The sequence below is a fragment of the Gasterosteus aculeatus genome, chromosome X, assembly GCF_964276395.1.
Source record: "Gasterosteus aculeatus chromosome X, fGasAcu3.hap1.1, whole genome shotgun sequence".
NCBI classification, from domain to species: Eukaryota; Metazoa; Chordata; class Actinopteri; order Perciformes; family Gasterosteidae; genus Gasterosteus; species Gasterosteus aculeatus.
In genome coordinates this window covers 19,769,305-19,830,252 of record NC_135698.1, presented here as the reverse complement: position 1 = coordinate 19,830,252, position 60,948 = coordinate 19,769,305, and the positions used below count along the sequence as shown (strand labels likewise).

The 60,948-nt window shown below is 43.4% G+C and overlaps 9 protein-coding genes across 19 annotated transcripts in view; 6 read left to right on the top strand and 3 right to left on the bottom strand.

Annotated features, from left to right (window-relative positions):
* Window positions 1-10,754: 10,754 nt before the first annotated feature.
* Window positions 10,755-14,441, top strand: LOC120809346 (lamina-associated polypeptide 2, isoforms beta/gamma). Of its 5 annotated transcripts, none has more exons than XM_078083461.1 (7): window positions 10,816-11,001; window positions 11,461-11,547; window positions 11,656-11,773; window positions 11,918-12,067; window positions 12,267-12,358; window positions 12,451-12,530; window positions 12,632-14,441. In XM_078083461.1, exons 2-7 carry the CDS (start codon window positions 11,521-11,523, stop codon window positions 12,948-12,950), a joined length of 786 nt encoding a protein of 261 aa, XP_077939587.1. In that variant the 5' UTR covers window positions 10,816-11,001; window positions 11,461-11,520; the 3' UTR covers window positions 12,951-14,441. The 5 variants fall into 5 exon arrangements, with proteins under 5 accessions (XP_040019009.1, XP_040019008.1, XP_077939586.1 ...); XM_078083462.1 differs by having other exon boundaries at window positions 10,853-11,001; window positions 11,918-12,016; XM_040163075.2 differs by having other exon boundaries at window positions 10,755-11,547; window positions 11,918-12,016.
* Window positions 14,442-14,999: 558 nt separating this feature from the next.
* Window positions 15,000-20,317, top strand: ldhbb (lactate dehydrogenase Bb). 2 transcript variants are annotated; one of them, XM_040163510.2, is made up of 8 exons: window positions 15,000-15,254; window positions 17,482-17,615; window positions 17,949-18,066; window positions 18,184-18,357; window positions 18,437-18,610; window positions 18,712-18,829; window positions 19,147-19,270; window positions 19,523-20,317. In XM_040163510.2, exons 2-8 carry the CDS (start codon window positions 17,487-17,489, stop codon window positions 19,688-19,690), a joined length of 1,005 nt encoding a protein of 334 aa, XP_040019444.1. In that variant the 5' UTR covers window positions 15,000-15,254; window positions 17,482-17,486; the 3' UTR covers window positions 19,691-20,317. The 2 variants fall into 2 exon arrangements, with proteins under 2 accessions (XP_040019444.1, XP_040019443.1); XM_040163509.2 differs by lacking the exon at window positions 15,000-15,254 and adding an exon at window positions 16,890-17,099.
* LOC120809594 (spexin prohormone 1-like) lies at window positions 19,973-22,146 on the bottom strand. Of its 2 annotated transcripts, none has more exons than XM_040163511.2 (6): window positions 21,963-22,146; window positions 21,529-21,598; window positions 21,389-21,434; window positions 21,244-21,300; window positions 20,716-20,799; window positions 19,973-20,642 (listed from the first exon to the last, which is right to left on the bottom strand). In XM_040163511.2, the coding sequence occupies exons 2-6, from the start codon at window positions 21,589-21,591 to the stop codon at window positions 20,584-20,586; spliced, it is 309 nt and encodes a 102-aa protein (XP_040019445.2). In that variant the 5' UTR covers window positions 21,592-21,598; window positions 21,963-22,146; the 3' UTR covers window positions 19,973-20,583. The 2 variants fall into 2 exon arrangements, with proteins under 2 accessions (XP_040019445.2, XP_040019446.2); XM_040163512.2 differs by having other exon boundaries at window positions 21,389-21,431; window positions 21,963-22,008.
* Window positions 22,147-22,794: 648 nt separating this feature from the next.
* On the bottom strand, window positions 22,795-25,277 carry golt1bb (golgi transport 1Bb). The gene is made up of 5 exons (XM_040162774.2): window positions 24,742-25,277; window positions 24,036-24,127; window positions 23,767-23,945; window positions 23,585-23,666; window positions 22,795-23,316 (listed from the first exon to the last, which is right to left on the bottom strand). Exons 1-5 carry the CDS (start codon window positions 24,764-24,766, stop codon window positions 23,278-23,280), a joined length of 417 nt encoding a protein of 138 aa, XP_040018708.1. The 5' UTR covers window positions 24,767-25,277; the 3' UTR covers window positions 22,795-23,277.
* A 431-nt stretch (window positions 25,278-25,708) lies between these two features.
* Window positions 25,709-29,979, top strand: slc35b4 (solute carrier family 35 member B4). Its single transcript, XM_040162773.2, has 10 exons — window positions 25,709-26,205; window positions 26,924-27,037; window positions 27,136-27,238; window positions 27,316-27,365; window positions 27,471-27,552; window positions 27,700-27,760; window positions 27,973-28,082; window positions 28,166-28,241; window positions 28,315-28,390; window positions 28,652-29,979. Exons 1-10 carry the CDS (start codon window positions 26,129-26,131, stop codon window positions 28,899-28,901), a joined length of 999 nt encoding a protein of 332 aa, XP_040018707.2. The 5' UTR covers window positions 25,709-26,128; the 3' UTR covers window positions 28,902-29,979.
* A 482-nt stretch (window positions 29,980-30,461) lies between these two features.
* LOC120809140 (uncharacterized) lies at window positions 30,462-34,517 on the top strand. Its single transcript, XM_040162772.2, has 9 exons — window positions 30,462-30,665; window positions 31,240-32,584; window positions 32,671-32,794; window positions 32,952-33,132; window positions 33,245-33,259; window positions 33,456-33,539; window positions 33,792-33,862; window positions 34,267-34,402; window positions 34,485-34,517. Exons 1-9 carry the CDS (start codon window positions 30,588-30,590, stop codon window positions 34,506-34,508), a joined length of 2,058 nt encoding a protein of 685 aa, XP_040018706.2. The 5' UTR covers window positions 30,462-30,587; the 3' UTR covers window positions 34,509-34,517.
* A 9,538-nt stretch (window positions 34,518-44,055) lies between these two features.
* On the top strand, window positions 44,056-51,577 carry LOC120809661 (neuroepithelial cell-transforming gene 1 protein). Its single transcript, XM_040163637.2, has 12 exons — window positions 44,056-44,509; window positions 45,776-45,842; window positions 45,987-46,046; window positions 47,761-47,868; window positions 47,972-48,136; window positions 48,238-48,300; window positions 48,406-48,502; window positions 48,682-48,758; window positions 48,853-49,110; window positions 49,223-49,393; window positions 49,483-49,669; window positions 50,577-51,577. The coding sequence occupies exons 1-12, from the start codon at window positions 44,367-44,369 to the stop codon at window positions 50,906-50,908; spliced, it is 1,728 nt and encodes a 575-aa protein (XP_040019571.1). The 5' UTR covers window positions 44,056-44,366; the 3' UTR covers window positions 50,909-51,577.
* Window positions 51,578-53,793: 2,216 nt separating this feature from the next.
* The window catches only part of asb13b (ankyrin repeat and SOCS box containing 13b), a 7,558-nt gene continuing 403 nt past the window's right edge, over window positions 53,794-60,948 (bottom strand). The window contains exons 1-6 of one of the 3 annotated variants that reach the window (XM_040163641.2): window positions 57,315-57,570; window positions 56,409-56,608; window positions 56,169-56,319; window positions 55,378-55,512; window positions 54,804-54,995; window positions 53,794-54,729 (exon numbers count right to left, since the gene is read on the bottom strand). In XM_040163641.2, coding sequence (XP_040019575.1) covers window positions 54,578-54,729; window positions 54,804-54,995; window positions 55,378-55,512; window positions 56,169-56,319; window positions 56,409-56,608; window positions 57,315-57,357 — 873 coding nt within the window. In that variant the 5' untranslated portion in view covers window positions 57,358-57,570 and the 3' untranslated portion in view covers window positions 53,794-54,577. Of the gene's footprint in view, window positions 54,730-54,803; window positions 54,996-55,377; window positions 55,513-56,168; window positions 56,336-56,408; window positions 56,609-57,314; window positions 57,571-60,948 lie in introns of those variants that run through there. The other 2 variants (XM_078083458.1, XM_078083459.1) reach the window with 2 other exon arrangements.
* tasor2 (transcription activation suppressor family member 2) overlaps window positions 58,783-60,948 on the top strand; it is a 15,964-nt gene continuing 13,798 nt past the window's right edge. For all 3 annotated transcript variants that reach the window (XM_040163633.2, XM_040163631.2, XM_078083447.1), the window contains exons 1-3: window positions 58,783-60,033; window positions 60,335-60,483; window positions 60,767-60,862. In XM_040163633.2, coding sequence (XP_040019567.2) covers window positions 60,000-60,033; window positions 60,335-60,483; window positions 60,767-60,862 — 279 coding nt within the window. In that variant the 5' untranslated portion in view covers window positions 58,783-59,999. The remainder of the gene's footprint in view (window positions 60,034-60,334; window positions 60,484-60,766; window positions 60,863-60,948) is intronic.

Genomic DNA, 60,948 nt, shown 5'->3' with positions numbered 1-60,948 from the left:
TGACACGCAGAGACATGTAAATAACCTGGATGTTCGTCAGAGTCGGGGGTCCCATCAAATCTCATCATTTTTTGTGTTTGAGTTATAGTTTCCTGCCCCCGCCCCCCCAAGCCCCTGAACAAAAATCCCTTCTATGCACCCCCTCAGCCATCCTATCCACCCCCCACTCAAATAGCGATGAGCACACAGACTCGTGCACTCACTCTTACGTAGGGGAGAGACACACAGGCGCACGCTAGGGTGACCATATCCATAACACCAAAAAGGAGGACACTGTGCGGTGTTTCGTGTGGCTGTAAATCAGGGGTGTCAAACTAATTTCAGATCTGCTGTTAGCCAGCTAGTGTACCACCTGTATAGATTATGCTCACACATCTGTACTTTCATACTGTAAAAAAAAATTTTTTTTAATAATATGTCAGACATACAAGGAATTTGACTTGGCGGTTGGTGCGTAACAGCAGACAGTACGACAATGGACGACAATGGACGACAAGACAACAGTGCACGAGGAACAAAATAAAATTGAATGCTAGGATTAGTAGTATATATTTCTACTTGGTCTGATTGTTGCTTTTATAATGTGTGGTCAGAGCTGCGATACCACCCTTTTACAACTTGGGCTATTTAAAATGATTTAGATTAGTTAAGAATGAAGTGCTCACAATTATAACTGCTGGATTTACTTTTTCTTAAGTGGTGGTGGGTTTATCATTGTGTTTCAAAGGGCTTGAAATCCCAGTGGTTTGCGACTTATACCGTACTTATATGTGTATGTTGCAGCATTTTCGGGCAGTCTAGTTAAATTTAGGAATCTAGGAAATTTCTAGTTATACCTGAGATTTCAAAAACATCCCCAATATGTTTAATAGACTAATCCCTCTTAAAAACAGAGCAGATCACTGAGTCGACCCATTATGCTCCTCGGCATGTCAGATGTATTAACCTGAGCCATTTCTGCCACATGGTTTTATCATTGAAATCTCATGGAGCTGGTTTCTACATCATCAAAAGCAGGAGTGCTGGCGCTGGCGGGCTGAAGCAGGCACAGAGACAGTGCTCAGTTACTCAGAGGAAAACATTTAGTCTTTGGTCTTAGGTCTCAAAAGGACTGTGAACTTTAAGATAACTGATTGAACCCCTCGCGATGCGACCGTTGCACCTCTCACGCTGCAGACTCGTCTGCTACTCACACCTGTGCTGAGTTTGAGAGAAAAGGCAACCGAAAGAGAAGAGCCGGTCAATTTAGGAAGAAGCCGCTCCGTGGTCAATCAAACCACCCAGTATGCGCTCTCCATGTGAATTAAAATTAAAATTGATATCCCCAGCAAGGCCAATGTTTTTGTTCTGCCACTAAATGTCGGCGATTTATCATTTAAACATCCCAGGGTTTTGTGTAGGTCCTTTTTGGACCTCAGGTTCAGTGGGTTTGATGCTCAGCCAGGGACAATATCGAATCCATGCCAAGAGTCCAAGCTGTGAACGCTTGTCTGAGAGTTACCGTAAATCCTTCTGCTCGCACCACTAAGAAGCTCAGAAAGCCACAGCCCTGCTTTTTGCCACCCCTGTGGTCCTTACAGGTAGCCACTGAGACTCCCCAAATTATGGTCTTTGTGTGTAGGGGAGCATTGCAAGAACAGAGCTCAATGGATAAAGGCCTACCTGTTGCCCCTTATTTTCCTCCGTGGATAAGGACCAGGGCTGTCAGTTTTCCTCTGCGTTGATTAATCTGGCACTTTATTGGATATGATCCTAGTGATTAATGGCATATTATCCTGGAAAGGTTGCACTCCTGATAAAAACATTGAGATTTCCGATATTTCCCAATTGAACCTGATATTTGTGGCTCTTATTCCTCAACTATTGGGTGGGATGTTTACATAACCCCATCCGATCACTGTGTTATTTACATTCATTTATGATTGGTCTGATGTCCCGATTGCTTAATTTAATTCGAATGAATTCATTCTAGATGTATGAAATATTCATTTAAGGACATTTTGCTCTATTTGGACCTAAAAGAAAGTACAAGGAGCATTTCTTCTGATTTACTAAGTGTAATCAATATCTTATTTTCCACCTTGATGCTTGGAAGTTACTCCTCCCCCTTTTTTCAAAGATGACAGAAAAAGGGTCAAATCCGATACATCACAAGCTGTGTCTCAAAGTCGCTAGGCTGCATCCTTGTAGCGTGCAGGCTTCAGCAGCCTTTGCGGTACACCCGGGCTGCGTCCTTCAACAACCGCATAGGCTGAACCCACCGGTCTCTGAAATGGGACGGTCTGCCCTACCGTGGGACTTCGTCTACGGGGGGACTTCCTGCATCATCAGGTTTACCTCCACTGCTCCCGTTGCCGAGCAACCTGCTGCCCTTGATAGTAAAAGCCTTAAAAGCCCCAAATGTTACAAATTACAGATAATGAAGATAATCTTCTTATTTCATTTAATTTAGGAAGATATGCTTCTCCTCCTCAATAACTTGTTTTGATTATTTTAAATTTAAATTAAATCAGTTAGGCCACTTTCAGCTTAAAGTAATAATGCAATCACAAGGCAGAGGAGATTCCATCAATACTGTCACTAAAAACCACAACAGCAAACACATTTATTAACTTGTATGCAAGAACTTCTTATTTTTCTATTGCATAGGATACACGCTCGTTTAACTGTAACTTAAGATATTACAGAATGTGTCCAAGGTACAGCAGCTGAATGTCACCACGCACATCGTTCTCTTCAGCTTGATGCTGCTTCCTCCTGCTCCATAAAACACAACCAAATGTAAAGTTTATAATCACACAACAAAACAAAAGGAGCAAAGCAAGTTCAGTTTCTTTGTAAGATATAAGTCAGCTTCTAAAGTGTGAAAGTTTAGTCATTAAAGTGACTTTTCACTAATAACTACAGCGGCCGTTGAGCTCGTAACGTGAGCTGCTCGTTGTGTGTGTGTGTTGGTACATTGATGTTCATAAGAACAGTACATGGACCCGGGGGGGGGGGGGGGGGGGGGTTGGGCAGAGTCTGGATCAGGGGCTGTATGAGGATACCGACTATACCGCACTGCATGCTGGGATATGCTGGGCCGCAAGGGATAGATTAGATATGTCATCCAAATCGGCGGGGGAGCCGACGGATTGGGACAGGCGAGTCGCAGCCCGGTTGCAGCGGAAGTAACGTATATGCGGTCGACGAATGCGTCCTTAAGGGTGCAGCCTAGCGACACAGCTATAGCCTCAATTGTATGTGGGGTCATTTTTGCCCCGGGCGTCTATCCGGCAGCACACTGCTCCCACTGTGTGGGACGGGTTAAATGCAGAGAAGCATTTCGTTGTCTCAGTACCTCTTCTGTAAATGTTGAATTCCTAAGTTCTTAATAAGTTTGAGATCAAAATCACCACAACGTTAAATGCCAATAAACATGATAATGTTCTTAATTTAGACCTCTTTCATTTTTTTCGAGATGGAAAATGGTCCGTCTTCGGGGTCCAGAAGGGGGAAGTCCAACACTGCCCCCACCAGGAGTTCCCTCAGGGTCCCAGCATCACACATCAAGGTCTGTCGCTGGCCCTCGACCCCTGCCGAGGCCTCTGTGATGGGGAGGAGCCAAGACTGAGTGGGCTGAAGGAGACAACACACCATAGCTGTGTGCAACTGCACAGTGAGTCCTTTCGCGCGTTGCCATGCTGTAGCTGACCGCAGGATTGCAGTGTTTACTTAAGAGCCGGTGCATAAGAGAAAGGCGGACCACCGGCAGTCACCACCCGCCAGGCCATGGGCAGGACCTGGGGCTCATCTTTGTTGAAAATGGCTCTGGAACCTGCCACCTCCCAATGGGCCGGCCTATATTTAGCAACAAAACTGAAAAACTTCTTCATTCTTAAAAATGTGTTTAGGGTACCGTTGAGAAGGAGGTTCAGAGGAGGACGAGTGGTGATGCTCTTCTTCTGTGGTCTAAGTGGTGCTTCTCTTTGCCCTTTGCTCACCTGTACAATATATTTATTTTAACAACTAAAGGTAGAAATAGTCCATCCCCACAGGATGGCCGACTAAAACGTAGTAAAATAAGAAGCCGGTGCCTGGGATCCCCAATAAGCGACATCGTTAGGAAGAAGAAACTGTTAAAAACGCATGTAGGATCACTGCCAATTCACCTTATTTCTTAACCATGAGATGAATTGATATTGACGCTTTTTTCAGATCTTTTGACAATAATTAACATTGAAACTCACTTTGCAGACTTTATGCCTGTTATGTTGCTTTATCACAATCATAATTGAGTATGCAGTACGTACCATGTGAATGCTAGAGTACACTGTAACAAATTGCTGTAAATTTACGGTGCATTGCTAATGGTATCTTACAGTATGTCATAATAACTGTAACATACAGTTAAATTTCCATCCCTTGCTTGTAAATTAACGGCCAATGTCATTTATAAACAGTTAAAGCTGTGAATTTACAATAATAGCAGACTACCGTAATTCAACTGCATGTTACATATATTTTATGAAGTGGTGGAAATACACATACAAGTGCAGTGAATCACAATCCATCTACATCTGTTGTAGGTTAATGTATGGAAGCCCACGTCAGCCACTGAAAAACAGGTCCTGTAAGTCATCATAATGAGATAGTATCTCATGAGATACGATGATGACTTTGACTTACAGGACATTACTATACATGCAGCTGTCAATGTTATCCAAAACGCCCATGGTTAGGTGTCTTGCTCAGTGACACTTCAACTTGGCACAGGGAGCAGCCAGGATTCAAAATATTTGTATTATTCAAAGTGTTCATTGCCTAAAAGTCATTTGAGTGTCAATCGTGACCGACTGCTCCTGAACGTGACGTCAGACACGTAATCTCAGTTCATCCAGAACACCTGAGCAGTTCAACATCGGAGGAGTTTCTCATTGCCTCGTCTCTCCAAGTAACGTTGGTAAGTGTTATTTGCCTGGCATGATTAACATTCTCCTTCCTTACATCTTGTTGTCGTCCTCAACTTTGTATTTTAATATTTTACCAATGACAGTGTTTCTAAATGTTTTATTTTGGTTTGTTTTACAGAGGCTCTGGATTAAGGACGCCAGCCGTTTGCTGCGGTCAATTGAAAGTGTTCCACAGCATATTGTTGCAGTTAGTTTACCTTGTTCCTAATAATTTTATGATTCATTTTTTTATTATTGTATACATGAGGCATATTTTATGTTTTGTTCTTGGTTACAAATGCCGAACATTTTTGTCTTAAAGGCATCTAATAAACTCCAACCACTATGACCGAAATGAGTTTGGTTGTCTTTCTTTAATTTGTGGGGAATTAAATGCAAAAGTATACAGTTATAAGTAAACGGTAACATTCTGGTATTTATAACACAAAAACAGTAATCGTATGGTAACAAACTGTAATCCAATATACAACAACATACCGTAAATTACGGTAGGGCACTGTAAATAAAACAGTAAGTTACTAGCGTCGACTGCCAGTAAATGGCAGTTAATTCACAGTAAAATTGGTTCAAGTTTATGGTAACATCCAGTAATCCATTTTACGGTAACATAGTGTAAAAAACATTTACGGTATTATACCGTTAAAAAACGGTACATTCCCGGCGTCCTTGCTGCCAGTAAAATACCGTTAATTTACGGTGAAATTTTTTAGAGCGTAGGTAAAAAATATGAATTCCCACTGAAAGAAAAATTGTCCACACACTGAATTCAACAGCTCCCAGAAATTAACAACTAAATAAAGTGATTTTGTTAAGGGTTAAGAGTTAATTTTATTAGTATGGATATCCGTCCTTAATCAACCTGTCTACTTTCTAGTTCCTCAAACTTTCCTTTTAAACATTTGAATGTTTGACATTTGACTAATTGTGTTACTACAGAAATCAGGTTGCATGTTCATTCCTAATGAGCGTGACGATTTGCTGACTTGGCTTTTTCCGTTTGCATGCTGCTCTGTCTCTCTCCCACTTCTCAACTTCTCATTGAACTCTGAAGGAGGGCAAATCCAAGAAAGGGCATGCGTATTCCATGTTTTCATTTGCCCTCATGTATCCCCGAATAGTGAAACAATCCCTCTTTTCATGCCCGGCCTTTCATTCAGTGGGTGGCGAGAGCACCACTATGATTGAAGATGAGGGAACTGGATGATTTTTTTTTCCAAGGTGAGCACCTCATGGGAGATGACTGCTCGCTGCCATTAGTTTAAGTGCAGGAGTGTCAGTTAACCCGACACTGGCACCGGGAATACTTAATGCCAGATGGAGGGAGCTGTCCTTGAAGTCCTAACAAGCAGGCGCAGAGAAACAAGCGTTTATTCAGTGTGAGAGAACATAGAAAAAGTTGAGAACTTAGCAAGGTCACCACAAAGTGTATGTTGAATCCCACATAGGAAAGGGAGGGATAAAGGAGATTGAAGGGGCTGGGGAGGGGCAAAAGTCCAAAGGGGATAAAAACACAGTTTAGATGTTGCTGACTGTAATTTTTGATTGCGTTCAAAATATGCAGGAATATAAGACAAAGCAGCGGTTGTCACGCTGAAGGGTCCAGCTGCTTAAAAGGTGTCAAATTATTGTACCTCGGCTGGATACGTCGGTGTTGGAAGCCAGGGGGTGAGAAAAGAGCCAAACCCAGCAGACTTTGGCACGTTTGTCCTTCACCGCTGGCACGGATGAGTCCACGCTGTGAGACTTCAGAGCACCGATAGACCCCCGCCGTTTTTACTACCCAAAACTATGACCTATGCCTTAGGAGCCGGACCATGAAGACTCCCTCCTGGAAGGACAGTAAACACGACGACAAGTGCTTTTTACACGCCGGTGCCCCTCCCAGTCTGCCGACCAAACAGTTCTGATGTAGGTCCAGCCAAAGAGCCGTCTTTTCAGGCAGCAAGGCACCATGAGGCCTAAAAGTTTGGGTTTTCAAGATTGAATAAATAAGATCATGTCAGCTTGAAGTACCAGGTTTTTGGGGGAATGTGTGCTGGCTGCAGTAAAGACATAGTTGAGAGCTATTACTTAAAATAACTCGACACCAGAAGGACCTCAAATCCACCAGTAAGGAAATTACAAACACAGTCATGTCAGTCTAGGGAAGCACCTCACACAAAGGTCCCCAAACAGCTCTCTTGTTGTCAGCTTTTATATAACTGAGCTGTTGGCATATTCCCTGATCTGGCCCTTGCACACAGGAGGGCTGCTGAGACTCTGTTAATTGCCTACTCGGTCGTTAAGTACGAGTAATGCTGACGCTCCTTAACGGCGACTCCTCACAGGAGCCCAGGCACCCTGGAAAGAGAGGAAATTGTCGAGGGGGTCACTACCGACCCATCACAGGAGGCTTTTGAGAAGTACTTGGCTCTTCCTATACTGGTCTGGTACCCGTGCTCGGCCATGCGTACAGAACAATTAAGCAGAGGCAGGTCTGTTGAGAGCTTCGGCCAAGTTAAGCACGGAAATGTGTCTTTCCTGTTAACTCAAGAGTCTGGAAGTCACCTGTGTGACATTGCCCTCTCTTTCAGTTGCGAGCCACCGGCCGTTCGGTTGCAAAAACAATGCAGACATTGTGACGAAGAATGAGTCATATTTCACGTAGTTTCTACAAGGTGTTGTCACACTATATTGCACTTTGTGTCATCGTCTCTTCAATGAGAAAGTGCTCACTTTGCTGAAACAAATGACCTTAGCTTCTATCCATGTGCAGGATTGCAAATGTTGTGGAGGATCCAGGTCTGTGCTACAATGAACAGTGGAGATGTTGCTGTGTAGGCGACACACTCGCCTTTAAACTGCATTAACTGTTCTTTGGCCACTTGGAGGCAGCATGAACAAGCTAAAAAAACACACACCATTAACATAACCTCATAAAGTTTTTTGAAATGGATCATTAGCATTCATTTGGGATTGTGTTTCTGACAACCCGATTGAACTTAAGTGCAGTATTCTCTCGTCTCACTGACTGTGCTCCTCTCCTCTGTTGAACAGATAGTGTACAGTGCTGTTTGACTGACAAGGGTTGCCTATTGGGGTTTTAAATTACAGCTGCATGGAGAGTCAGGTGATTGTGGTTAACACATAATAATATGATCCATTGCTAATGGAATGTATTGATTATAGCAGCTTTAGCGAGGCACACAGCGTCCATGATCTCTTGGTGGGTGGAGTGGAAAAAAGATCTGCATCAGTAAAGCTCTTTGCGACGCGGTGCATTTGCAGTGGCAAAAGAGGCACTTTGAGGGGCTATAACAGATGTCAGTGCATTACATTTTGAGGAGATGGATGGCCTGTGTTAAGTTTTCCTCTCAGTAATCCAACATGGCATCACATGGGTGCCTCACTGTGGAGACTCAGTAGAAATTCTTAACACAGTCCATGAAAGTTCACACACAGTAATGTTTGCCTTAAGTTCAGTGAGGACACGAGCAAGTGTGTGTCTGCACTCAATGGCCAAATAAAACGGGAAAAGCCCGAAATCATAATAGTAATGCAAATATGTGGAGGAGTACTTATGATACAAACAGGCAAGTCGCCAAATGGGCATCAACAAGTACCAGGGAGGGAGTCTCGTTTTTCCTTCAGACCGTAATGTCTACAACTAAGCGAGTGTCCTTCAAGCAGAATTTGGATTCTCAACAGATGAAAATATACTGCGTGAGCTCTACAAGATGGCTGTTCTAAGGCCAGGACACACAAATCTCAGCTCCTGTGAAATACACTGCTGACACTGCTTGCACCCTGCCCTCCGTTACGCACAGGAAACTGCCCGGGACTTGATTGTAATTAGTTTGGCTGTGTGCTAAAATCTTCCGAGGATTAGCGGTTGTTGTCATTAGTGCAGGAAAAAAAACCTTTTTGTTGTTAAGGATTGTAAAACAAAATGCTCTACTACAGTCAAAATGGTAAATGGGAATTGTGTCAAGCAAAACACACTTGTAATTAAGGAATTACACAAGAAAAACATTAGAATGTTTATTGATTGTGTAACTGGACCAAGTAGCATGCCCACGGGGTGACAAGTGCTGTGATCATATGTTGTGCTGAAATATCATAACTAGGTCATAACTAAGTATGTGTTTTGTTGTGTCAGTGGAATTGGATCACACATCCTCTGGGTGGTAAAGGTTGACTTTCCCCGAGCTACTTCTGTGGTTGGCTCAATTGGGATTTAGAAATGTTTAAAATCCAAGATAAACTAGACCGAGGAGTCCGTGTTCAACATCTAAATGATCAGAAATCCCCTTTGGACATGGACGTTTTGGTTTGACCTGTGCCGCATTTTCCGATAACGATAACATTTAATATCACTTTATATTAAGTAACAACACTTTCACATGAATTGCTCTATTTTTTAGATAGTTGTTTAATTTGTCCCCTAGATATATTTTTGCAATCTTATCAAGAAAATGTTGTCGATTACACTGACTGCTCGACATCAGATGGAGCTGTTCCATTTTCAATGAACTCATTCTGAAAATGTGAATGTTGACGATTAAAGAGCGGCCTTTGATCATTTTTCAGAGGCCATGACTGTTATGCTTAAAGAGGCACTCTCTATGTTTCTTGGCTCACTCCTTATTTTCTGTATAAATTACATACAAAGAAAGCTTAAGAGGTGTTTCTCAAGGGCTCAACATTTTTTATGCTTACACTCAATTGGCAAATGTACTATGGAAAAGCTGAACTGTACTTGAAGTGCTGTATTTTAGTGTGGTTTGGAGCCGAGGTGGGGATCAATTGCTTGGTTTCTGCAGCAGCATCCCAGAAAGCCCCAGGGAGGTGGGTCTGAAGGACAGGTGGGGAGCCACACAGTGCCACCTCAAACCACTGTCCCCACGACAGGAAAGGAGACCAGCATGCTCAGACACCCAGGTGGTCAAACACTGCCGTGTCCCAGTGTGTACGGCTGCAACTTGCAACCATTTTTATTGTTCATTCATCAATATATTATGGCATTTAACAAATAGTTTTGTCCACAAGATGTCAAACAATACAATACGTTTTCAGACATCAGAATGTTGTTCTCATCGATTAATTAGTTGAGCTATAAAATAAAATTGCATTTCAGTTGGATTAAAAGGCTCCTACAAAAATTGTCCACTGCAAATGTCTCGTCCAACACAAATATTTGCAAATGTCCAAAAGAGAAAGCAGCAAATCTTTACATTGTAGAAGCTAGAAGCTGTTTTCTTGTGTTGAGTGGGGCCTGAGAGAAAGTGATTATTATGTCATTGTTTGCTTTTCTGTTTCTTCCTGTCCTTCATTTTAGAATTTTACCGTTGACACAAGTGCGTCTGATCTCTGTCCATCGAGCTGTTAAGGTCAAAGGTGAATAGTGAGCGATGCAACCTCATCTTTTCTCATTGTTTCCTATGGCCTTACATGATTTTCTTTTCTAGTTTGTACACATATTTATTATTCTCTCTTTTTGTAACCTTAAGTTTACTGGTTTGACATGAAACTTAAAATAAGACCAAACCCTTGTACTTGATAATGTGGTTCATGCTGCCCTCCTCTGTTGCAGCAGCAGACTTCATCTATATTACCTCCCATTTACTTAAAGCAACACGGTGTATTAAATATAGTTATTGCTGTAATGCATGATACATAAATGCTGAATAATGAGTGCAGGTGTACAAACACCAGTTTAACATCCAGTTATTAAAACACCATCAACATTGTCTTCTAGTTACGCAATGCGACTCAATTTCACTATTTAAACCCGTCTGAGCATCAACACGATAAGTTAAATCACGCCATTTATTTTAAAGAATGGTGGAAACATCGTCGGGGGGATTCATGTGAATTCGTTATCGTTAACACGGCCCGCTGGCTCTTTGTGGCGGCGGCCTTCACGCGAGACTGACATTCACAGCCAGCCAATCACAGCGCGGCTCACTCGGCCGTTCCATCCAATCGCGGAGCCTCTTGTTGCTAGGCATCCCCGCCCCCCGTTGCGACCGCGGACAGACAGAAGCAAGTGGACCGGTTGGAAGCTAAGGTAATTCATTCACATTGCAGCTGGTTAAATTCGATTGTTATCCTCTGTTCCGTTTTGCGGCACAAGCGCGCGTATTTTTACGAAAAATCAGAGCTATCTGCGAATGTTTTGTCCAGCGGAGGAAGAAGCAAAAACCGCCATTTAATTTGTTCTGAATTGGCGCCAGTCGTGCTAGCAACAACGTCAGTTGGTCACGTCCCCCTGGTGTTGTTGTTTGTAGCGACTAAGCGCGCGAGCTAACCGTTGGTACGTTAATTAGCGATAGCGGAGAAAGAAAAAAAAAAGCTCCCGATCGGTGAAGTAAAGTGGACGATGGCAGATTTCCACGAAGATCCGTCTGTTCTCACGAAAGAAAAGCTGAAGAGTGAGCTCGCGGCTAACAATGTGCCGCTTCCCGGCGGAGAGCATAAAAAAGAGGTGTACGTACAGCTGTACTTGAAGAACCTAACCGCCCTAAAGGAGAAGAAGAGCGCTCCCACCGACACGTTCTCCAGCGACGAGGACCTGCCCCTCCCCGTGATGTCCGGCTCCAGTCGATCTGGAAGAGTAAGTTTCGCCTCATTGTTTTTTTTGTTTTTAATTAGAGGGAGGAGGGGGGTTATGGATAGATCAGTCAATGACTTGTATAATGTGTACACTTTATTATTTCTACAGAAAGCTACGAAAAAGACGGACAGGCCTCGCTTGAAGGAAGTGGAGGTGACGGACCTGACTGATGATGATCTGAAGCAACAGCTGGAAAAACATGGTGTGCAACCAGGACCCGTTGTTGGTGAGTTCCTCGAGGCGTGTGTGAAAAGTAAGGTTATGGTTGCCAATATTGAAGATTTACCTGCATTTACCAAGAATCCGTCAAATGTCGTTAGTATGTAATTAGTTCGTTGTGACGGATACCTTCAAACATGTCTGCCTTCAGCCTCCACAAGGAAGCTATATGAGAAGAAGCTGCAGAAGCTTTTGGACCAGGGTCCAGCTCAACCTTCCCCAGACCTTACAGCTCTCCCCAATAGAGACGGTAACCCAAATGGCAACACAAATTCGGAACAGTACAGTGACAAGGAAGATGGTGAGCTCCCATGACGTGTCCAAAGCATGGCCTGAATATGTCCGCATGTCGTCTTTTGTTGCGTAGAGTTATCAAGAAACCTTGATGAATCTGATTCCTGCACAGCCCCCCTGATTTAATGTTGGCAAAACGGGGATTTCTGAACTGATTGCTTCATGTTTCACTGTTGTGTTGACATTACAACATGTGTTTCTTTCAGAGGGGATCGCTGAACCCGAACCTGTTCCTGTGGTGGAGAACTCGAGCAGAGGGAAAACTCGAGGCACAACGAGCAGCAGAGCACAAACCAAGGCGAGGCACATTAAGCACTTCACGATCTCTGTGATAAGAGTGTATTTTCAATTTGTTATTAAAACAAAAAATTGTATTCATCATACTAACAGGTTAGTGAAGACACTCCCAAGGACACCAACAAGAGTGTTGAAGATATTCTTGCCAATGAGATAGCCACACCAGGCATGAGGTAATGAGCATGTGAATCATGCAAAATGTGACTCAAAATGCAGTGGATCTTGGATTAAGATGTGTTTGTGTCTAGCCTAATCTTGTTGTTTCCATGGTCAGTGTAACCTGCCGGCGTCCGATCCGGGGGGCAGCTGGTCGACCACTGGACCCAAGTGAATACTGGCTGGACGATTCCCATTTGCAGCACAGCGTCCACACAGAGACCCGCTCTGCCTTCCCACGCAAAGCGCCGGCCCAACAAGGCTTCCGCTCTATGTTGCTCATGCTCCTGTTGCTTGTTGCGGTGGCCGGCTCCCTCTATGCCTACTGGGACCTGGACGTCGACACCCTCAAAGGCGCCATGATCAGCGTAGCCTCTAACCTGGGCTACGGAGACCGCGATGCTGAGGTCGCCGGTGCTGAGGTTGCCGGTATTTAGAGATCCTCGGCAGTCTCTCCTCCTGGCCGCCTGCCACTGCCCGGCGCACAAGCAGCACACTCAAGCAGCAAACTCATATGGCGGCAAATCACTGGCAGAATTCATGCATCAACCTGATTTGCGCTCTCGAATTTTGACAGTGATTTGCCGCCATAAACTCGGCTCCCGTCTTCGTCTTTCCCACACGGTTGGACAAAGGTTGCTGATTTCATTGGAACGCTGAACTTTCTCCTTTTCTGGACTTTGGCTTTCCTCCCGACCACCAGGAGATACAGTAACTTCTGGTTTAGTGGCAGTCAGAAGAGACTTTATTTCTTAACAGATTGTATTGTTCATTAATTCTGTGCATTGTTTGTGTCTGTGTGTATTTGACCCCTGTGTTCAGAAGGAGGTGGCAAATGGAGAGGCCCGTTTGTTCATGCATGGTTGTAGTTTTTGACGGTCAAACTGTAGGTTTCTAACTCTGTGCCAGGTGTTTTTTCTGACGGTGAAGTGCCTGGACACGCTTAGCACGTAGTGCCCTTCTGTTTTTAAGCACAAAGCAGTGCTACTACTAAGAATGTTATGTGTTTTCTGTTTTGAATTTTTAAATGTGCTCTGTAGCTACATCGATAGGTAGTGGGATTCATTATTGCTATGGTGCTCTGGTCGAGTCGGCTCGTTTTAATGTACTCTGCGCTGGAAGGAGACACGTTGTGTAACCCACACTGCATGAGGAAAATCCGCCCAGCTTTAGGTTCAGGTATTAAATGCATTTCAGCGGCTGTTGATCCTGCTCGAGTCATTGCATACGTGGCTCTATGGCAACTTCGCATCCACAATTCAAATGAAACGCCTTTTTTTAGATATGATTTACTTATTTGACAATTCCTCATGAGGGATGCTCAAATTGCAGTGTTCGAACATGGACTATTGGTTTCCCTGTTGTCAGATCAGGGACATTTTTTCTTTGGGTTTGGTTCTGTTTTCATTAGATGTCTGATCCTTCAGTCCGATCAGCAGGATTGGCTGTTGCAGTGCACCCACATAGCCCACCTTACTGGCTGCGTGTGTCCAGACCTGGCGGATCTGCCAAAAGAGACACATGGAGAAGGTTAATCCTTTTGGCACAGTTATGTCACGTTATTCTCTTCAGAGCTGTCTGACTAGACCTGCCTGAGCCAATTATCACAATTAAGAGACATTCTTCTTCTCTGGATGAAAGAGACGATGCAGTGGCTGGCGGAGATGTTGGGAGGAAGTCTTGGCCATCTTTGTTTCTATTTTGATATTTTTCTAAAATGGTATGTTCCACTTTTTATAGAACATTTTAAGCTAACAATTGAAAGCAATATGTAAAACATAAAAGTGATACTGTATCTTAAGTTTGCTGACGCAAAAGCAGTTCTCCCTCAATGGTCAGAAACAAAAGGAGTTATGTGGGTAGGGATTGTAATTCTGTTTGATAAATAAACGGCGATGTATCATAAAATAAACTTTCCTTTCACCTGATTTTTGTCTTTTATAGAACTGACACTCATTTATTGCACATTTTCACCATTTTATCGCAAAACATTTGAAATGTGAGTAATATCATGCAATCCATGCTTCCTGGGGTTTTACCAAATTAAGCTACAAGTCATATAAACACTGAGTTATGAGTGAGTTGTATGTGCTGTTTAGAAAAAATAAACTTAGGACACCTTTCATGCGGATGCACGGTCACTGTAATAAATGAATCAAGAACGTTTCCTTTTCATTAAGCTGATGCTTTTATTCCAAGCAAGTTACAATTTGTGCATTCAGCCATGAGGGCACAGACCCGGAACCACAACAGCAATCAAGGAAGTCAAACTACAACATTTTGTAAGTGCTACTTAGTCCAGGTATATTCGGTAGAAGTGTGTTACTTAGTTTGCGTCGGACGGTGTATAGACTTGTGGGCCTGATGTCATCGGGGAGCTCATTCCACCATTTAGCAGCCGCTGGTAACCAGTGACTGGAGCTTCATTGTGTGCTTTTATTCCTGCCGTGGTTGAGTTCTTGACCTCGTGGGGCAGTAATGAAATCAGTGTTGAGGTTTGCTTTATTAGCAGAGACTCTGTGCTGATGTATGTGAGCGTGTACCAGCTGACTGAGGTGACCCCTGCAGTGCCTAACTCAGACTTTGCAGGGGATGGAGAGGCTTAGTCAATTAAATCCAGTAGGCTGCAGCCCGGGAGCACAACAGGAAGAGGAGCAGCCATAGCGGGGTCGAGTCTGACTGAAGGGTTGGAAAAAGGAAGGGGACTTGCACTCAAAGTGGCTGGACCCTCAAGGCAACAGGTGAACAGACATGATTTCCTCTGTGATGTGGAATGTTTAATAAAATATCTGCAGGAGACGCGCAGATCTAGAATGGATTGGATTTTCGTTTGTATTTGTAAAACATTGTCATGAAGCGTGTTTTCTTTTCTCTATTAAGTGATAACATTTGTTTCATCAGCATCCTCTTCATGTGCTCTGTATCCATTCTGAAGAGTTTTGAGTTTTGTGCTTTCCGGACTTTAGAATTGAAGATGAAATGGTTTGTTGTCATGTGATAATCCACTAACGGACATTAGATGGTTGTTTTTTCAACACTCGCACTGACAGCTTCCAATTGGAGTGTTTATCTCTAGGTAAACTAAAACCACTGAAAGGCCCAGTTACATTTTAAAACAAGAAATAGTATAGATAAACTATTCACAAATTAATATTAATCGGTTTATTTCTTGAGGGTCGAGAAGCATGTTTCCTTGTCGTAAAGCTTTATTTGGGTCCCCATGACTCGTCAAATAATTCCCCAGGTAAATGAAAGGATGTTATTTAAGCAATAAGGTACGAGAGGCTGTATTTTATCGTCCAGCAAGGAGTTTGGCTCTTGGCGGCAAAATTATAAATAGTAAGTAAATTGCTGCCTTTCAGCACAAAATAGTTGTAGCCACCAAACGTTGTGTATCGCATTTCAGTAGTCTAGAGAAAAATAGTCCCTGTACGTGCACGTAAACGTTATTGGGTCTCCTTGCAAGATCTCGCAGAATCTCATTCATTCACATCGCTGATGACGTCCACCTCAATAGTCCGGGTGCTAAAGCTCACATTGCCCCAAACCGATCATTTGTGGGATTTCCGGTCTTTTTGTGTGATCGCCACCGAGCTAAAAGCTGAAATGTCACGGTAACGGTCGAAAATCTAAAATGTTACTGTGGGTGCGGAGTGATACTGAACGCTCGGGTCAATGTGAACAGGTACTGTACATTATCGCGCAATAATGCACCCCTCGTGACTCACTCTCAACCAATCAGAACGCTGGATTTCATCTATCCGTGTTACATTATACATTAACCAGTTGTGTTTACATGCTTTGAGCGGAGAGCACCTTCTCTTGGTAATCCAGCTTCATTCAAAGATAATGAATGGGCAGTTCACGTCGTGCACTTCTATTGCTATTTCAGACGTGGGAAATTGTTAGAGCTAATTCGTCTTTCAGAATAAGATGATTTCAAGCAGTGATACCATACACAGACAGAAAGTGTTGTATTATTTTTTCAACAATTTGCGGCGTAATTGTGGTAAAAATTCAGAGGCAGCGAGACGATAAATATTTCACATTATTATGTTATTTGTAACAGTGACAATAATATTGGAGTCTTAACGAGGAGGAAGGATTACGTAATACACTGCATTCATCCACAGAGAAGATATTAGCATATGTGTGTGTATATATTTTCTATATATAACATTAAATGCAAGGTGAATGTCCACATGTAGTTCAGGTGCACCAGATGGTGGCAGCGTTAAGGGATTACAGTAACTCCTTTAACAGTCTGCAGTCAGTCAGTCAAGTTTGGCATCCGATTATAGTGCTCCGTCCTCCATTTGGGTTTGGAGAGGAGGGAGAGGAGGGAGAGGGGGGGGGGGGGGGGGGGGGGCAGGCCTTGAGTCACATGAGCTCCAAGCTACTGCGGCAGCTGACCGGCGGATACCTGCTCGGATTGTCTGGTTTGCACTAATAGTAGCTGTGGGAGGTGGATGCGGAGGCCGGGGGTCCGCAGCTCTGTGGGATCACACCTCAGGTATCCGTTCACTCTGCCATGCTGGTTACATCTTGGTATTTATACCTCGCAGCTCGGAGCCTCGCCAAACAATGCAAGTATTGCTCCTTTTTTTGTGCGTGTCTGGCCGCTTGTCCTTTCAAGGTGAACTCTGCAGGAAGATAACGCATCGATGTCATTGTGTCTTCTCTTTTTCTTTTTTATTTGTGTAATTGATCTAGGTGTCTGAGAATTCCTACATCCGTTAGTGCTACTGTGAGCAGTGTGTGGCATCGTTTTTAATCCATCTACACTCAGATTGTGAAATGCGGTGTCATGAATGCAGTATTTATGAAGTTTGAGCACGCAGCTTCCCGGCTGCAGGACCGTGTCCCTCAGTTGTGTCCGTGCGTCGTGTTCGTCGCTCTACAGTCAACATGCTTTCTGACCAGTAACCTTGTTCCCCTTCCTCCTTCCTCTACTTCTTAATCTTACAGTGAACATGGCCTCAATTCTGCAGAAGCTGCTAACTCCGCTGTTCAGCGGCCCTCCTGAGCCCCCCAGGAATAAAGTGACAGTGGTGGGCGTGGGGCAGGTCGGCATGGCCTGTGCTATAAGCATCCTGCTCAGGGTAAGAGCCCCACTGGTTTCGCCTCAGATTACCTTGATGCCAGCTGGTGTCACAGAAGAGGGTAACACCCAGAACCGACGCCGGATTATTCCTGATCTCCAGGGTCCGATCTGTTATTACTCGTTGACAGGGGTAAAAGGGTGGTGAAAAGACCAAAGCAACTTAGAATTTGACTTTATTGAAGAAAATACATGCATAACACTGTGGATGTAGCAGGTGGAGGCCTAGTTTATTATTATTACATGCTTAACCCATAGAATAAGTATCCTCGATCCTCCCCATTATTGATAGATTGATTATGATTGGTGAATGAGTGTAGAGTGCTGTTTGCAGGAGCTGGCTGATGAACTTGCCCTGGTGGACGTGATGGAGGACAAGCTGAAAGGAGAAATGATGGACTTACAGCACGGCAGCCTCTTCCTCAAAACCCACAAAATAGTCGCAAACAAAGGCAAGTTTAAACCTCACACGTCGGAGTGTGCAAGCGTTGATGACACAAAGATACCCCAGTGCGTATAGGACTTTGGAAGTGAGGAAGCGTGACCTTCGTCTACTCCTCGGCTTTCAGACTACTCCGTGTCAGCGAACTCCCGCATCGTGGTGGTGACGGCCGGAGTCCGACAGCAGGAAGGGGAGAGCAGGCTGAACCTCGTCCAGAGAAACGTCAACATCTTCAAGCACATTGTCCCTCAGATTGTACGATACAGCCCCGACTGCACCATCATTGTGGTTTCCAACCCAGGTACCCTCCAACGCCATGTCTTCACTCTGTTTTTAACTTCCCTCGTGCACCTAACGATGGCAACAACTCTTTCTAACAGTTGATGTGCTGACCTATGTCACCTGGAAACTGAGCGGCCTCCCCAAGCACCGCGTCATCGGCAGCGGCACCAACTTGGACTCGGCGCGCTTTCGCTTCCTGATGGCCGACAAACTGGGAATCCATCCCAGCAGCTTCAACGGATGGATCCTGGGCGAGCACGGAGACACCAGTGGTGAGGACTTGTGTTCCGTTAATGGCCAGCGATGATGGTCCGTCTAGACCGAGTGTGCAGCGTGTGGACGGAGGTCACCGGTTTTAAGCTTGTGTCTCTAGTGCCCGTGTGGAGCGGAACCAACGTGGCGGGGGTCAACCTGCAGACGTTGAACCCGGACATCGGCACCGACTGCGACGAGGAGAACTGGACGGAAACGCACAAGATGGTGGTGGACAGGTGGGGACACTGTTCTTTGATTTATGTAGAAAAGGTAGCTGTGAAAATGTTCTGGTTCACTCTTCTCTGGTATAAATCCCCTAAGAATGACACTGACATTTTCATCCAGATCATAAATAACCCTTTTAGTTTTTCACATTGGTTAGATTTTGTTACCTGAGTTTAATCAAAACAGACTAAGTGCTAACTATTGGCTGGTGATCCATAATGCAGTCTATTGCCACCTGTATGAACTGTTGTGTCGGTATGAAAATTGGACAGTAAAAGAGTGAGACAAAATTACGCCTCACAGCAAAAGTCTTGTCCTGTCCTCCCAGTGCCTACGAGGTGATCAAACTGAAGGGTTACACCAACTGGGCCATCGGGCTGAGCGTAGCTGACCTGACAGAAAGCCTCATCAGGAACATGAACAGGATTCATCCCGTGTCCACCATGGTGAAGGTAAAGGCTGCTCACACGGAACACACACACACACACACACACACCGGTGTGAGCTGTAGCGCATCTCTAAACTCTACTGTTTTGTAGCATTGCCTGAATCAATGGCACCAAACTGCTTTTGTCTAAACAAATCCACTAATAATGACTTTTCCTTTGCAAATGTAGTTTTTTTTCTTTGTTTAGCCATTTCAAATTTCAGCACAAGAATCCCCCATTTCTGCTGCCGGTGAGGTTTTGGTGTGTTGTGTGCAGGGCATGTATGGGATCAGTAACGAGGTGTATCTGAGCCTGCCCTGCGTGCTGAACGCCGGAGGCGTGGCCAGCGTGGTCAACATGAGCCTGACGGAGGACGAGGTGGCCCGGCTGCAGGCCAGCGCCGGCACGCTGTGGGACATCCAGAAGGACCTGCAGGACGTCTGAGCGCACAGCAAGGGGCCATGCGGCCCTTCGCCCCCGACGTACCATCACATCTGCGGTCACTAAACGTCACGCGGCGCCACCTTCCATTCACTGCCCAATGTAGATCCACGGGAGTTTATTCCCATCAAACGTAGCCGTAGCTGTCTGTTTGTGACATTGGCTCTCTCTCACCGACCAGTGTGCTGGACGGTTTATCTAAAACGTTACCATGACAACGTGAACAAGCTAACACACGGAAAGCGCCAACTTTATTGTTTTTATCGGCACGTGGGTGCATTTTGTGATGCACCGCCCTGCTATGGAAACGGAACATGATGATGTCATAAAATGGACATTTTTATCACAGACTTGAACCAGTAAATTAACTCTTGAGAAATGCTTTACTTCACATGTGTTTATTAGATGAGCATGTTGTTTGTGAGGAAAGACGACTAAACGCAGGTAAAACATTGTTATGCAGTTTAGGTGTCCTAGAATAAAAGCTTTAATGGTTGCATAATATGAGAGCCTTTCTTGCACAGATAGTTTTAGAGATTTTAAGGATTAAACTGTCACTGCTGGTGACCTTTGATTGACTCCGTCACCCTTAGTTCAGGCTGCCATGTCCAATAAAACTCCCAGACGGTGTGATGATGAACGACTCGGTGATGTTCAGCATGGTGTTAATCATTATGTGGTGTGAATCTCTTAATCGCTGCCCAGAGCTGAAAGAACAATTTTACAGGACAGGTAGAAGGGAATCCCTCCCTCGTGTTCACACACAGCAAACCGCACCAAACAGCAAAAAGGAATTTTATTTACTCAGCAGGTTTCTAAACTCGAACAGCAACAAGTGACACATATAAGAAGACGTGATGGATACTAATAAGATAACAAAAAATATACATATATCTTCACACATATTTGAAATTCAGCTGTTGTTCATCGTGGTAATTATCTGGATTACCTCCACCTGAGGAAACAATTTGATTAGAATCGATTTGGATTTAAATCTCTGTTTTGTTGGAAACTTTCAGGATTTTGACCTTTTTCAGCAACTCGCTGCAGAAGCTCCAGAAGAAGCGAAGACAAAGACGCTCCGGGTCCATCAATGCTCTGGTCGCGAGTCACTGCAGAGACATTTGAGACAAGTTCAAATGTTCTGTTATCAAACTGTTACACAGAATCAGTCAAATCAGTGACCCCCAAGAAGTCAGGTGAAGTTTGTAAATGGGTTGTTTAAAAAAAAAGGTAAAGCATCTTTTATGCATTTTAAAATGTTAATTAAGTAAATTGTTAAGTGTTGTGAGGTTTTTGTAGCCAAATCTAAGTCAAATGTTAGTTAAAACTTTGCACTGGAATGTATTTTTCTGCAGGTTCTAATAGTAGTAATGAACATATTATAACAACAGAGACTTTACACTCTTCCTTACTAACTGCTTGTATTACTTATTTACCAAGTCATTAGTTACAAGTTGCTTCAAAGAGCCTAAAATAATACTGCACCACTGCACAAATAGCATTTTTTACTATCCTTTCTCAGTTAGCTGCAGGGCATCACATGCTGCGCTCACCTATGTGTAACGTGTTCCCTTCCACTCTACTGGTGCGCCGCAACACCGAGCGGTCTCCTGTAAAACACCCACGCTCAACACAGTTCCATTCATTTCTCCAAACCAGTTATTTCAACAGCTTTACATTTCCTCTGCGAATTCTTACGTGCTCCTTTTAGGTATAAGATGGCGTGCGGAGTCCAGTTCCTCTGCTGATGCAAAAGACCATAGTTTATCTCATCATTCTATTCCTCAATGTGTTTGTTTAAATTGAGCTCAAAGAGCAGAAAATGTTCTTCCACCCACTTGTGCTTCTCCCCAAGTCGCGGCCACCAATGTCACCACAAGCAAAGTGACTGTTGGAACCATTGTTGAACTGTAATTACATTCAGTGACATTAGAATATATATATATTTTTTTTTTTTTTAAGAAATCTTTAAAAAAAAAAGATTTTATATTGTCAAAGTGATTCGAACAATATTCTCACTTATCTGCTTATACAGAGGAGTTCTAACAGTGGACAAGTACATGTATAAACTGCTATGTCTACATTTACATTACAGTCTGTTAAAAACTGCTTATGACCTAAAGTATGTTCACTATAAAAACAATTATCTGGCTTCTCCTTTAATTGAAGGACATGTCAAGAGTGCAGAAAGCAACAACTAATATAAAAAAATATAAACCATGATAACAATAACACACAGCAGTAATAATATAAAGAATAAGAAGGACCTTACCGTTGATTGTGTGTACGCTCTCCTGTGGGCTAAGCACTTGTGTTATGAGCTCCTCTCACTGCCACATTATGAAATCGATCGACCTCTGCGTCACTGATGAGGCTAAAGGCCTCACTGGGGCCTTGTGTTATATTTCCATTGACGAGATTGACAGGTGTTAAATCCGTCATGGCTCATCAGGCACAGAGAGGAGAGGGAGACATTCACAGCCCTTAAAGTACCGCATTGTCTTCGCGAGGTCACCGCGTCACATTTTATGAATGAAAGCTGGCTTGACGACAGCGTGCGAGTGGAGTCGGCGGGCGTAGACATGTGAGGCCTTTGGGCGGAGGAGGAGGTGGAGGAGGGAGAGCCCTACAACAGTACCGTACTTTTCATCGCGTACTTTGTCATTTGTCTTCATTACTCGTTTTTTGGTGAGCTTTACGAGGTTCCGTTAAGTGGAAGTTTCCCTTTGGACGGAGGCAGACCAGCTGGTGCCCACTTCCTGTCTTTATGCTAAGCTACGCTTTCTTACTTTCCAAAGTGTCTCAACTTATTACTCATAAATATTAATGGAAGGTTTTAAAAACACGCTGTATTTTATTTTGTCATCTTTGTGATCTTACATCATTATTTATGATTACTGCTGTGATGGTTAAACGGCTACTTGACAAGAACATCAGAGACTTTCATGCAGGAACTGAAATGAATGAAAAACCAAAGGCTCTTTGTTGAGAAGGCCGCTGGTACCCTGAAGCAATTCATGCCTTTTAAAAATCTACAGTGATTATACATCCTGCTTGACATATAAACCTGTTAGCAGTGCTGGAAAAGCAACCACCGCACAAGCTTATAAAATACACTTTATTTCAAATACGCACATACAAAAGTTACAGCCAACACCTCCATAGAAAGCATCTTAACCTTAACCGTCTTTGCCAAAGTAACACCTGGCTTACCATTTATTTTTAATGTACAACATTCCAGTAAGGTTTCATCAAAGGAAGAAGCTGGCGGTTCAGGCACACGTTGCAGAGGAGAGGATGCTGCAGAGAGCTCCAGACTCTCCGCTCAGTTGATGCCGGGTTCCCACGTTATCAGTCCGTAAATGTCAAGACGGGGATAATACAAAATGGGAGACCCGCTTCCAGCGCTTAAAACAATAATTGAAAAAAAATATTGTGGCTGTCAGATGGAAAACACCATGAGGTCAGTCAAACATCCACCGGTACACTTTGTTTGGATTCCCAGATCTGGAGTGGCAATGGTCAAAGTATACCGGATCTATTAGTAACTACTATAAATAACGACGCGGCCCTCTGATGCTCCTCTGTTATACCATGTTGTTGCTCTCACCCATTTTATCCACTAGCTGAAAGAGAATAAGACAGGTGTTATTTATAAGCTGCAATTTGTTACAAACTTATTATAAATCAGGCAGAATAAGTTAAAAGCGCAGATGAAGAAAAAGGCCAAAAATAAATCTGGTGAAACCACTGAAAGGAAAGTTTACCCCAAAGACGTAATGAGACAGTAACACAATGATATAACTGATTGACAATGAATAATAATCAATCATAAAAGCTAAATTCAAAGGGAATTGGATGAATTTGGGATTCGTTGCTCGACGTGATACTTACTCCACTGATCCATGGCAAACTGAGCAGAGACCCGAGCAGAGGTACTCGTCTGATGAAGCCCACCGCCACCGGGAAGAATCCCCTGTTAATGAGAGAGCGAGGATGAGGCGAGAGAAATAAATCACATTGATTCGGGATAACGACAGCAACGAGATGTTGCGGTCTTGTCTGTTTGAGCCGACCTGAATAAGAGGAAGAAACCGTAAATCTCCAGAACGACTCCAACGATCGGCCATCCGATGAGAACCACCAGCACTCCTCCCAGGAAGAAGCTGGTGGCTTTCACTTTGTGTCTCTGGAAGAAGAATCTGAACGTTCGCTCGAGGCCGATGACGAAGGAAAGGCCGCACACAAACAGGATCTGCCAAGCGAGACACACAGTGGGATCAGAGCCAGAAGGGAGAAGTTTGCCGGCCGTGCAGTGTGGTGATGGGATTATTGATTAACTCACATTTCCAATGGCGAGGAGAGCTTTATCAAAAAACAGCACCATCCCAAAGAAGAGGAAAAACACACCGAACCCGGTCAGCCCCATGCCAATTTCTGTGAGAAACAAGACAGTGGTTTAAATGGCCATGTGGTAACATGAAATAAGCTATTGGTAAGATTATACTGTCATTTTTAAAACCCAGTAGCTGCACACACTAATTAAAAGGGAAGACTGGATAAAGATAAAAAAGCAAACCGGAAATGAAACAAAATTAAACCGTTAAATATTCTAAATCATCTGTGTGACAAAATAGATCTTTTTAGAAAATCCAATACTTTACCAGAGATGCCAATATGCGATACAGCCAATCACAAACACTGTGATGCATAATTTGATTTAAACTTCAAACTTATAATTTAGTATTTAGAGCTGAAAAGCACATTAGCAGTTGGATAAATTCCCATTTCAATCAATACATGGTTTATCAAATAAAGAAAATGTAAATATTTTCTTAAATAAATGATAACAAGCTAGTTGCTGACATTAATGCATGTAAAGGAAATACTAGCAGAGTTATTTCTCCAGTTCCCACACAGTGACGTAAGGCTGCGTGACGTAACTACCAGCTCAGCCAATGGCTGCTAACCTCATATGTTCAGCTAACTAACCGGGTTTTACGCGGAAACAACGCTAAAGACACGGACCAACATTAACGCTCCAATCTTACTTTGTGAATCCGTGAGTGAAATCATTTTGGCGGCAGGAGGAGATGATTATGTATCAATAATCGAACTACACGAAGCTCGCAGAGGCTAAAGACTGCTGCTTCCAGTCGTTGTGGCTAACTGGTACAACAGTAGCAGCGATGAAGGCGAAGCTAGCGGTTTGTTACGCCACGTCGACGGGAGGGACGCGCACACGTATTCTAACAAAGATCGTCTATGCTGCAGTTGTTTGTCAGCGTGTGGTTCTTCTTCTTCTTATTATTTGGTGTTGTGCTTTACCGCCACCCTCTGGACTGCAGTGTGGAGCAGGACTTTACGCAGAACCTAAATAGATCAATAAAATAAAATAAATTAATATTAAGGACAACTCTAGATTTGTTTAAATAAATCCGTTTCTCTCAAAAACGGAATAATTGAAAAGTATATATTTATCTACTCGATTCCTCAATTGAGCTGACAGTGACCAGTTGTGATGTTTTGCCTTCCTTAGTGACAATAACATTCCCGCATTGTAACAGTACATGTTGAACGGTTTCTGGTTGGTTACAATATGAGCATTTCCCAGTTGGGTGCTTGCCTATTCTATGTAATGTATGGTTAAAACCTGTATGTCCAATTCTCAGTCGAGCAATAATATTCCCTTCACTTCTTTTCCATCCAACCCTTTTCCTTGCCCCAACATGTTTTTGTGTCTTGTACAGATGCCTTCCAGTTTCCTGGTCATCCCAGTACTCCTGGTCCCCATGTCCACGTCAGATTTAATTGTTATTATTTATGCATACAAGAGAGTTATTATTTATTTAACCTATAAACAAATTGAGTATATTTTTTTAGCAACGTCATGTATCAGTGTGGGACGAGAGGTCTAGCCAATGGAAAGCAGCGGAGGAGACGTGTTGGCCAGTCGGTTTCTGGTCGCCAGAGAATCAAGCAGAGTGAGAGCTCTTCAGGATTTATAGGGCAGCGCTTGTCTGCGCATGTACGTTCGAACGTTCCTGTGCGTCACAACTGCGCGGTGATTGCGCCATTAATACATTATACACGCTTCCTTTCCGTCACTTTCCACATATTGTTGCAGCTAATATTGTCACGAAAAAAATACATGTATTTATTTTTTAATGGTGCCTTGGATACTGACAACACTAAGAACACTGCGTACCAATCACCCCGCCACCGATGTCAGAAAAGAACTACAACTCCCAACAGCCCCGCGATAAGGAAGTGTTTCTGTCGGTCTTCAGACGTTTTCAACTGAAACAGGAGTTCGTGTCGAGGCAGAAGCTCTGCTCCGAGACAAAAGACGCCGCGTGTTTGCAACTATGCGCCGATTAGCAGTCCGCTTCATCAAGTGAAACATTTCCCCGCGAGTCCTTTGCCCGGTGAACCGTCATGGGCCCCGGTGCTGCTGTTGCGCTGGTGTTTGTCGGCTGCTGCAGCAATGTGGTGTCTCTCGAGCTGCTTGTGAGGTCAGTGACAAACTGACTTCTCTCATATGGACTTTACCCACTAATAGAGAAGTCATTATTAGGGATTTAATTGAGTGTGTACTGTAGCCATTAGTTAAGTCAGTCTTTTTTATTGTACTTTGGTCGAACTTTTGGTCAAGATCTTTGATCTATATTAAAAATATTTGTATGCATGTACAATCGTGTGTGTGTGTGTGTGTGTGTGTGTGTGTGTGTGTGTGTGTGTGTGTGTGTGTGTGTGTGTGTGTGTGTGTGTGTGTGTATATATATCAGGACCGTATAGAAAATTAAACTTACATCACTGGGATAGAATAAGGGGAAAGCAAAAATGAAGGCGTTTTTTTTTTGTGGTTGTCTTTAACTTCTACAGGAGATATAAACGCAGTTAGGATACAAATAAATAACTGATATATAGCTTCGATCTAAAAGATGCACCTCTTTCCTCTTGAGCTTCTAATCTCCCCGGGTGTTACATCAATACAGTACATCAATACAGTACATCAATACAATCGTAAAGGCGAGGGCCCTAAAACAAAGTAGTGAATCTTAGTACAACACAAACCAGTCAATAAAACACTAATCAACAATTCATGGTACGCGGTTGTATTTATCCAATACAAATGTAAAGATATTGATTGTTTGGAAATATTCTGTTTTGCAACTTAATTTTAAATTATTTAAATCCAGTGAGTGTAAATTCTGTTGTTTGGTCCTTCAGACAGTTTCCAGGATGTGGCAACATTGTCACCTTCGCTCAGTTTTTATTCATCGCGTTGGAAGGTTTCGTCTTTGAAACCAACTTCGGGAGGAAGAAACCAGCAATCCCTGTCAGGTAAAAACTCCTCGATGGGGTTTTAACTTTGTGCAGCAGCAGAAACATATGTTGAGTAAATGCTGAAACAGACTCTTGTGTTCCTTTTCTCCCCCCAGAAACTATGTGATCATGGTGACCATGTTCTTCACAGTCAGTGTGATCAACAACTACGCTCTTAACTTCAACATCGCCATGCCGTTACACATGATCTTCAGATCAGTAAGAACCGTTTTCACCTTCAGTTCAGGGTTTTCCCCATCACCCTCGGTCTGATCGCTGCCTTTTTTTCCATGCAGGGATCGCTAATCGCAAACATGATCCTGGGAATAATCATCCTGAAGAAAAGGTACGCCTGCTTCCTCTGACAACAGCGCTTCTTCAGCGAGGAAGTCAAGTCTGCAGGTTGAAAGCATCACGATTGATTCTGTCTCGCTTTGTTCTTCGCCTGCAGGTATTCAGCAAGTAAATATCTGTCGATAGCTTTAGTTTCATTAGGTATCTTCATCTGCACCATCATGTCTGCCAAACAAGTGGTGAGTCCTCTACAGAGTTGCATTATGACAATGCTTGTCTTCATTTGTCGATTGTCTTTAGTGTCTGCTTATTACAGTTATTTCAATACAAGCCGCGTTGGCCGTGTTGTTTTTTACAGTGCATTTTGTCTTTTTCCCCCCCCGCAGAATGTGGCCAATGAGGGATCAGAAGAGGAGAGCTTTTATGCCTTTGTGCGCTGGCTTATAGGCGAGTTTTCAAGTGCCGAACACACTTCATGTCAACATGTCGGGCTGAAGTTAGTTAAATTTGTGAAGCATTTATTCTATAAAATGTCATAAAACCAAAGCCATTGATGATCATTTTCCACAGTCCAGAGTGCCGTCTGCAAACCAGCAACATGAACACCACATCCTCCATGTCATTTATTTGTTTTTTGTTGTGGATTTCCGGCCGTTCAGGTATCGGCATGCTGACCTTTGCTCTGCTGATGTCTGCGAGGATGGGCATCTTCCAGGAGACGTTGTACAAGCAGTACGGGAAACACTCCAAGGAAGCCCTCTTCTATAATGTGAGCTTTCTCTCCCCGCGCGCAAGATTCAATCGCCTTCGGGAGTAATTCCAGCTTTTGATCTTTGTCCTGTGTATTTGTAGCACTGCCTGCCTCTGCCAGGCTTCCTGCTTCTCTCCAGCGACATCTACAGCCACTGTCTGTACTTCAGTCAGAGCAGTGAGTGCCATCGAACCATTGAGGGGCGCTTTGTACTTGACTCACAGATGTAAATAAACCTCCTCTCTCTCAGCTCCTACAGTTGTTCCTGTGGTCGGACTCACTGTGCCGATAATGTGGCTCTACCTGCTGATCAACGTCATCACACAGTATCCTGTAAAAAAAACTATATATGTATTATTTTGTCTTCGGTAGCAGTAATTGCCTAATTCTATTGGTGCCGGACCTCCACATGATGATAGAAACAGCTCATTTCTCATGGCGAAGCAGCCACATCTAACGAGACGCCGCAAGAAAGCCCCAAGTCAAAAGGTTCAGATTGAACTTCTGCACGGTCGCAGGAAGTATTGCATCATTTACATCGCTTTTTTTTCAAACTCTTGCTACAGACTTTAACCATTTCCTTTCAGATATGTGTGCATTCGCGGGGTTTTCATCCTCACCACGGAGTGCGCCTCGTTGACCGTCACTCTGGTGGTGACGCTGAGAAAGTTCCTCAGCCTCATCTTCTCCATCATGTACTTCCAGAACCCGTTCACCGGGTGGCACTGGGTGGGCACGGGGGTGGTGTTCTTGGGCACCCTGCTGTACACCGAGGTGTGGGGCAGCGTGCGGGCGGCTCTCCGTGGACCCGATGTCAAGGAGAAGAAGGCGGATTAGAGCGAAAGAAGAAGAAAGGACTGAGTCAGACGCCGCGTTGGACTTTGAGATAGTTATTGGTCGACTATCCAGCAGTGATTTTGTCATTAATCATGTAATTTTGTCTCTGCCGTAGTAAACCTGCCCCTCTCTCAATCACTCACTCACACACAAAAGAAGGCTGGTGACCTTCTATATTTTCTTCGTATCACTTTGTATTTAAGACGACAGACTTGCTGGTCAACACAGTGAAACATTTAGCAGTTAAGGACACAAATAATGGTTGTTTGAGACCTAAAACTGAGCAAATATTCATCCTACATTCATCAGTTGAATCTATTCACTTTATAATTATTCAAAATACCCTCCAAATGGAGCAGCAAACAAATATGGTCAGTGCAGAAGCAAAGCCTCCGTCCTCGGATAAACAGCTAGCGCCTTTAGTGTTGTTGTCTGCGCGGTTAGCGGCGTTGGCTTCTAGCCACCATGTTGAGAACTGTGTGGAGGCAATCCTCTGGATTTTGGGCTTTGAACTTTAGTTTCTGATCGTACATGAATCATTGAAAATAATTAGTTGCACCCTTAATGTAATGTAATGTGTCACCATCCCTATTTAACCTAAGTACCTCATTAGCATTCACACATGCAAATATATCCTCTTACGATATAAATGTCTAAGGAGGTGATTCTGGATTATTTAAAGAATATACTGAGGGGATAATATATGTAGGTTACATTACAGGTCGTTTAGCTGAAACTTTTATCCAAAGCGACCTACATTACATTTTTAACCCATGGCTTTTTACATTTTTGCCCAGGGAGCAATTAGGGGTTAGGTGTCTTGCTCAGGGACACTTCAACAATGGGACATGGGGCAGCGGGGGCTTGAACCACCAACCTTGCAGTTCCCAGCACTCCCTCTCTACCCCTGCACCACAACGACCCCATGAGATGTCACTGCTGTATTTCTTTTTCCTCATGTGTCAAACTGACTGATGTATCAGGGCATCATTTAAGCGATGAAAACATCACGTTGTACAGGCCGATACTTCTTTACACTCCCTGCCCACTGAAATTAAAATGACAACTTGACTACAAATGTAGATTGTCCTGTCTCTGTAACTGTATAGTCAAATAATTAAATACTTAAGCATACAAAAAGTGCTATTCAAGTACTGTGCATGACATATATATATATATATATTTTTTTTTTTTTCTTCTTTTTTTTGTGCTTGAATATTATATATATTATGTATCTTTATAGATTAATCAGTAAATAAAATAATCAAAATTAGCTGCATTTTTATCAGCTTCAATATTTATGTGGTGCTCACAAATACCCCAGTAACTCACATTGTATCTTAAATGTTTACATATATTCCTACTCGGCTGTGTTGCTACTTTTACTTCACAGTAGTCGTCCCATCACTGTTAAAAGGTTTATTGGATTTGTTGAAATCAATGAATTAATTTTGTAAACACTGAACGTCGGTACACGAAGTTCCTTCACGTTTCATTGGCTTTAAAGGGATTCCACCAATCCGGAGAGGCCTTGTTCAGCTGCAACCAATAGCAGCGGCCGTTGTTGACACTCATCGGTGGGCGTGGCACGTCTTCGCAGCTGCTCACGTAGTTGAAGTCCCTGACAGCGGGGACGCGTTGGGGATTAAACATCTCCAGGAAACACGCGGTCGTTACGGCGCGTGGATGGGGGGAAACGGCTCGAGTCACCTGTCTCGCGAGGACGGGGGAGGCGGGGGCGTCACTTTTGTGAAGGGCATTCGGGTGAGTGAAGGCTCGGGGAGGATGCATGCGCGAAGTGGGAGAAAGTCAAATGATCCCTGCAGACGGTCGCTGCACGGTGCAATGGGGCTTTTTTCATCTGCAATTGTGTGTGCGATTTTTAAAATATGTTTTTAATTCTGCGATATTTGTTGATCGATACGTATTGATCTCGCCCTCATGTGTGTTGTGACAACACAAAGTCAGAGTCCCTCCTTACGATGATGTTAAGGGTTAAATAGGGGAAGCACATAGTCATTCACCTGGACGACACAAAGATGAAATGATCAATTATATCATGAATATGAACGCAGCCGCCAAAACACGGGTTGTCCTTCACCAGCTGCGTTTCTTTAAATAACATTAACATGAGGTAGTTCATGTAGTACCATTATGGGATTGTGACAAAAAACTTTTAATAGCCCATGTTCATCAAAAGTGTTCCTACAGGTAGCTGTTCTGTAGCTCCTCCCCCAAACTTTAAAACACTGGAATCTGATAATGTGTTGTAGATTTTATAGAATAGATTCTTATTAAATTCATAGCGATAATAGTTTTTTTCTTGTTTCTTTTAAAGCTGTCGGATAAAGTGATCCACCGGATGAAGGAGTCTCCAAGCGTCGCTCCGAAGGTCTCACAGAAGAGACGTTCACCTGAAACCCAAACGCCTGCTCCCGCGCCCCCCCCCTCCGCTGATCACCCGATACCCCCTCTGGTGCCTCCACCTCCTGTGAAACTCGTCCCTCCTCCTCCGGTAAAGTTTCACTCCCTGCCCCCAACTTCTGTGGAGCTAAAGACTCCCCCTCTAATTCAGCCTGTTGTCCCGGATGCTGCTGCACCACCTCCTCCTCCACAAGAAGCCCCACCCACACCTCCATCAGTGGAACCTCCTCCTCCTGTAAAGTGTCACTCCCTCCCTCCTATTGGGGAGCATGAAGACCTGCCAAAAACTCCACCTCTCACCATCCCTGTTGTAGCTGCCCCTCCTCCACCTCCATCTACACCTTCTCCACAAGTAGAAGCACCTGTGGAGCTTGAGTTGCCTCCTCCACCACCACCAGCAGCACGGGAGCCAGTACTCCCAGATCCTGCTGAATCCTCACCTATTGTAGAGCAACCGCCATCTCCTTCGCCCATAAGAGAACATGTCTTCCAGCCTGTTCTTGTACCTCCACCTGTGGAATCGGCCGTGGCTCCACCTGTGGAATCGGCCGTGGCTCCACCTGAGCCTTTAGCTTCACTGCTGCCCTCTGAAACATGTCCAACTACTATTGAACCGGCTGCTGTAACTCCCTCTGTTGAACCTCATGCAATCCCTGTGGAAACGGTTCAACCTCCACCCTGCGTTCAATTTATACCCATTGAACCGACAACACCACCCTTTCTCGTTGATTCCGCTCCAGTTGAGCCTCTAGTTATACCGCCGCTAGTGGAGACGACGCTTGTGGAACCTTCAGTCCCACCTGCTGCAGTTGAAGAAGAAGGGCCTTCTCTCCTGGTTGTTGAGTCAAAGCTTCCATGTGAAATGGTTCCTCCTCCTCCTGAGCCGGTGGCAGCACCGTCTCCTCCTCCTCCTCCTCCTGAGCCGGTGGCAGCACCGTCTCCTCCTCCTGAGCCGGTGGCAGCACCGTCTCCTCCTCCTGAGCCGGTGGCAGCACAGTCTCCTGTGCCTCCGGGGCCTATGGCAGCCCCTCCACCTCCTCTAGAGCTCATTTTTGAAGAGCCCCCACCCCCCTGTCACTGTGTGGAGCTGGCCATCTTATCCACCGATGCACCGGTCAGTGAACGCCTCGTAGAGGCTCTGGCCCCGCCTCCATCCTCCCCAGTTACTCCTGCCGTGGAGCCCCCCGTAACCCCGTCCTTGCCCCCGGTTGGTGAGGATGAAGTTCCAGCTTCTGCCTCAGGAGCTCCACCTGCAGCAGGTGAGCTGAGTGATGCAATCTGACAGTTTGACATAAATCCACTTTCGTTTTTTGTCGTCTCACAAATGTCCCGTGTTTACATGCAGACGCGTTCTGCACACGTGTTCCTCCTGAAGTGGTGGAGGAAGAGTTGAGGCAGAAGATCAAAGAGGAGATGCAGATGAGTCTGGAGGAGGAGATCCACCAGAAGAGGCAGGAGCTGCAGCGACAGTAAGGACAAACTACTGTCAACGTTTTTGTCTCCTCTCATTTATTGTGTGGAAAAATGTTTGCAGATAAATTGTGAATTCTTGGGAACGTAAAAAAAAAAAAAAATGTATGAAGGATGCACGAGTAGAGCGCGTCAAGATGCGTTCTCTGTCTGAAGGCTGGAGGAGATGAGGACTCGGGCGCGAGCGGAGGCCCGAGCAGCCGCTCAGGCTCAGGTGGAGGAGCAGGTGAGGAAGACGCTGGGGGCGCAGAAGGCGGCGCACGCCGAGAACCTGAAGGACTCCATCATGAGGGAGCGCATGAAGACGGAAGACGAGCGGCTGATGGTGCAGCTTTATGTGAGCGCCAGAGACGCACAAACTGTTCATGTGTCAGCATCGCTCTGTGAATATGGAAATCTTTCCTCTCATCGTGCCTCTTTTTCTCTCTTTCCCCGGTGTGTTGTTTCAGCGGATGGAGCTGAAGGTGAGACGGGAGAGACTTTATACGTGCATGACTCACTTTTCCACTTTTCATTTGGCTCTAATCGCGCTTCCGATGGCGACTCTGCAGTCGAGTGAAAGCCAGTTAAAACAATGTAGAAAATAATTCCGGCCTCTAAAAAAGGAATTGATGAAATGTTGTAATGCTGATGTCAGTCAAACACATTTAACTCACGCAGGCGCATCAGCTGGAGGAGAGGGAGAAAGAGTTAATGAAACGAGACGCTCTCTACAAGGAACACGTCGCCAAGCTCGAGGCGAAGGTGAGAAACGCGTCGGTTATTCCTCATCGCCGGATCACATCACAGGTGGAAGTTACATTCAAGCCCCCAAACTGGTTTGAATCCTATTTTATTGATAACATTGAATATTTATGCCTCCAAAGTGAATGTGGATCTCGTCTCGACATGAAGGTGCTTCATCGTTTTCAGCCGCAGCACAAAAGCAGTTGTCAGAGGAAATGTTCCTTAATATTTGTACTGTGATGTTTACTTATATTTTTCTTTTTTTGACAGTGCACTGAGTTTTACAAGGTGACCGCTGAGAGCTTCAAAAAGGGCAAAGAGGAGACTCACAGCCGCTTTGCGTACGTTTGGACAGTGTTTGTATAAATGCAAAATCACTATGTAAATTTGTCTTTTTTTATTAACGTAGATTTAACGATTTAATGTGCAAAACCTTTTAGTTATCTCATGACACTTTTCATATAGTGCCAGCCTGTGTACTATTACAAAAGCTCTGCTAATATAAAATACTAGCTTGTAACAATTATGTTATCTGTGAACATGATTGAATGATGAGTAATAATATGGATATAACCAATACTTATGACTGAATGACAGAAGCTGTAGTAGAAACATGGCCGACCTTTATGATGGCCACAGTGGGTGTTAAACAGTTGGTGTTGGGCAGGGGATTCAGGAGAGAAATGTACCGGTATTAACTCCCAAAAGGCCGATTATCCCCTCGGTGTTGGCGTGTCTCTCCCAGGCGCTTCGACGTGCAGCCGCTGTGCGGTGACTTGCAGAGTCAGATTTTGAAATGCTACAAGGACAACGCGGGGAAGACCCTGTCGTGCTCGAGCATCGCCTCGGCCTACATGCAGTGTGTGGACAACGCCAAGAAGGTGCAGCTGCGTACAGTCTTCACTGCTCGTAACGTGGGTTCATGGTCCGTCGTTTCAACGTGTTTCTCCCTTCTGTGTACAGAATAAATTGAGCCCCGGAGGGTAATAATGTCGACCACTTCAACATCTGGAAGCCTCACTGCTGCAGCAAAGAAAGGTGGACCGACAGAATTCAACAAATAGGTCCTGCTTTTACACACTCCTGGGGAAAAGGGCCACATCGGCACCCTAGTAACCGGTTCTGGTCGTGGTAATGTTATATTTTCAACCTCTCTTAGTCTCGGGATTCATCTTAAGAACCAGATATGCAACAAAAAAATCTATACATACATACATACATACATACATACATACATACATACATACATACATACATACATACATACATACATACATACATACATACATTAAATGAAATCAATATGTTTGTGTGCCTTGAAGTTCTGAAAGCTAATAATCAGATTTCAGAGGTGAAGTGACGAAGACCTGCACGAGGTTATTGGTTTTGTAAATAAGGTTTTTCAATTGTTTGTTTTTCTGGTGCATGCAATGCAAATTAAATCAATCTAAATAAACTTTATTGTAGAATTCCATAATGGCTCATGTGTTCCAGGAAATTGTAAGCACGTTCTTAGTTCATTCACAAAACAACAACTTTATAACTTTGATGAATGCATGCTTTGCTCAAAGTGTTCCTTGGCCTTCATGTCCTAAAACTTGCATATCTGACACTGTGATTTGTCGTTGCTGTTCAACACCAGCCAATATTATTTATTATACTCGATCCTGGGAGGTGGAGTCGTGCTCTGTGCACAGCATTTTCACGAGATGATGTTCAAAACAACATGTGTTCTACAAGGTCTTTTTAAAAGTATTGTGCCGTCGTAATGAAGCACTTATTAGTGCAAGTGCATTACTGGGTACATGTCCATGAAGATGGAACACTGCATACATGAACAATTTAAACTGGGAACTGTTGAGTGTTCAACAGCAAGACTTCACAAACTGATGCTGGACTCTTTTTAGAGAAAAGTATTAATTCTATCTAAATAATGTTTTATTTTATTTTGAACAAATCCATCAGAGCTGTTCCGTTCATGAACCATAAGCCATTGCTCTGTGAGGGCGCCTCTTGCCTGTGTTGAAAGCCAGTGGCTAAAGAATGAGTGAGTGCAGTATCACAATCTGTCCACCGGGTGGAGACAAAGACTCTTATTTCATGGAATGCTTGAGGGCCTCAAATCAAACAGCACAGCTTTGGTATGAAGCAGATAAAGGTGGTGAAAATAAGACCAAACATAAAGCAACTTGTACAAGAAAAAGGGAAGTTCAGATCCTGTATTTATGTCGGCCGTAAGTAGGCTAAATATACACTACACTAGGAAGAAATAATACAATCGTAAGCACCAACTTTTTTTTTTTTTACTTCTTTTCATGACATTTTTCCACCTTACATATCTTGACCTAATTTTTTTTTGTCTTTTTTAAATTCCATGACATTTTAGACACAACGTATTCCCCAACGTCAGAGGAGACCGTATTTGCTAATTATGCTCAATTAAATAACTAATTGTTTTTGTTGGTATCCAGAATTCATGGATTGATCACTAACTTGATCAATTTTAAATTCATATGCAAAGTTAACTTAAAGCTGCTATCTTTATAACCACATATATATCTCAATATTTTATTGCATTGTGTCAGATATTCCTGGTCTACAGAGGAAGTCACTCTCAAGAGCTGTGACCAACACAGACTGTTCACTCCCAAACTACAAAGTTACCAAGTAAACCGTTCAGCTGCTAAAGAAACAGACCTGTTTGTTGTGATTGGTAAAGACTGATGAAATGATATTCATCAGTTGGATAAAACACAACTCCGACGTGATGCTAATGTTGCTACGCGTCTGCTAGATATAAACCGTTCACCTGTTGTGTTAACACGAACGTCTTCACCATTTACTTTTCATGCCAATGTCATGCTTGTTTCTGCTTCCCTCGAGTGGCCACAAATCCCTCCTTAATGCACGTCTAATAATAACCTTTGCTCAGGCGGTCGTGCCGCTCCCTTCCTGCTCCCACGTCCACGTTCACGGTGCAAGATCATCTGACCCTCCAGATTAAAGTCAGGAGGAAGGAAGATACTCTCCGTGTTGTTAAAGAAGGGACTGGGTGTGCAGGGCCTGTGTGTCGATTTGCTCTGGGTGGGAGGTTGGGGGTTGGGGGGGGGGGGTTAACTGGTTGCTATCTGGCCTCGTCTTCCTCCTCCTATCTGCTTTGGCTGTCAGTGCTGAGAGGTGGTTTGTGTTCAGTTAGGAACATGAGCATCAGCGTTTCCCTGCACCACATTTCTGGGTCCACACTGCAGGGAAGCAGCCAGCCAAAGCTTTTATGGATCCACGAGTCAGAGCAGAAGTCCTGAGGTTTGACACTTGAGTCTTGATTGTCCTTTGCCACAGAAGATAACCTAACAAACAGAAAGAATATCTAAAATAGAAAAATATGTTGGTCCGATGTTGCTTTATTTTCTATCTGAGTGAGCAGTTTTTGGAAACGATACAACCTCAACATTCTGAATTTCCAGAGGTGTTGTTGCAGTAACAGTGAACTCAGCCTGATTTTCCTGCCCTTGCTGTGTTTGAGATGATAGCAGTCTGACAAAGTAACAAGAATAAACTGTGGGTGGCCAGATTGTAACCTTATCACCTACTCAATGTTTTGAGAAATAACACAGAATAATAAATATTGAACAGATATCACATCACAGCTTATCATCAGAATAAAAAGAACACAAAGGGCACATTGCTCCTTTGTGTGAAAGCTATTCAACTCTTATCTTGTTGGTTTGGGAGGTTTGCATGTGGCTTTGCTGAAAAAAACAAAACAATGCAATGAAGCTGCAGGGCGGCATGCACATCATATGAATCATAACTTTATTGAAACATGAAGATCCAAGCTCCTCACACATACTGTGTGTGTCATTGGCTGCTTTTAGCTGATATTTGAAGGGTTTATGCAACCCTGTCCTTTCTGTGCTGGCGCTATGGTGACAGTTCCCAAGGACGCCTCTGGAGATTGCCGACTACTCACGTAGGCTTGTTACGTAATGCCGTTTTTTTTGTGCGGATTTATCTGACGGCTTTGTTGCCTGCTGAACCCGAGGGAGAGAGTATGACCCCTCCTAATAAATTAGCAAAGCAGGTCCTGTACACAGTGTGTGCAGCACAATCGACCTGTAATGCACAAAGACACACACACAGCCGTGCTACACTGACTTCTTTGCAACCTGGATTGTGTATTTGTTTTCAGCATATATTTCAAATATTCTCTTCACATCCCTCTTGTCTGCATCATATCACTCCTATGACACCCTTTAGCAATCACTCACCCTGACTGTCACACACACACACACGAGTAAACAGCACTCTTATGTTTGTGACTGAATAGGAAACTATAGAGCCCACCCTTATATTTCCTTTGCAATGCAATAAAAGTTGGTGTAAGTGTAAAAACAACCAAGGGTTGTTTCAGGGGGGGCTTCGTGCAGCAGAGTTGTTTCGTAGCGAGGTGCAGTGACTTCCTGAAGTCTGTGCAGGTTGCCTGGCAACCTCTCGTCATGTCACAGAGTATATTTATGTACTTTATGACAAGACATAACCTGTTAATCAGCGAGCTTTATGGGAGCTGATTAACAGGTTAATACCTTTCAACAAAGGCAGGGTAAGCTAAACTAACCAGCCGCTAATACAGACAAATATGACATGAGAAAAGTAGCCTACTTTCAGTCATTTTCAGTATCTGGCTCTTAAGAGCCGAGTTTCCCTCTGGTTCGGGGACCTATGAGGAAGGTCAGGATGTTGGTAAAGTGGATGCGAGCCGAATGTGGGACTGTGGCCCTCTGGAGCCACAGTGCTGGATGACTAACAGCAGGATGAAAGGGTAGAAGTTGTCGTTTCATAGTGATGATGAGGAGGGGGTCATGTGACTCAGCCCTCACAGTACTTCGGATGAAAGGAGCGACTCAGCGTGCGGTCAGCTGACTCAGCGTAGAGAACGGATACTGGGAAAGGAAGCACGTGCTGGATGGTGGGTAATTGGGAGGTGGGGGGGCTTATGTACGCATGTGTATGAGTGCCTCAGGCTTTTGGTGTTTGTCCCATTTCCCGACACACCAGAGGAATGCAGGGGGACATTCCTGCTAAGTGAGTCGTGCCCTCTCACCTTCCATCACGGATACAATTTCATCTTTCCTGTCTCCCCTTCAGCCGGGGGGCTTCCCAGTCCATTCATGGAGGTAGCCACAGCGTTTGTGTAAGCTGTGTTGTTCTGGCAATAATTGGCTGAACAAGATAATGTTTTGTCATTTAAAGGAGAGTTTGATCCGGTCAGGGGACACATGGGGAATTGCACAGCAATTTAGAGCTGGTTGCTTACTAGCAAGGAGGAAATAAATCAGGAAGAATATGTGGGTGAGGTGTGTAAATGGAGTAAATGGCTTGTGTTGGCGAGAAGAAGCATGCTTTGTCATGCTGGGTAATGTTTGCATGTGGGTTTGGGGGAGAGAGAGAGAGAGACCTTTCATTTAGTGTGGTTGGTTATGTTCCAAATGCTTAAAATCATTCATATATCTGCTTTTTACATCCTCAGAACCCTAAATACGGATATTAATACAGGTCTGACTTTTGTGTGTGTGTGTGGGTGTGTGCGTGTGACTCACAATTACAATAATTACTCTGGCAGAACAGTTGGATGAACAGCTCACGCTGACTGTAAAGAACAGAGAGAAAGAGAGAGGGAGAGAGGGAGAGAGGGAGAGAGAAGCTGTGCTCCTCTGGCATCTCCATCTCATAACTCGTCTGCTGCTCGGTGTGTTCACACACACACTCAGACATCTACAGCAGGATTCTCTTCTTCAGTGTCTCCGGGGAGGAAAAAAACCCTTGTGCGGTAGGTGACGGATGATTTGCAACAGGCTTGTGTTCTTATGAGGACAAACATGCTTATCTGACCTGCATTCTCTTCCTGCTTCGCAACTTAATCACGTACTGTTTTATGGGGCGTTACAGAAAGTGAAGAAGCAGTTTCACTTTCTGTCTACCTTTGAGCCACAGTCGGTGAAGCCTGTCTTGGAAAACTGGTTGGGGTTCAAATGTATTTCTCTTGGGTATTTAATTGGAAAACGTCTCACGTGTCGAAGATGTACACCTTCGTTTGAATTGAAGGTGAGGAAATGAATCTGCAATCTTTTCAGGAGGAGGTCCAGCACGAAGAAGGTTTGTTCTCAGAGTTAATATCTCGTGATCTGGAATGCAGAGGCACGGACTCTCAGATGTCGTCCCGTCTCTTCTCGGAGAATCACTGGTCTCAAGTCTCTAGAATCCCCTGCTTACTCATCGTCCAACAACAGATACGGGGACATTTATCGCCTTATTTTGCTAAAAGTAATTCCGTTCCTGCCTTTGTCTTGTGGACGGGCAGAGGAGGTGTATGATATCGTCAACAGGAGACTCTTTGCAGCTGCCTCTTCAAAAAGAAAAAAATATATTTTTATGACTCACAAGCACGATTGCTTTCAGTACGGTCGTGTAGTCACATGGCGCCGATGTCACAGTTTGAGTGTTGACATCAGAGACTGTTTGTGGAAAATGTGGCAGCTGACTCAGTTTAGTGTCCTGTTCTGAAAGACAGTTTGGGTTTCTGAATTTACCAGCGTCACTCCTCTTAATGAAATATTCCCTTATGGAGAGTTTGATTACAAGATTGATAACACTGTCATTTGGTATAAGCAGGTTAGCTTGCCACTCCGTCCAAAATGACATTAGTTAGTTTAAGAGCTTCAGACTGAGCCAGGCTACCTGCGGTTATATTATATTTCCTAAAATGTTAAACTACTCCTTTAAACCGAAGGAAGCAGGACTTCTATGATAATGTTAATATGTGTCTACACCTGTGAAAAGAATACTGTTCTTTGAAAGTAAATGATCCCAGCATGGTCATTCTCTTCTTGATTGCAAATCATTACGTGCCGTCTCGGAGACTAAATGCTTCGAATAAGTCTTCTCCCAGTGTGGGTGACTCTGGTTCCAATCACCTGCTGAACTTAAAACTGCTCAGATCTTTCAATAAATACTTCAGGAACCTGGATGTCCATTCTTCTTTGCCTGGGTTGACAAGCCTCCGTGTTTATGCCGTGATGGTGGAGACCTTTCCGCTCTTTCCTTCGTTATCTTGCTGCCCCACAAGCACACGACTGGACATATTCACGGGGTTATTTTGCATGACGATTCAACCAGAGACAAAAATGTTAGAAATGCAGAGGGATACAGTGATGACTAGTTTCATTGGATGTGTCTCAGTCGTGGCCTGAGTTCGGTGATGCAGAGCATTTAGTTTCATTTTGTTTCACTTAAATGATCCAGGGTTCTTTTGGTGTGATCCGACAAACCTCATCCTTTACTAAACACATGATTTATGCAGTATTTTTGTGTTTATCTAGACGGGATTCGGCCCGTGAACGTGGTGGGAAGGAGGGGGAAGAGGAGGTGTGATGAACAGTGTGTCATAAGATAAACCTTCACCCCCTTCTGCTCCTGTTCAAATGAAGCCATCTGGAAACAGTCATGAGTCACAGCATTATTATTAGACCTGATAGACCTGGTACCTTTAGGTTGTACATTTCATTTCACAGAGTTTCCACAGCTCCGACCATCATGCATTCGTTTCTTCTTCTTCTTTCACATATTAAGGTTTTAATTTATCAATGCTTACCAATAATAAATGTCATCATAATCAAAAGTGAATTTTCCCACTGAAGTATCCTGATGTACAACAGAAACTTTATATGATTGTTTTAATGTGATGAGTTTGGCCTCTTTAGGTGCAATACCGGGAGACACGAGGGGTTTCCCTTTGAACTTAGTGGGACCACTGGTTTGCCTACATGGCTTTCAGTGTCCAGCCTCCATCCCAAAACAACACACTGGACCTACACCTGCATCCAATCTGCAGCAGGAAGCTTACAAGTTCATCTGTCGCAATATCAAAGCTATCTTCTCCATGTCCAACATGGCTTGTATTGCATGTCTCAAGCACAATGCACTGTCTATAAAAACAACGGACTGCACTCGGAAACTGATTTCATTGGGTGAGGTAGATGTTTGTACCCCGTCTCTAGCACCATATGAAATCAGTGTTCCTGGAAGTGGATCATCAGCACGTACAGACGCTCAGAAACTGAAGTGTGATGAAGTTTTCATAATGCCACAAAGTACGGAGAGAAGTCCATTCTCCGGATTACTCTTCATCCCAACGGGGAACAGCTGCTTGTCTGCTTCCTGGAAACTCTTTTCTCCCTTTGTGTCTGACTCAAACATTCTTTTCTCATGAATGCAATTTCAGTGGTCAATTCCGGAATCGTTATCTTTGTTTAAAGACAAAATGAGTCTGATTCTCCTGAAATAAACTATGTATAGACTCATGCCAAAACAATCCCTCTCAATGATTCCTAACCGTGTGGCAATGCCCGTCCTCTGCCTGTGCTGCCTTTTCTTTTCCTTTGTTCCAGGTGCCAGCACATTACCACGTATCTCCCATCAGATGTAGTCTTGGAGTGTTTTCATATGAACAACTGAGGATAAGCTCTTCATTGCTGAAAGAGGGCAAAGTGCGGATACTCCTCCATGCCATCGAAATGAATGGAACATACTCAGAAATGGTCTTTACCTCCATACAATGATCTTTTGTTTTAGCAAATGTGCTATTTAGATTTGATCAAATAATTGAGGCATGGCTACTTTTTGAGGCAAACTATTTTTCCTTTGTACATTTATAAAATACTGGAATAAACTTGTAGTTTTGTGAAATAATTCCTTGATGCATACAGAACATCTTAACTAAAGGAGAATCTTCTGCCAGTCCAGTCGGGAAAGGTAGAAGGTTTAGTTGAGTTTAGTTGATCGATAGGAGAAAAGTCATCCTAGTATACTTCTGGGCCCACATCTGCCTCCAAGGTTCCCACACCAGAGAAGAGATTGGGTGGATTGACGCTTTCAGACTGTGATTCTTCTAAATTGGTGGAACGCCATAACCAACTTCTCACACTGTTTGCTTTAATTTGCGGGTTCGAGGGATATACCAAAGAGCGAACGTTACTGTTCACCTTTCTAGAGAAGCAACGGCGTCACTCTTAAAGCGCTTGTAGCACTATCGAGGATCCATCCTCCCTCACTCGTGAACAAAACCCTGAGAGTAATTTTCTTACGGTATTTATTTCCTCCATTACATCCATTTGGGTCTTGATGAGGCTTTCAAACAGTTGCCTCTTTCATCTGTGACAGAATTTTTAAGGCATGACCGAAAGAACTAGGTCACAGGTACAAGCGGCCAAAATGGGTTTCCTCAGGAGAGTGGCTGGCGTCTCCCTTAGGGATAGGGTGAGAAGCTCAGCCATTCGCGAGGAGCTCGGAGTAGAGCCGCTGCTCCTTTGCGTCGAAAGGAGCCAGTTGAGGTGGTTTGGGCATCTGGTTTGGGATGCCTCCTGGGAGCCTCCCTAGGGAGGTGTTCCAGGCACGGCCAGTTGGAAAGAGGCCCCGGGGAAGACCCAGGACTAGGTGGAGAGATTATATCTCTGCACTGGCCTGGGAACGCCTTGGGATCCCCCAGTCAGAGCTGCTAGATGTGGCCCGGGAAAAGGAAGTTTGGGGTCCCCTGCTGGAGCTGTTGCCCCCGCGACCCGACCCCGGATAAGCGGCTGAAGATGGACGGATGGATGGATATATATCATATATCCATGTGTTTGTTGGATTGTGTTTGTCCCAGGCAACTATATAAATGCACACAAACTGCATGGTTTTTGTACAATACATAGTAATAAAAGATTCTATTTCTATGCTACATGTCTTATTCTGCATAAGGAGACGTTTCAAAATGCCACCCTGACTTTGCGAGGACACCATAGCAGTTTTATTTAGCCTTTAGGTACGATTAAAGTGGAATGGATGGTCATATCCCGCAAACACATCTCTACAGTATCTTCAAATGGTTGAAACATTTGACTGCTTTCCTCCCTTCAGAGACAGATCTAATATAAACTAATTGTTGGCACAAGCAAGGAACACATAGCTTTAAATAGAGAGAACATGATGCGTAACAGAGAAACATAACATGTAAATAATGGAAACATAAAAAATACATAACAGAGGAAAGACGTGGAGACATGAAAAGAGACAATCCAGTTTTTTCTTTCTGTTTTGAGACATTTTGAGGGTTAATCATTTTCTGCTGAGTCGTTAATTGATTTAATGTCTTTGTTCTCCCAAACCCTGAAAAAGTGTGAGGAAAGATGTATGCATTAATAACAAAAAAACATATATAAAAACCTTGTTCCACTGCCAATATAACATCCATTTTCGTAGGTATCATTAAACGTATTGGGCTCAGGAAAATGTGAATTTATACATTGTTATCAGTCTAATGCACAGAAGAACATCTTTTAATTCAAGGTGGGCCAGTTGTAAATGTTCTACCAAGTCTAAACACTGAATTAAATGTGTAGTTTTTATGCAAACCACTGTCGGTAGCTATTGTCATTATTGTTATGATTATTATAAGTACGTTATTATATATTCTACCGTTGGCTTGTTGTCCGTTATTCCCACCGGTAACAAACACAATGTATGCATGATACATTGGTCCGTGTAGGACCTACATTCAAGGTCCTTTTAGTCACACTGGCCACTCCCACCTCATGGTATCGCAGCAACGGAGCTCTGAGCCCTCTCCGGATTGGTCCATTTCCAAGAATCCGCCATATTCAAACTTCCGCCGTGGTGTGTGTTCTGTTGTCACCGATCTTCTGCTTTCTTTGTACACATCGGGCCGTTTTTCATCCGACTGAGCTCTGTTTTCGTTCGTTTAGCCATAAATATCTTAGTAAAAACTGATCTCGAAACGAGGCCTCCTGCCAAATGGAAGAAAATGAAGAAGTTCGAGGGTGGACGGTGGGAAAGAAGAAGCCGATACTTCGCAGGATGTCATCGAGGACGTCCACCACCAGTGTCACTAGCGCCGCGGAGCCCTCTCCGCAGCCACACCGGATAAACCCCAAGAAGTAAGAAACGTTAGATCACGTGAAATAAATGTGATAACGTTTTATGTCATTATTTGGGTATTTATTTGGAAGCTGGGGTTGTGATATTAAACGCTTTTAGCACCTCTCGAGCTAACGTTGGTTAGCATGCTGTGACGGGCAGGGCTGTTATTGTAACTGGCACATGATGCCTTCATGGCCACCTCGGAACTCATAAAGCGTTATTTGCTATTTGTTAGACAGCGTGTGGCTGCTGTATATGTGAAGGTAAGCTGTACGTTATAAGACAATGAACGGCTAGTTTTACCTCTCTCATTTACTTTTTACTCAATCTGCGAAAATCTTCATCGTGCAATCTGCTGGTTAACGTTATGAATACATTTGTGTAACTACAACATAAATACGAATGGACAGATGATCCATTATGGCTGCAACTAATTTACGTTAATATTTGTAATATGGATTAATCTGTGGATTATAAAATAGGTTTTGAGTAATTGTATACTTCATAATACCTAATACTAGTATCTCTTTACCAAAACGCTAAAACGTAATGGTATTCCATTTACAATGATGTGAAAAAAGAAAAAAACAATTTTAAAGATGGAATCAGTAATTACTAGATAATAGAGTTCAGAAAATACTTTTTATTAGCTTTAATTACATTGCTGAATTCCAAGAGTGAAGCAATTTTACTATATTACTAATAACGTAACGACGTGGCTTCCAGATGAATGCAACTACCAATATATTTCATCCTTTCCTCTGGTCTTTCACTGATCTCTCATAATTCTGTTATTGTCAACATGACTGAAAGGCAGAGTGTAAGCAGCACAGTGTGTTCTTCTGACTTCGGCCTTGAAAACACCCGTAGGCGGTCATTCACCAAGAAGAAGACATTGTAACTCTGCAGCTGGATTGCTTTGTCCATAACTGAGTTTTATTCTGCTGCAGGGGAGAGCGGCCCGGTTCCTTATATGGTTATTATTAACCGCCCTCCGTCAACATCGACAGCGTTGACATGACTTGAAACACAACACTGACTGAAGCAAAAATGGCAGAAGCCATTCATCATGTACATCAAATGTTACCAAAGCTGAAATGCTCCTCAGTTGGTGTGCTGTTAGTGGTGTATTTCAGTCTGCACGTATGATCAGATCCTTTCCGTTTCTTTATCAGTAGAAGACGAAGAAACATCTTCAGCAGAGTAGTGGGCAGTCTCTCAGGGATGAAGTCGATATAAACTTGTTGTGGATGATCAACTCTTATGCGTTGCATTTCCCTCAGACCTCCTCTGCAGAGAGGCAGCTCCTTCACCTTCCGCACTCCTGGGACTCCGTGGGACTTCAGCCTCGTGAGTTAATAATGAAAACACAACACCATGTTGTTTGCTTGCAGCGTTCGCATCCATTTACATGACTGTTTATTCATATTTTTATAAAAGATGTATAAAATGTACAGACTCGTAAAACCACTTTGTATTCTCATGTTTCTACAGAAGAGAAAGCGCAAAGAGAAGGAGGATGACACAGTCAGTCTGTCCAGCTTCGACCTCAAGGTGAGAGTCCAACTGTCTGCTTTGTGCAGGTGTAATGTTGCACGCTTTAACGCGTCCTCACAACAAACTTTTAATCCTTCTGCATGACTCAGGTACACAAGCGGACAGCCGTGAGTGCGCCTGTGTGTTGTGAGCTCTGGATAATCCCAATGCGCCTGGCGCAAGCGTCTGTTTGAGGAAATGATAACGGCGACACAAAATCTGATCCATATTGCCCTCCAGTGTTATCACAGACTCTTGGCTCAGCGAAAGGGGTTTAATACCTTTCTCTAACATCGACAACTTGGAGATCCCTTTTGATAACGCGACATCCAGCTTACTTAAAAGTCAACTGTGGCAATTTTTGACCTGGTTTAGAGGGGTTTCTCTGTAGCAGTGGTGTCAAAAGTATTCACATTCATTACTCAAGTAGAAGTACAGATACTAGCGTTAAAGAAGACTCCTGTAGAAGTTGAAGTATCGACTCAAGCTTTTTACTTAAGTAAAAGTATAAAAGTACGGGTTTCAAAACTACTTAAAGTATAAAAGTAATGTAAGAAATTCCATTAAGGACAAACTCTTAATGCGTAACCTCGCTCACACAACACGTCAGTCCGTTACAATGTGATCAGAAGGCGTCTGCAGATCACGTGACCTGCCGTTGGGATGGTGGAAACATGGCGACATTCAGAGACACAACAAAACAACACGTGTATCTGACCTAAACAGATAAAACCACAACCCATTTTCCAGTGACACGAGTCAGAGGGCGGACACACACGTTGTTCGCATTGATGAGGTAGACTGCAGTGTCTCCCCCAGGTTTACTACGTCATGGGGGGGGGGGGGGGGGGCACCCTGTTTATAATGATGGGAAACACTGAACTGGCAGCGGTCGGTTATTAAACATGGGCCAAATAACCAGTATGTTCAGGCTTCATGAGCAAATACAGAATCCCTGTGTTCATTTGCAAAGCCGCATTAAGACACACATCACTTTATTTAATACGCTGCTTGCAAGTCGCTGTGTGCCACTCTCAATAAAACATTTAGGACAAACCCACGGTCACGAAGATGCTCATTTAACGTTACGTGAGGAAGAGGAGGAGGAGGAAGAGGAGGAGGGTCCATGTCGATAAATACCAACTTCCCGCCACTTTTCCCACCCGGTGTCGCTCCGATCTGCCGGCGCATCGCGGAGAAAACCAATCGGGTGTCTGGATGCTAAATGTTTATACTTCTCATCCAATCAAATGCACTGTCCTGATAGCGCCATTTATCTGGATGGTTTTTTTTGTGTGTGTGTTTTTGAACTGCGACAAGCCGGAAGTAACGAGGCTGTTTTTGTAAATGTATGGAGTAGAAAGTACAGATATTTGCGTGAAAATGTAACGAGAAGAAGTAAAAAGTCATCTGAAAAACAAATACTCCAGTAAAGTATAGATACCCCAAATTTCTACTTAAGTACAGTAACGAAGTATTTGTACTTTGTTACTTGACACCTCTGCTCTGTAGTATAGATGAGACCTAATAAAAGCTGTGCCTAGTAATACATCAAATATTATTTTGTCAGTAATAAAGGGAATAGGTAGATCTTTCATCTAGTTTCTTTTTTTATCAGGCTTTCAACAAAATTACAGCCATGTTTTTAACAATGCCTTAGTATTCAATACTACGATCTACACATCAACACTGACACATTAGGCTGAAAACAATTTATTTCCTTGATTGCCAGGAACCCAGTACCAAGCGTAACCGCCCCCTGGCTAAAGTTTCATCGCTCGTCAACTTGATCTCTCCATCAAAGAATGGAGCGGTGCGGCGCTTTGGTCAGACCATCCAGGTAAATGCGGCACTCTCGTGGCGCCCCCTCTACAAACTTGCATTGTAGTGATTTAAACGTTTCTTTTCTACCGTAAAATAATGTATTGTTTTCCTCGTCTCAGTCAATGTCACGTGGCGACAGCAAGTCACCAGGGACGTCCCTCAAAGCCGGCAGCAAGACAGCGGGTCCCACTCCCACCAAACGCAGAAACAGCACGCTGTGGTCAGAGACACTGGATGTCCATCAGAAGAGCACCTTCTCTACCAAAGAAATCAAGAGACAAGAGGTTCTGCATATGTTGCATTGCTGTAAACATTACAGCACAGCCATCTCAGAAGTCTGTAGCGCAGAAAAAAGTAACTCATCCTGCTGGGGTTTCGTTTTCAGGCAATTTATGAGCTTTTCAGGGGAGAGCAAGATCTCATAGAGGATCTCCAACTTGCACGAAAGGTTAGAAATGCCTCATTTAATATTATACAAGAAAATAAATGCATTTATTCCCCCATTTTATCAACCTTCTTTTGTGCTCACAATGCTGCTTTTTCTCCCAATTAGGCATACCACGATCCCATGTTAAAACTCTCCTACATGACCGAGGAAGAATTGGCTCACATATTCGGGGACCTGTATGCATACATCCCCTTACACGAGGGTAATTTACCACCAAACAAACGGCCTCTTATATTAAAACTGGCTTGAGCCTTCGATCACAGGAGGTCATTTCAAAGGGCTTTACGGGCTTTACAAGAACACTATTACAGTATTATTCAGGCTTACTGTATGAAAGTAAAGTGTTTCTGACTATGTATTTGCTTTTTAAACACTCTGCAGATTTACTGATGAAACTGACGGAGGGAACTGGCCCCGATGGAACAGTAGCGCAGATTGGACAGATAGTCATTGACTGGGTGGGTGTTGAAGACTACTTAACACACATTAGCATCAAATGTTTCAAAAATTTCAGCAACGCGAAGAGATGTAACTTTTATCATATGTTTTCAGCTGCCTGGTCTGAACGCTTACAAAGGCTATTGTAGCAATCAGCTGGCGGCAAAAGCCCTGCTGGACCAGAAAAAGCAGGACAAGCGCGTCCAGGACTTCCTGCAGCGGTGCCTGGAGTCGCCATTCAGTAGGAAGCTGGATCTTTGTAGCTTCCTCGACATCCCGCGGTCACGCCTCGTGAAATACCCGCTGCTGCTGCGAGAGATCCTAAAACACACTCCTGCCGAACACCCAGACATCCCCAGCCTGGAGAGAGCTGTATGTTATCCAAATGACATGTATTTGCAGTCACAGATTCGTATTAAGCTGTGATTATGTGGTCTTGTGTGTGACAAATTAGCACCTGATCATTCTTTCTTTAATTCTCCAGATCACCATAATCCAGGAGATTCTGTCTGATATCAATGTGAGAAAGGGGGAGTCTGAGTGTCAGTATTACATAGACAAACTGGAGTATCTGGATGATAAGCAACGGGACCCTCTCATTGATAACTGTAAGATTCTACTTTGTCACGGCGAGCTGCGGAACAAAAGTGGCTCGGTGAGAATTCGGATTCCTCTCTCTATTATTACCATCTAAATACATTGTGTCTCTGTTTTATCGTTTTATATTATTGGGTTTCTTCACAGAGGCTCCATGTGTTCCTCTTCTCCGAGCTGTTGGTTCTGACCCGGCCAGTGACCCGGAATGACAGGAGCTGCTTCCAGGTTTATCGACAACCCATCCCTATTCGGGATTTGTCTCTGGAGGACCTGCAGGATGGAGAGATCCGCATGGGGGGCTCCTTCAGAGGGGCTTTCACCAATGGCGAGAAAGGTGGGTTGGGTCGATTTGAGTTGAGCTTCACCTGCTGGCAGAGTGGCCGAGGCATGTTGCATCAGCCATTTATTAAGTGATGGAATGTTTTATTTATACAGCAAAATCCAGGAAAAGTTTTTGACTGAAAGCCAATCTGAGATTTTGCTTACTTTGTATTGAAAACAATCTAATTACAACAATCATTCGTTGCTGCCTTAACATTGGACTAGGGTTACAAATAAGCAATCCAGAAAGAACTTCATACCCTCAAAATGCGCCTCACAAATGTTATAATAGTGTTTCCCCTCCCTACCATTATAACCTGTGAAAGAGTGTGCAATTTAAAAAAAAAATGTTATTTTTAAATCCTTTTTTGTTGTTATTTTTCCACGCACGGCTGTTCCACACTGACATGAATATGTCCGTGTGAGCTCCAGAGTGACTACTATTACCCCCCCTCCCCTCCTGTAGTTGTAAATCTAGGGGAAACACTGTATAATAATTTTGATATTATGAAAATATTTTGAATGTAACTGTATTTCCACCACAGTACCTAGAATACTGCTTCTCACGGCATAGCAACGTAAACTTGTGTATGCCTTAATGTTCAACTTTGTACACATTTAATCCAGTCAAAATTTCCCAAAACTGACGTTTTGATTAAAAGAAAGTATTTAATTTTGGTCACATTTACATCCTTGTATGCCAAGCATCACGGCAGTATCTGTGTCAGAAACGTGTCTTTGGGTGCTTTTGGGACATGTGAGTTTCAGTTCTTTTTTGTGGGGAAAGAAGAACATGTCCTGGTGCGTGATCAGAGTTTGTAAATCCTGTTATTGGAGGACCATGGCAGTAGATTTTTGCATCCCACACATGGCTGCTTGTTGTTCAGCGGACTGTATCTCTTTTCTTTCTGTCCCTCTAGCCAAGAATGTTTTTCGTGTGAGCTCTGTGGATCCCTCCCATGGCCAGTCCCACACCCTGCATGTCAACGATGTCTACCACAAGCAGCAGTGGCTCAACTGTCTACGCAGTGCAATGGCGCTCCAACAGGAAGCTCCACTCGGCGCTCAGCAGGAAGGAGCCAGAAGAGCCAAGCGTCGCTCCTCCACCATCTCAGTCACCATCTGTGACGAGGAGACGGATGAGAACTGCCCGCCCGTCTGTGGCCCTAAACTCAGGCCTCAGACGCTCTCCAAAACCAGATTGAACCAGAAGTTACAAGGCTCACTAAAGAGGAAGGAGACTGGAGTGTAGACATTGAGCACAGCACCTGGTTCCTGTTAAACAGAGATGAAACAAGAGTCCTGTGAAACAAGAGTCCAGTTTTGTCTCGTCTGTCAGTGAATTTCCATGCAACCACTGTTTTTGTGCTTTTGCTTTCATTGTAGGTCTCATTGAAAAGGTCTCTTCAATCATATCCGTCCAAATGTATTGTAAAAATTATAGTCTTTGAAAAGTGTTATTAGTTTACAAAACAAAAAAAAACAATGTGTCAGTGTTACTGAAATATGTTTATACCAGATAATTGTGTGTGCAATTCTGTTGGATTCTATTTCTATTTACATGTTACATGAACAGCTTCATACCACTTGTAGTTCCTGAAATTGAGTTTCAACCTCTCATCTAGTGTCAACACATCTTTCTGCTGAAAATGTCAATTCATACAAGTGTATAGTTGTAAGTGCTATCGGTGCCAAGATAAGGGATCAGGGAACTAAGACACTGATGGCCGCAGCTTTCTGTGCAGCAAGCCTTTGCGCAAGAGAACTTCAGCTTTTTTGAGATGAGGTGCAAGATTATGAGCTGAACATTTATACAAACACTGATGATGAACACGATTAAAACGTATCTTGGAAAATGTAGATGTATTCGGAGAAAAACTGTTGAACGGAAAATGATAAAGCATTTAGTTTGTACACTCAATGGCTCCTGAGTATACTATACTGAGATATCTACATAAAATCGGATACATTTTTTACCAATTGATACGGCCGCTGCCCGTACAAAAGACCCACTGTTCTAAGCGGCAGTTGGGACATGCTGTTTTGTCATAACGCTGCACCTTGAACTTTGACCCTCGTGCTCATTACATCAACCGCCGGAGCTAGTGCAACAGAATAACCAGAAAAGCCTGCTGACACGCCTCACTGCAGAATGTGAACTGTCAGTTGGACTCCCTGGTACTTTAGGCATATTGCGTTTAGCACAAGATGTCTCTGTAATTTTCTTTTACTGTTGGCGTAACAGTTTGTTGCAAGTTGGGTCAAGTAAACGAGCTGAGAAAAACTTTAGTGTGTTAACTTTCTCTCAATGTCTTGAAAGTCAACATATTTTATAGCATATAGTTTTGTTATATTTTTAATTTCACAATGATACCGTTGTAAAACCCACTTGTCGATGTATGATCTGCAAAATCATTAAGAGAGCTTCCTTTATTATTATTATATTACAAGTAAACTATATCGAACTTTCTGTTCTAGTTTGAACCTGCTGTAGGCTAATGATTGTCAACAGTAACTCGCAAAGACTTCTGATAAGGGAGATGCACAAAGTAATAAAGCATTTATCTTTTTAAAATCCACACCGGCAACAAAATGAGTTTCACTGAGGTAAAAGCAGTTGAGGAACCAAAACTAAGTTTCACAAAGAGGAACTAACGCTTGACTTAATTATATCAAAGGAGACAAACCTCCAATTCTAGTTCTCTTATATGAAGAAATGATATGTAGAATTATATTAACCATGTTCACCAGACTGAATATGGGGTGCAGGTAAGTGGAGAACGATTAAGCTCATCCAATGAAACTAACATGTCCACCAAATGGCTTGTTCCAGTTTCCTATTCCTTTATGTTTTACAACCTGCCTTCCTAAAGGTGATCAGTGGAGACAAGTGGCGGCTGTGGTTCAGGTAAATTCAAATTACGTTTTTAGGGTTTAAAACACCTCCCTCCACATACTGGGACTCTCTTTGATTCACAGAATCAATATTTGTTCATCGCCATTTGTTCAAACCATCTTTATCAGATACACATTTATGAGGCCTTCATACCCATTCAAGAAATTCTACTTGCTTTATGAAGGGCTACTATCCATCACATTTTACCACACGCCTTTCATAGATATCTATTTCTTGGCTTGCCTACTGACATTCTTACTATCTGCTTATTATCTTTGCGTTGGAGATAAATTGCCTTCAACTGACTCCATCGATTGCCCGGATATAGAAGCAGGAAGTTAAACAGGAACTACTGTCACACGGGCCGTTGCGGTTATTCCGGTCGAACAGGAAGTAACACCAAGCTAAAACTGCCAGCAGCGGTCGAGCTGCCAGTGATGTCAGTTTAAATTACTGGGTTGAACGCTTATATCCTCGAATCATTCGAGCACATTTCATTTTACATTTGACGGTGTACCGGTAGTTATTTATCTAACTTTTTGCTGGAAATGTAACGTTACTTCTACGGTAACGGTAGAAGGGGGAGGGGCCTGAAGACCGGACGTCAGAAAGACGTCATGAATCTTAATCCACCCGATGAGCCTAAATCTACCCGATTATTTAGCAGTTAACAGCTATATTTATTGGTTCATCCCGTTTAAAATAAAACGGTGTAAATCTTCGAGTGTGCTTCACTGGTTTTGTGTGTCTTCATTTAGACGAGCGTTACATTTCTAGTGACGTTTGAGGTTTTGTGAGAAAAACGCTGGTAAAGAGTCTCCGCGTATTTGGTCAAGCGGGTAGAAGGGACATTTTGAAGCATTCTGGTAGAGAAGTACCGCTGCCTTTAAATTCAGAAGTGATGACGTCAGTCGGTTTTCTGGTTCAGTTGGTCCTAGCTCGCCCTTCCTGCCCACGCCTTTGAGGCCTAATCACAGAACTTGTCCAGCCATTCCCTTTTGTATATTCACCAGCTTGGACGTAACAAAGGGTTTTAGGGAAGTCTTTTCATTTCAGTGGAGATTCCGTTGAGTTAGTTGCAGATTAGTCTGGATTGAATTACCGTACAACCACAATGTAGTTTTGAAGTGCAACGCTTCGAGGGAATATTTTTGTAAAAAGAATATTACAACCCAAACGATAAGAACCACATTTTGATACTCAGAGTTCAGCTACAAGAGAGGACACAACAGGAAAACTAGTTTTCAAATAGTCCTATGGTGGTCTTTTTAGTTACACAAATTTGATAGAGGTGGAGCCATCTGTATTATTTACAAATGTACATTAAAAAGTAGTTACATAATATATACAGCGATCCAGGCGTAAAAAAATTACTTCACGTTATCAAGCAAAACTTTAGATATTATCACTGATTCAAATAATTCCAACTCTTGTGAAATTCCTCGGCTGTAAAACATAATGGGAATGCATCTAGGGCCCAACACACACACACAAAGGTGTGGCCGACTAGACCTTTGCTCAGGGTGAAGGTGGGCCGAGATGTGCTCGTAGATATGCACAGTCACGTTATCAGATTCCAATTAGTAACAGAGGATAAAATAGCTAACAGGAGGTCTGCACACGCTTACAAAGTCCTGAAGAGTGGACAACTTGATTAATATGTGGGTTTCCACTCAGGTGTTGGTTTTTCATAGTTATTACTTAGTATTTGTCCATCAAACAGGGTGTATAGTTGAGTCTTTTAACCCCCAGGAGCAGACTTTGTTTTTGCAATCAAAGGGTTTGAATTAGAACTGAAATGTTGGACTTAATTTGCCGACCTTAAACACAACTCCATTATTTGTATACACAGGCCATTACAGGTTGGCCAGAACCTCATGGTACATGTATTGACACGTACATTTGACATCTGCTGGGCGTCTGCTGCCAAATCCAACATACGTCATAAAGTCATATGACTTTCCGGAGAGAAGTCCACAGAGTCAGCAGTCAGATTTAAGAGATGCATCTCGGGTTTCTCACGGGTTATTCAATTTCAATATCTGGAGGTGGCATGTATGACAGAAACCGTATAATGCGATTGGGCAAGTTCAGTTTGGAAACAACTTCCCGGGCTCTTCTGCCGAGAGACCCTCTCACAGCCACTCTGCTGATCTGCTGTAGACTCAGAGGGGTACCTGCGGAAGAGGAAAAAGCGGAGATGAGATCATCGATATAGTGACAGGATGCTCAGTGAAAATAGCAAACTTACTCTCGTAGAACTCCAGGCAGAGATAAGTAGTGGATCCCACACTGGTGTACTGGATGGCTTTTTTGTTCATGTTATCTCGGGCGTACACGTTCCCCCCAAACTCAACAAGTAGATCAATCAAGCCAACACTCTTGGTTTTGGCTGCATGATGAAGGGCCGTCTCATGTAGCTTGGCAGCATTCACATTTGCCCCTTTTGGGTTAGTAACACAAAACTGTTTGAAAAAGGAAAATACTTCTCACTTGTAGCATTTTTGTTTATTGTAAATGCATTATTTGAGCATTAATCATGATACTGCATATCATGTAAATCTCACAAACATCAGTAAATAGGTTGTTTACACGTATTTTAAACAGTTGATTGATAAAGCAGTACCAAAGATGATCTTGCATTTTAGTCCCAATGACAAAAAGCACATCTTAGGTATTTTGCTGCCTTCAAATAAATATTTAAAGTACGGATATTCACAAACAAATATTCACACTTTTATTGAGAAAAATGTATATCCAGGTTTTGACCCAACAATATCTAATATGACGCAGCTGTCGGGTGCAGATGACCAACATGAACTCACCTGCTTTGAGGAGAACTTTGGCGCAGTCATAATGTTGCATTGCACAGGACACATGAAGCGGTGTACCGTAGTGGCAGTCGTGGGCCTCCATGAACGCTCCGTGATCAATCATGAGCTGAACACAATCTGAATTTCCTATTGCGAGGGACGCAAAAAAATACAGTTGGAAACTCAAATGTTTCAGCTTAGTAAGAATTATTTCGATGACAGGAAGTCTCTGCTCCCTCACACAGAGGCACATGGTGTTCTGGGTCATCTGGTAATCAAGATGTTTGTGCGTCAATGTTTATAATCTCGTGGTGCATAAGATGATCGTCTACGTCCGAGGTTGATAATCACGCTTTGTTTCTGCCCAGAGCCCGCCCCCCTGTTTTAGCATGCTTATCTTTCTTCTATATATTGCCTCTCTAAACATTGGTTTAGAGCTAAATTACAGTAAATGCTCTCCAGTGGAGTAACTTTGCAAAACTGCTGGTAAATAAATCCCAGGACAGAGAATCACATTACTGGCTACAGGACTTTAACATGAATTCAAATTATCCTTGAGCTATAGCTGCTACCAGCAACATTCAGGAAGAACGCGGTCTAACGTCATGAAGTTAGAGCCTGCTTTGATGAACGTTTTATTTACTTTTCCCAGAAACGTAGCAAATTTTCACCTACATTGACACAGTATGAACACTGTTTGGAAACAGGTTGGGTAGTGCAAAACTGAGAAAGAAACAAGAGGCCTCTTGATAATGATACATGACCAAACATTTCTTTGTGATGTTGCATGTAACAAGACGCACCTCCCATACAAGCCTCGTGAAGCGGTGAGAAGGTAAACAGTGGAGGATTAACTGTTGCTCTGTACTCCAACAGCAGCTTCACACATTCAACGCTACCTGCTGCACAGGCATCGCACAGGGGCGTGCTTCCATCGATGTTACGCGCATCCACCTGGAGGACACAAAGCCTTGATAACGGTCAAGAACCAAAGTCAGTTCTGCACTGAAGGGGGAAGCCATCAGCGTCTGACACCGTCTCACCTGTGCACCAGCTTCCAGCAGCAGTCTGACGCATTGGGTCTGTCCCTGTATGCACGCCTCGTGCAGGGGGGTGATGGAGTCGATTGCCACATGGTTAACGGCTGCACCTCCCTCGATCAGCTGCTGCAGCTGGAGGGCCCTGCCCTGTGCAGCGGCCTCATGCACTGCTGACCGGTCCGTCCAGAATCCAAGACCATGAGCTGCAAGTGTGTGAAGAGCACAATACGAGCATTACTGGGCCTTTCAAACGACAAACAACCATTCACACTCACACACCTACGGGCAATTTAGTGTCACCAATTGACCTGATCCCCAGAGCATGTCTTTGGACTGTGGGAGGAAGCCAGAGAACCCAGAGAGAACCCACGCAAGACGACACGGGGAGAACATGCAGACTCCACACAGGAAGGCCACCGGGCAGATGACAACATTCTAGTTCAAGTGTATTTAGTCATTCCAACCACGCACAAGCTAAAGAAAAAGAGCCACAATTACCCTTTTGTCCAGTTCCTCATAAATATGACAGCATTTGACACCTCGCCCACATGCTGTTCGTGAGCATCTACATTTTACACCAGTGTATTGGATCGTATTACATTGTACGGCGTGGTGTATCGGATCCATTTATCTCCACAATCATACAGTCGATGAATATAACACCGCTATCTTAAAATATCACAGAGCAACGCGAACTGCAACGAGCTTAAACAGAAACTTCAATGTGAAAACACTACACATACTAGCACACATTGACCCGGAAAACCATGTGACGGACACCTGGAGTCTAGCCACCATTAAAATGAAAGCATATGAGAACGATTGCAGCTACCGGCCGTGGACGTAACGAGCACCATCCGGTCTACAAAGGCTGTCCTGGGCCACCGTCGGTCACTATAAGCTCCTTACCGATTTCTCCAAACAAGGACGGTCTGGTCCGAGTCATCTCCATTTCATGTTACCGTTTTCTCTCTTCTGTTTACCGCGAAGCTTCAGCTGAACATGTTTATCACTTTGAAGCCAAAGAATAAGGACAAAAATAGCGGCATTATCGTAAGTTACGCCGGTCATCCGGGTGCTCAGGGAGAGCAGCAGCGGTTCGGCATGGCACGTAAACGATGACCGGGAACTCTGGGAAATGTAGGCGAGGGACTTTGGGCAAGTTTCCTTCATTCAAGTGAAATCATTGAACGGCATGGATATAAAAAATATATGTAAATACCCCCCCCCCCCCCCCCCCCCCCCCAAAAAAAAAATAGAAAAACAAAGATCCTTTCCTCTTTTATATTTATTTATTCTGTTAAAATGGCTAACTAGCTAACATTAGTCAACCTACAGCACACTCGCTAATCCACAATGTGCTGTGCGGCTTTCGATTTATTCTTCTAACATTTGCATTTCAACAGGAGAATCTACTTTCATTTTATGTTCAGTATCAATTGAAAATGTTAAAACAAATAAGACCGCTGCAAATAAAAGCTAGTGGCTAAATTAGGCTAACTTTGCATTTATTTGCGAGGGATCTCAAAATCAGGAATCAGGAAACATTTATTGGCAAAATATGTCATATATACAAGGAATTTGACTTGGCGGTTGGTGCGTGACAGTAGACAGTGTGACAATAGACAACAAGACAGCCATTTTAGGGTACAATATGTCATTGTAAAGGAATTTAAAACGTGCGGCAAGGTAACTCAAAAGGATTGCAAATACGATTGAATACAAAATCTTTGAGCGAGGGACTGCCTCATAACGTTAACTGTTTTTACCCAACACCTGTGTAAAATCATTGAACAGGACCTTTATTAAATGCTTGCAAGCATGGATCAACTTTGTCCTCTGCATTTTCCAGAGCCAGCTGCTTTGAGCTTCACAAGGCTCCTCAGAAACCTGTTTGACACCACACAGACTGACTCACTCAGTCTATGGTTTCTGAAGTGAGAGCCACAAGACTGTCAATCATACACTAAATTGATGAAAAACCATGTGTGAGTTGCGTAAAGTTGCTAAGAGATTGATAAGAGGGAATAGAGGGATCGTTGTATTTTTCCGCAGCTTGGCGATAGTAAACCATTTCACGTGACACAGATTTGAGGACAACATTTAGCTAATTAAATTAGGGTACACCGAAACCGGGATCCAGAAGTGAATGGCACATTCAGGTAGTCCTGGCAGAGCATGACAAACATCTATGTAAGGGATTAAACAACTATAGGATTATTATCTTTTTAATCCTGTGGAAAAGTGGAAGATTTTTTGGGGGATTGAGGAAACCTGGGACATTTTGGTGCTTATAGAGATTTGCCCGGACTCAAGAGACAGCTTCAACAAGGACAGGCTGGGACATGAGTGACAGTGACTTCATAAACATGTAGTGAACAGTTTAATGGCAAACAGAGGCAGAATGGTCCTCAATCCAAATTCTTTCAAATGGTTTCTCTCCACAAATACTCTTGATACACACAAATTAAACAAAAAGTTTGGTACTGCCAGAATGTGATTGTTAGCAAATGTGTGTTAGCAGTGATCCCAATTCTCCCCCTCAATCTCTAAATAAACAATGTACTCTAATGGGACATTTCTACTTAGTACATACTTCAATGTATCGTACTGTTTGTTTAATGCAAATTTGGATAACTTACATGTAATTTATATTCTTATAAAATAGAACTGTTTTATACGTTGTGTTACAGACTATCACATCCTTGCATTGTGGTCGATGAAGCGGACTGCCTGTACACAAGCCTTCTTCTTCTTAGTGTTGAATAACACGTACTTATTACATGCTCACATGCACTATGCCTTAAGAATGTTCCAGTGCACAGCCCCCCCCAACCCCCCTTCATCACCCTCTTCAAAACTCAAAGAATTCCGTAGTGCACACTTCTGTAATTCGGTACAACTGCGTCTACTTGCAAGAATACACTATAACATGTTAACGAGAAGTTCTGTTGGACAATATTGTACCCAATACTTCAGTTCACAAAGACTCGACCGCGAGAAACACGATCGTTTTCTCACCGAAGTACACACGGCGCATTTAGGGTACAATCCAAACATACGTAAAACGTAGAACCGCGGGTTGTTCATTTCTAACGTCGGTTCGTTTAATCGCTAGAAATATCTCTTTAGTCACTGCGACGAGGACCACGCGCTCACGCGCGCACACGCAGACGAGAGAGGAGCACCATTGGCGCAGAGCAGCTCCACCAACAGTTTCGTGTAGACTTTCAAGATGGAGGTTTCTCCCCGATAGGTTTCTGTTTCTATTTTGAACCGGGCTAGGCACGCGAGGATCCCACCGGCATGAGGACCGATGATCGTTCGTGATTCATTTTCCGATATGAGTGGATTTAAAATGGATGGTTTTCTTCCTCGGTGTTCGGGCTAGTGCTTTATTCTTTCGTAACTTCCTGGTTGTCGCATAATATGTCAGTCGAAACTGCGACGAAAGCTGAAGTTACTCCGAAACGTTCTCCCGACACGCGATAGACGGGACTTTAAATTTCGCTCGGAACATTTTAGAAACCGAGCCAACCGCTTTCAAGCGAAGGGAGAAGAAGGCCGAACGACAGATGTCCTAAGTATTCAGCGATGGAAAGTGGGAATGGTGGTGCCCCGAGTAAAGGTGACGAGCTTCTTCTTCTCAATCCTCCACCTCCCCGTCTAACCTAACTTTCACTTTACGGTTAAGAAGAAATGTGGATCGGATGTGTACTTTCGCTTAGCCGTTGGGTGGGATATTCCCCCAACTGCGGTGTAACCGTGGTTAGATTCGAACACGTCTGCGTGGAAAACGTGTCGTGTCTCCCAGTGCGAAAAGTCACGCGCTTGTGAAACTTTTTCTCTAAAAAAAAATATATATATTTTAATGTCGCAGTACAGCGAACATGATGTTAAACCATAGTAATTTCTTTTTCCACTTCTAGGTGTTTTAATACCTGCCTCAGAACGAACGGGCATCTTTCAAAGCAGTATTTTGACCACACTGAAAAGTGCGTACTTGTATGAGGAGTCGAAACAGTCCTTCAGGTACACGTCTGCTGTCCTGGTAGAAAATCCAACACTGGAAGAAAAGGTCAGTCTAAATCTGATTTCGCGTCCAGCAATATTTAGACGTCATTAAATATTAAGCCACATGTAAAGGTTCAGATTTAATATGTTCACCTAAATGTCTTTTTATTCTCATTTGATTCATGTCTCTTCGTTTGTACATTATGTCCTTTGTTAGAAAACATGGGTAATGAATACTGAACCCAGAGAATGCTCTTTTATGCCACAAGAGGAACCTCAAGCACGTAGCGTTTTTAGTGTTACAACTGATTTTTTCTTCTTCTTCTTCTTCTTCTTCTTCTTATCAGTATAATGCTTTCCGAAAAAAGAGAAAAGAAGTAGGTTATTCAGAGGAGGAGCTGAAGGAATCTTATGGTTTTTTGCTGTTCGACGATATCCACAAGGTAAAAACACTGAAATGCTGGCACGCCTAAAAAAAAAATCCTGCCCAGACAAATCCCTGTGATTATGCTCACATCACTATTTGCCT

Bases quoted from the DNA above. Each gene is read 5' to 3' on its own strand.
- LOC120809594 (XM_040163511.2), bottom strand. From the start codon at position 21,591: ATGGTTCCAACAGTCACTTTGCTTGTGGTGACATTGGTGGCCGCGACT. The intron at 21,301-21,388 runs GTAAGAATTCGC...GGTGTTTTACAG, and splicing joins CTTATACCTAAAAGGAGCAC to GAGACCGCTCGGTGTTGCGG. The intron at 20,800-21,243 runs GTGAGCGCAGCA...ATGTCTCTGCAG, and splicing joins AGGGAACACGTTACACATAG to TGACTCGCGACCAGAGCATT.
- ldhbb (XM_040163509.2), top strand. From the start codon at position 17,045: ATGCTGGTTACATCTTGGTATTTATACCTCGCAGCTCGGAGCCTCGCC. The intron at 17,616-17,948 runs GTAAGAGCCCCA...TGCTGTTTGCAG, and splicing joins CTATAAGCATCCTGCTCAGG to GAGCTGGCTGATGAACTTGC. The intron at 18,611-18,711 runs GTGAGGACTTGT...TTGTGTCTCTAG, and splicing joins CGAGCACGGAGACACCAGTG to TGCCCGTGTGGAGCGGAACC.
- LOC120809140 (XM_040162772.2), top strand. From the start codon at position 30,588: ATGGGGGGAAACGGCTCGAGTCACCTGTCTCGCGAGGACGGGGGAGGC. The intron at 30,666-31,239 runs GTGAGTGAAGGC...TTTCTTTTAAAG, and splicing joins CTTTTGTGAAGGGCATTCGG to CTGTCGGATAAAGTGATCCA. The intron at 32,585-32,670 runs GTGAGCTGAGTG...GTTTACATGCAG, and splicing joins AGGAGCTCCACCTGCAGCAG to ACGCGTTCTGCACACGTGTT.
- LOC120809346 (XM_040163074.2), top strand. From the start codon at position 11,314: ATGGCAGATTTCCACGAAGATCCGTCTGTTCTCACGAAAGAAAAGCTG. The intron at 12,068-12,266 runs GTGAGCTCCCAT...TGTTTCTTTCAG, and splicing joins GTACAGTGACAAGGAAGATG to AGGGGATCGCTGAACCCGAA. The intron at 12,359-12,450 runs GCGAGGCACATT...TCATACTAACAG, and splicing joins GCAGCAGAGCACAAACCAAG to GTTAGTGAAGACACTCCCAA.
- LOC120809661 (XM_040163637.2), top strand. From the start codon at position 44,367: ATGGAAGAAAATGAAGAAGTTCGAGGGTGGACGGTGGGAAAGAAGAAG. The intron at 49,111-49,222 runs GTATGTTATCCA...TTAATTCTCCAG, and splicing joins TCCCCAGCCTGGAGAGAGCT to ATCACCATAATCCAGGAGAT. The intron at 49,670-50,576 runs GTGGGTTGGGTC...CTGTCCCTCTAG, and splicing joins TTTCACCAATGGCGAGAAAG to CCAAGAATGTTTTTCGTGTG.
- golt1bb (XM_040162774.2), bottom strand. From the start codon at position 24,766: ATGATTTCACTCACGGATTCACAAA. The intron at 24,128-24,741 runs GTAAGATTGGAG...TGTTTCTCACAG, and splicing joins TTCACTCACGGATTCACAAA to AAATTGGCATGGGGCTGACC. The intron at 23,667-23,766 runs GTCGGCTCAAAC...TCTCATTAACAG, and splicing joins GGTTTCTTCCTCTTATTCAG to GGGATTCTTCCCGGTGGCGG.
- slc35b4 (XM_040162773.2), top strand. From the start codon at position 26,129: ATGGGCCCCGGTGCTGCTGTTGCGCTGGTGTTTGTCGGCTGCTGCAGC. The intron at 27,366-27,470 runs GTACGCCTGCTT...CTTCGCCTGCAG, and splicing joins ATAATCATCCTGAAGAAAAG to GTATTCAGCAAGTAAATATC. The intron at 28,083-28,165 runs GTGAGCTTTCTC...GTGTATTTGTAG, and splicing joins AGGAAGCCCTCTTCTATAAT to CACTGCCTGCCTCTGCCAGG.